General features: G+C 38.1%; 4 protein-coding genes and 1 pseudogene across 5 annotated transcripts; 4 read left to right on the top strand and 1 right to left on the bottom strand.

The window, feature by feature from the left end:
- Nucleotides 1-21,668: 21,668 nt before the first annotated feature.
- LOC143533490 (uncharacterized) lies at nt 21,669-24,190 on the top strand. 2 transcript variants are annotated; one of them, XM_077028256.1, is made up of 10 exons: nt 21,669-21,783; nt 21,929-21,991; nt 22,068-22,134; nt 22,203-22,268; nt 22,370-22,463; nt 22,569-22,685; nt 23,284-23,384; nt 23,486-23,560; nt 23,638-23,730; nt 23,823-24,190. In XM_077028256.1, the coding sequence occupies exons 2-10, from the start codon at nt 21,978-21,980 to the stop codon at nt 24,066-24,068; spliced, it is 873 nt and encodes a 290-aa protein (XP_076884371.1). In that variant the 5' UTR covers nt 21,669-21,783; nt 21,929-21,977; the 3' UTR covers nt 24,069-24,190. The 2 variants fall into 2 exon arrangements, with proteins under 2 accessions (XP_076884371.1, XP_076884372.1); XM_077028257.1 differs by lacking the exon at nt 21,669-21,783 and having other exon boundaries at nt 21,813-21,991.
- A 9,633-nt stretch (nt 24,191-33,823) lies between these two features.
- On the top strand, nt 33,824-34,645 carry LOC143533515 (putative CoA ligase CCL7 pseudogene; annotated as a pseudogene).
- Nucleotides 34,646-34,653: 8 nt separating this feature from the next.
- On the top strand, nt 34,654-38,285 carry LOC143533516 (putative CoA ligase CCL7). Its single transcript, XM_077028275.1, has 6 exons — nt 34,654-34,816; nt 35,944-36,133; nt 37,017-37,162; nt 37,364-37,431; nt 37,900-38,002; nt 38,073-38,285. The coding sequence occupies exons 1-6, from the start codon at nt 34,772-34,774 to the stop codon at nt 38,184-38,186; spliced, it is 666 nt and encodes a 221-aa protein (XP_076884390.1). The 5' UTR covers nt 34,654-34,771; the 3' UTR covers nt 38,187-38,285.
- A 3,320-nt stretch (nt 38,286-41,605) lies between these two features.
- Nucleotides 41,606-45,560, top strand: LOC143533514 (ABC transporter F family member 1-like). Its single transcript, XM_077028274.1, has 6 exons — nt 41,606-41,620; nt 41,713-41,943; nt 43,031-43,104; nt 43,181-43,391; nt 43,480-43,714; nt 44,185-45,560. The coding sequence occupies exons 2-6, from the start codon at nt 41,713-41,715 to the stop codon at nt 45,240-45,242; spliced, it is 1,809 nt and encodes a 602-aa protein (XP_076884389.1). The 5' UTR covers nt 41,606-41,620; the 3' UTR covers nt 45,243-45,560.
- Nucleotides 45,561-47,973: 2,413 nt separating this feature from the next.
- LOC143533531 (auxin-induced protein 15A-like) lies at nt 47,974-48,330 on the bottom strand. The gene has a single exon (XM_077028288.1). It carries the CDS (start codon nt 48,328-48,330, stop codon nt 47,974-47,976), a length of 357 nt encoding a protein of 118 aa, XP_076884403.1.
- Nucleotides 48,331-72,089: the final 23,759 nt, after the last annotated feature.

The following is a 72,089-nucleotide window of genomic DNA, read 5'->3' as shown; positions in this document are numbered from 1 at the left end:
TTCCTTTCTTTAACTGGGCTCGGCTAACTGTATAATATTTCCACATATCAATTACTACTACTACTACTACCACTACTCATTTTTGATAACCGCCTTAACACATTTTCCAATAGGTTTTTAATTTATTTCATAAACGAACTTCACTTCAGGCGAATCTTGGAAACAACTTGGTTCTGGCTTGATTCGATCGAATAGGGACATATTCGATCGAATCTGAGACACATTCGATCGAACTAGACACACACTCGATCGAACCAGTTGGGAAAACTCGTTCGGCTTGGTTCTGGCTTGATTCGGTCGAATAGGGACATATTCGATCGAATCTGAGGCACACTCGATCGAACTAGACACACACTCGATCGAACCAGTTGGGAAAACTCGTTCGGTCGGACATGGCACTTGTTCGATCGAATAGGAACTCGTTCGGTCGGATATGAAGCTCATTCGGTCGAATAAGATGGAGATCGTTCGGTTGCTTCAATATTCGGTCGACTGGACTTGTTCGATCTACACATTCGATCGAATGGACTGATTCGATCGAATGAGTCTGATTCGACTCCTTCAAGCTGGGCGACGGAGAAACCCACGGGTTTTCCAGATTTTCCAGATTTTTGACCCAAAATCGAAGTTTTTGACATGGAAATGCTCGGGATTGAAAGGGCTATCGATTCCTAGTACTTTTAAACACAAAAGCTTGCATTTTGACACCAAAACAAGGCGGTTTTTGACCCGAAAACTCAAGTTACGTTTTTGCTCGATTTGAGGCCGAAATGGTTATGAAAACGGATGATTTTCGAGAGGGACTTACCAAAAACGATTAGGAACAAGATTGTGGACTCGGATTTGTGATTTGAGAACTTTCTCTCTCTAGCTTCTCTCTCTAGAAATGAGAGTGTTTGGGTGGGTGTAAGTGAAGGAAGATGGTGAAAATGGTGGAAGTGTCAAGAACTTTCGTTTATATACTACGGGTTTGGTTAGGCTCGGGTTGGCTTCCTACGGGTCGAGACAGGCCGAGTTCATAAAATAACTAAGCCCAAGACCCGTTCCTTACTCGACATTAAATAACTAAAACGTGAATTTACTAAACATAACTTTCTTTTATTTATCAATATAAAAATTTTAGGATGTTACAAGTCTTCCTCCCTTAAAGAGGTTTCGTCCCCGAAACCTAACTATTACATAAACAAACTTGGGTAAAACTTGCACATCTCATCCTCGACTTCCCAAGTAGCATCAGATCCCTTGCGGTGTTTCCATATCACTTTGACCAAGGGTATAATCTTGTGACGAAGCTGCTTCTCCTTGCGATCAACGATCTTTATCGGTTGCTCGATGTAGTTCAATTGTTCATCAACCTCAACGTCCAATAATGGCACGTGAGACGTGTCATCAGCTAGACACTTCCTCAGATGAGAAACATGGAAGGTTGAATGAATTCCTTCTAACTCATCGGGTAAATCCAGTTTGTAAGCTACTTCACCCACACGTTTTACAATCTTGAACGGTCCAATGTACCTCGGACTCAACTTTCCTCTTTTCCTAAAACGGATAATCCCCTTCCAAGGCGAGACCTTAAGCATCACATAGTCGCCAACGTTAAACTCAATTGGTCGTCGCCGCTTATCCGCATAAGACTTTTGTCTGTCTTGAGCGGCTTTCATTCTTGCTTTGATCTGATCGAACTTTGAAGACGTTTCTTGAACCACTTCTATACTTCCCATTTCCTTCTGACCAATCTCACCCCAACACACCGGGGTTCTACATCGTCTACCGTACAGCATCTCAAACGGTGGCATACCAATACTCGAATGGTAACTGTTGTTATAGGAGAACTCTGCCAGATGCAGATGATCATCCCAACTTCCACCAAAATCTAAAACGCAAGCACGTAGCATATCCTCAAGGGTTTGGATCGTCCTTTCAGACTGTCCATCGGTTTGAGGATGATACGCCGTACTGATGTTCAACCTCGTCCCCATAGCTTCATGAAATTTCTTCCAGAACCTCGAAGTAAACCGTGTATCCCTATCAGACACGATCGATAACGGTACTCCATGCTTGGTTACAATTTCTATAATGAACAAGCTTGCTAACGTTTCTGACGAGATGGCCTCTCGTATGGGCAGAAAATGAGCACTCTTGGTCAAACGGTCCACAATCACCCAGATGGTATCATGATGCTTAGCTGTACGAGGTAGCTTAGTTATGAAATCCATGGTGATGTGTTCCCATTTCCACTCAGGTATCTCTAGCGGTTGCATCTTCCCATAAGGCTTTTGGTGCTCGGCCTTGACTTGTAAGCAAGTTAAGCACTTACTAACATAATCCACTACATCACTCTTCATTCCTGGCCACCAGTAATCTCTTTTCAAGTCTTGGTACATCTTTGTAGCTCCAGGATGGATTGAGTACCTTGACTTATGAGCTTCATCTAAGATTCGACTTCTAAGATCACCATGGCGTGGAATCCACATACGGTCAAATCTAGTTTTAACTCCATGAGTGTTTTCCATCAACTCATCTTGCTGGCCATAAATCCTTTCTTTCTTTACTAACCCTTCGTCTACTAACACTTCTGACTGCACTTTGATGATTTCTTCAAAAAGACTTGAGTTCATGATCAACTTGTATGACTTCACTGTTGCAAGGACTTCCTCATTCTTCCGACTTAACGCATCAGCGACCACGTTAGCTTTACCGGGGTAATACTTAATCTCACAGTCGTAATCCTTTATCAATTCTAACCATCTTCTCTGCCTCATGTTCAGTTCTTTCTGCTCGAAGAAGTACTTTAAACTCTTATGATCTGTATAGATAGTACACTTAGTGCCGTACAGATAATGCCTCCATATCTTAAGAGCATGCACTACAGCTGCTAACTCCAAATCATGCGTCGGGTAAGTACTCTCATGGACCTTCAACTGTCTAGACGCGTAGGCTATCACCTTCCCTCGTTGCATCAACACGCAACCTAACCCTTGATGCGAGGCATCAGCACAAACAACAAAATCCTCATCACCATCGGGTAAAGTAAGGATTGGAGCTTGCGTGAGTCTCTTCTTTAATTCTTCAAAGGCTTCCTCCTGAAACTTTCCCCAATTGAATACTATCGTCTTACGGGTCATACCGGTCAGCGGTGCGGCTATCTTGGAGAAACCTTCGATGAATCTCCTATAGTAGCCAGCTAACCCTAGGAAGCTTCGTATATCAGTCGGATTCTGCGGAGTCTTCCAATTCGTTATCGCTTCAATCTTAGCTGGGTCCACGGTAATCCCCTCCGGATTAACCACATGACCTAAAAATTGCACTTCCCTTAACCAGAACGCGCACTTCGAAAACTTGGCGTACAACCTTTCTTTCTTCAGAACTTCCAATACCTCTCTCAGATGCTCGGCATGGTCAGACTCACTCTTTGAATAAATCAATATATCATCGATGAAGACGATAACCGACTTATCCAACATCGGTCGACACACCCTATTCATCATGTCCATAAATGCTGCAGGAGCATTTGTTAGACCGAATGACATTACAAGGAACTCGTAGTGTCCATACCGCGTTCGGAACGCTGTTTTAGGGATGTCTACCTCTTTCACCTTCAGCTGATGGTAGCCTGATCTGAGATCTATTCGTGAGAACCAACTCGAACCTTGCAGTTGGTCAAACAGATCGTCAATCCTAGGCAAGGGGTATCTATTCTTTACCGTAAGCTTATTCAACTCACGATAGTCTATGCACATTCTCATACTCCCATCCTTTTTCTTCACAAACAAAACCGGTGCGCCCCACGGAGAAACACTCGGTCTGATAAAACCCTTGTCGAGGAGTTCTTGCAGTTGGGACATCAATTCCTTCATCTCGGACGGTGCTAGACGGTAAGGCGCCTTCGCGACGGGCTGGGCTCCTGGTACTAGATCTATCTGAAATTCTATCTCTCGCTCAGGTGGCAACCCCGGAAGATCCTCAGGGAATACTTCTGGGTAGTCGCGCACAATAGGAACATTCTTCATTTCTTTCGTCTCGGCCGTAGCGTTGACAACATACGCCAGGTAGGCACCGCACCCTCGCCTTAACAAACCCTCGGCTTTTATCATCGAAATGACATTAAGCCCATAACTCTCCTTATCACCATAAACCGTCACCGCACTACCATCCAATGACTTTAACCTTATCATCTTACTTTTACATACTATCTGAGCCTCAAACTCAGACAACCAATCCATACCCAAGACTACATCGAACCCTCCTAAGGCCATAACATACAAGGTAACAGGGAACTCATGTCCCTCTAACTCTATCTTACAATTCTTCACCATTTTTGTTATTTTCACCGAAGTGTCACTTGCGGTTTCTACTACAAAAGTTTCAGACACTCGGCAGCCTTTCATTTTAGCTAGTTTACTAAACGTCGTAGCTACAAAACTTCTATTCGCACCAGAATCAAATAATACAGAAGCGGAAACATCGTTCACCAGAAACGTACCTGTGACGACATCCGGAATCTGCCTGGCTTGTTCCTGGGTCAGCATGTAGGCTCTAGTTCTGGGCCTAGCTTGATCGGCATCCTTCTTTCCACTACCTCCAGCTACACCTTCAGTGCACTCTCTTGACATATGGCCTGTCTTGCCACATTTGTAACATGTTGGCTTCGCACTGCACTCATTGGCATAATGCCCTACCTTCCCGCACTTATAACAGGCATTCGACCCCATTCTGCATTCTCCACCATGAGCCTTTCCACATTTGAGACAAACATTAGAACTTTTACCCCACTTGCATTCACCACCATGCCTCTTTCCGCAGGTCTTACACGATCTCTTCTCCCACACTTTCTGTTTCTTATCCCTGGAGTTCCATAACTGAGTACCGGGTCGTTTAGCAGGAGTGACCCCTTTCTTCTCTTTCTCTTCGTCCCTTTCCACCCTATCATCCGCGGCCACGTCAGCATAGACCAATTCCGCGAGTCCAACAGCCGAATCAAAAGTAGCAGGTTGAATCGCCCTGACTAACATGCGGACCTTTTGTGGCAACCCCCTCACATAACACTTGATTCTCTTGACCTCAGTGTCAACCATGTCAGGCACCAACCTAGATAGTCGGTTGAACTCCGTGGTATACTCACGATGCGTCATCATACCGGCTTTTAAATTCTGGAACTTCATCTCCGTTCTTTCAACCTCGGCATCTGCACAGAACTTCTTCATTACCAACTCTTTCAAATCTTCCCACTTCATCTCTTTGATCTCTTCACGGGTCTTCCTCTGCTCCACACTCTCCCACCAATACATAGCCTCATCTACGAAAGACTGAGTAGCATAACCCACAGCTTGGTCGGGACGGCATTCGCTAATGCGGATAACCTTGTCCATAGCGGTTATCCACTGGAGAGTAGCGATTGCGTCTCCTAAACCAGTCAGCTTAGGCGGGTCACAACCTTTGAAGGACTTATAGCTGCACCCACCTTGTCCTCCTCTCCTATCATCGACTTTCACAGACTTATCCCCACTCGAGGCCCCTCTTTCACCTTCCCCATCCCTTCTACCATCACCACCCGCCCCTTCAGCAGTTCGCTCACGGCTTCCAGCAGATCCTTCGGGATTCAGGTTCTTCACAGCAGCAACTACAGCCTGAACGATGGCTGCCTGAACTGCGGGGCTAAGTTGAACTTCTTCGTTGTTGTTCTGGTCTCCTCCAGCTGCGCTTCCCTCATCTTCGGTGTGGGAAGCTTCTTCCACCGAGGGTTGCCGGACAAGACGAGGCCTGCCACGACGTCCAGTGCGACCCCCAGCTTCAACAAATTCTCCAGCTCCAGCCATCAGTATCCTATATGAGAAAACACAAACATCATCACTCAAGGAACTATTTAGTACAAGGATAGTAAGGCTAACAGGTAATAACAGTGGCCAGTTGTGATTAGCTGATCACGTTACTTTCCGTGTCCTATACACTTCCCTTTATGAGTCTATTTGTGCTGGTTCTACTTAAGCAGTTTGTCAAATCAAACAATCAATTATTCCTATCCCTGACGTTCACATATCTTTCCTTTCTCATTAATATATATCATTTAATCATACACCTTACCTTCACTGATCTTGCTTGAGCGACACATGGCATTCTTGGACTGGCATCTTCTTTCCTTTCTTACTTAAATCCCATTCTCTGTTCGAGTCTAAGCATGTAGGATGCTTAAATCTCTCGAACTTTGCTCTGATACCAACTTGTAAGGCCCCGTTACCGGTAACCCTACTTTCGTGTTGGATTTACTCATAAACACAGTTCTAAATATCAGAGTTAATTAAAATCTTTACGCGGAATATAAAACTTTCATAAAACATTACATATCAATTCATAATCATGTCTTTAAACATTCCTCTTGTCTTTCAAAATCAAAACGTAACTTATAAAACATATCGGATCTTCAGATGCCAGGCTTTAGTCTTCTGCCATGTGTCCTCCACTCAAGCCAGCTGTCTCATCCTACTCACCTGCGTGCATACTAAAAGTCAGCTACGCTGAGTGAGTTCTAGTTAATCATACACTACCATACAATACCTTGTTACATACATACGTACTTAACCTCATAACTTTCTTTTATACACACATAAGTACTCATACCTTCATTCTTACTTACATACTTTCTTTCTTTCATAATCATACGTTTTAAAGAGCCTTTCGCCCTATAACCTCACAGATATTATAAGGGTCTGGTCCCTAACATCACAGATATTATAAGGGTCTGGTCCCTAACATCACAGATATTGTAAGGGTCTGGTCCCTAACATCACAGATATTATAAGGGTCTGGTCCCTAACATCACAGATATTATAAGGGTCTGGTCCCTAACATCACAGATATTATAAGGGTCTGGTCCCTAACATCACAGATATTATAAGGGTCTGGTCCCTTGCTTTCGAATATTAGTAGGGTTCAGTTTCCTCTTCGTTACCATACAACCATGCAACATACCTCGAGCATTATTAGGGCTTGGTACCCTTTTCGTAACCATACAACCCTACAACCGTCATTTCCTTCTTTTATTAACTTTATTACGTTCATACACGTAAACATACATATCATACTTGCCATATTTATAACGTTACAACCTGACAGTACGTGCAATATCCGAAGATCGTTCACGTACCATCAAGCAATCATTCATACATATCACATATATCACATATGGCATACACTTATCACTTAGGATAAATGTATTAACAACACATCGAGTATGCACACAGCCCCGAAAACATAACAAGGAATGGGGCTAGAAACTCACCTGGATTCTGTTACGCTCGCCGTTGATTGTAATTCCTTTCTTTAACTGGGCTCGGCTAACTGTATAATATTTCCACATATCAATTACTACTACTACTACTACCACTACTCATTTTTGATAACCGCCTTAACACATTTTCCAATAGGTTTTTAATTTATTTCATAAACGAACTTCACTTCAGGCGAATCTTGGAAACAACTTGGTTCTGGCTTGATTCGATCGAATAGGGACATATTCGATCGAATCTGAGACACATTCGATCGAACTAGACACACACTCGATCGAACCAGTTGGGAAAACTCGTTCGGCTTGGTTCTGGCTTGATTCGGTCGAATAGGGACATATTCGATCGAATCTGAGGCACACTCGATCGAACTAGACACACACTCGATCGAACCAGTTGGGAAAACTCGTTCGGTCGGACATGGCACTTGTTCGATCGAATAGGAACTCGTTCGGTCGGATATGAAGCTCATTCGGTCGAATAAGATGGAGACCGTTCGGTTGCTTCCCTATTCGGTCGACTGGACTTGTTCGATCTACACATTCGATCGAATGGACTGATTCGATCGACTGATTCGATCGAATGAGTCTGATTCGACTCCTTCAAGCTGGGCGACGGAGAAACCCACGGGTTTTCCAGATTTTCCAGATTTTTGACCCAAAATCGAAGTTTTTGACATGGAAATGCTCGGGATTGAAAGGGCTATCGATTCCTAGTACTTTTAAACACAAAAGCTTGCATTTTGACACCAAAACAAGGCGGTTTTTGACCCGAAAACTCAAGTTACGTTTTTGCTCGATTTGAGGCCGAAATGGTTATGAAAACGGATGATTTTCGAGAGGGACTTACCAAAAACGATTAGGAACAAGATTGTGGACTCGGATTTGTGATTTGAGAACTTTCTCTCTCTAGCTTCTCTCTCTAGAAATGAGAGTGTTTGGGTGGGTGTAAGTGAAGGAAGATGGTGAAAATGGTGGAAGTGTCAAGAACTTTCGTTTATATACTACGGGTTTGGTTAGGCTCGGGTTGGCTTCCTACGGGTCGAGACAGGCCGAGTTCATAAAATAACTAAGCCCAAGACCCGTTCCTTACTCGACATTAAATAACTAAAACGTGAATTTACTAAACATAACTTTCTTTTATTTATCAATATAAAAATTTTAGGATGTTACAAGTCTTCCTCCCTTAAAGAGGTTTCGTCCCCGAAACCTAACTATTACATAAACAAACTAGGGTAAAACTTGCACATCTCATCCTCGACTTCCCAAGTAGCATCAGATCCCTTGCGGTGTTTCCATATCACTTTGACCAAGGGTATAATCTTGTGACGAAGCTGCTTCTCCTTGCGATCAACGATCTTTATCGGTTGCTCGATGTAGTTCAATTGTTCATCAACCTCAACGTCCAATAATGGCACGTGAGACGTGTCATCAGCTAGACACTTCCTCAGATGAGAAACATGGAAGGTTGAATGAATTCCTTCTAACTCATCGGGTAAATCCAGTTTGTAAGCTACTTCACCCACACGTTTTACAATCTTGAACGGTCCAATGTACCTCGGACTCAACTTTCCTCTTTTCCTAAAACGGATAATCCCCTTCCAAGGCGAGACCTTAAGCATCACATAGTCGCCAACGTTAAACTCAATTGGTCGTCGCCGCTTATCCGCATAAGACTTTTGTCTGTCTTGAGCGGCTTTCATTCTTGCTTTGATCTGATCGAACTTTGAAGACGTTTCTTGAACCACTTCTATACTTCCCATTTCCTTCTGACCAATCTCACCCCAACACACCGGGGTTCTACATCGTCTACCGTACAGCATCTCAAACGGTGGCATACCAATACTCGAATGGTAACTGTTGTTATAGGAGAACTCTGCCAGATGCAGATGATCATCCCAACTTCCACCAAAATCTAAAACGCAAGCACGTAGCATATCCTCAAGGGTTTGGATCGTCCTTTCAGACTGTCCATCGGTTTGAGGATGATACGCCGTACTGATGTTCAACCTCGTCCCCATAGCTTCATGAAATTTCTTCCAGAACCTCGAAGTAAACCGTGTATCCCTATCAGACACGATCGATAACGGTACTCCATGCTTGGTTACAATTTCTATAATGAACAAGCTTGCTAACGTTTCTGACGAGATGGCCTCTCGTATGGGCAGAAAATGAGCACTCTTGGTCAAACGGTCCACAATCACCCAGATGGTATCATGATGCTTAGCTGTACGAGGTAGCTTAGTTATGAAATCCATGGTGATGTGTTCCCATTTCCACTCAGGTATCTCTAGCGGTTGCATCTTCCCATAAGGCTTTTGGTGCTCGGCCTTGACTTGTAAGCAAGTTAAGCACTTACTAACATAATCCACTACATCACTCTTCATTCCTGGCCACCAGTAATCTCTTTTCAAGTCTTGGTACATCTTTGTAGCTCCAGGATGGATTGAGTACCTTGACTTATGAGCTTCATCTAAGATTCGACTTCTAAGATCACCATGGCGTGGAATCCACATACGGTCAAATCTAGTTTTAACTCCATGAGTGTTTTCCATCAACTCATCTTGCTGGCCATAAATCCTTTCTTTCTTTACTAACCCTTCGTCTACTAACACTTCTGACTGCACTTTGATGATTTCTTCAAAAAGACTTGAGTTCATGATCAACTTGTATGACTTCACTGTTGCAAGGACTTCCTCATTCTTCCGACTTAACGCATCAGCGACCACGTTAGCTTTACCGGGGTAATACTTAATCTCACAGTCGTAATCCTTTATCAATTCTAACCATCTTCTCTGCCTCATGTTCAGTTCTTTCTGCTCGAAGAAGTACTTTAAACTCTTATGATCTGTATAGATAGTACACTTAGTGCCGTACAGATAATGCCTCCATATCTTAAGAGCATGCACTACAGCTGCTAACTCCAAATCATGCGTCGGGTAAGTACTCTCATGGACCTTCAACTGTCTAGACGCGTAGGCTATCACCTTCCCTCGTTGCATCAACACGCAACCTAACCCTTGATGCGAGGCATCAGCACAAACAACAAAATCCTCATCACCATCGGGTAAAGTAAGGATTGGAGCTTGCGTGAGTCTCTTCTTTAATTCTTCAAAGGCTTCCTCCTGAAACTTTCCCCAATTGAATACTATCGTCTTACGGGTCATACCGGTCAGCGGTGCGGCTATCTTGGAGAAACCTTCGATGAATCTCCTATAGTAGCCAGCTAACCCTAGGAAGCTTCGTATATCAGTCGGATTCTGCGGAGTCTTCCAATTCGTTATCGCTTCAATCTTAGCTGGGTCCACGGTAATCCCCTCCGGATTAACCACATGACCTAAAAATTGCACTTCCCTTAACCAGAACGCGCACTTCGAAAACTTGGCGTACAACCTTTCTTTCTTCAGAACTTCCAATACCTCTCTCAGATGCTCGGCATGGTCAGACTCACTCTTTGAATAAATCAATATATCATCGATGAAGACGATAACCGACTTATCCAACATCGGTCGACACACCCTATTCATCATGTCCATAAATGCTGCAGGAGCATTTGTTAGACCGAATGACATTACAAGGAACTCGTAGTGTCCATACCGCGTTCGGAACGCTGTTTTAGGGATGTCTACCTCTTTCACCTTCAGCTGATGGTAGCCTGATCTGAGATCTATTCGTGAGAACCAACTCGAACCTTGCAGTTGGTCAAACAGATCGTCAATCCTAGGCAAGGGGTATCTATTCTTTACCGTAAGCTTATTCAACTCACGATAGTCTATGCACATTCTCATACTCCCATCCTTTTTCTTCACAAACAAAACCGGTGCGCCCCACGGAGAAACACTCGGTCTGATAAAACCCTTGTCGAGGAGTTCTTGCAGTTGGGACATCAATTCCTTCATCTCGGACGGTGCTAGACGGTAAGGCGCCTTCGCGACGGGCTGGGCTCCTGGTACTAGATCTATCTGAAATTCTATCTCTCGCTCAGGTGGCAACCCCGGAAGATCCTCAGGGAATACTTCTGGGTAGTCGCGCACAATAGGAACATTCTTCATTTCTTTCGTCTCGGCCGTAGCGTTGACAACATACGCCAGGTAGGCACCGCACCCTCGCCTTAACAAACCCTCGGCTTTTATCATCGAAATGACATTAAGCCCATAACTCTCCTTATCACCATAAACCGTCACCGCACTACCATCCAATGACTTTAACCTTATCATCTTACTTTTACATACTATCTGAGCCTCAAACTCAGACAACCAATCCATACCCAAGACTACATCGAACCCTCCTAAGGCCATAACATACAAGGTAACAGGGAACTCATGTCCCTCTAACTCTATCTTACAATTCTTCACCATTTTTGTTATTTTCACCGAAGTGTCACTTGCGGTTTCTACTACAAAAGTTTCAGACACTCGGCAGCCTTTCATTTTAGCTAGTTTACTAAACGTCGTAGCTACAAAACTTCTATTCGCACCAGAATCAAATAATACAGAAGCGGAAACATCGTTCACCAGAAACGTACCTGTGACGACATCCGGAATCTGCCTGGCTTGTTCCTGGGTCAGCATGTAGGCTCTAGTTCTGGGCCTAGCTTGATCGGCATCCTTCTTTCCACTACCTCCAGCTACACCTTCAGTGCACTCTCTTGACATATGGCCTGTCTTGCCACATTTGTAACATGTTGGCTTCGCACTGCACTCATTGGCATAATGCCCTACCTTCCCGCACTTATAACAGGCATTCGACCCCATTCTGCATTCTCCACCATGAGCCTTTCCACATTTGAGACAAACATTAGAACTTTTACCCCACTTGCATTCACCACCATGCCTCTTTCCGCAGGTCTTACACGATCTCTTCTCCCACACTTTCTGTTTCTTATCCCTGGAGTTCCATAACTGAGTACCGGGTCGTTTAGCAGGAGTGACCCCTTTCTTCTCTTTCTCTTCGTCCCTTTCCACCCTATCATCCGCGGCCACGTCAGCATAGACCAATTCCGCGAGTCCAACAGCCGAATCAAAAGTAGCAGGTTGAATCGCCCTGACTAACATGCGGACCTTTTGTGGCAACCCCCTCACATAACACTTGATTCTCTTGACCTCAGTGTCAACCATGTCAGGCACCAACCTAGATAGTCGGTTGAACTCCGTGGTATACTCACGATGCGTCATCATACCGGCTTTTAAATTCTGGAACTTCATCTCCGTTCTTTCAACCTCGGCATCTGCACAGAACTTCTTCATTACCAACTCTTTCAAATCTTCCCACTTCATCTCTTTGATCTCTTCACGGGTCTTCCTCTGCTCCACACTCTCCCACCAATACATAGCCTCATCTACGAAAGACTGAGTAGCATAACCCACAGCTTGGTCGGGACGGCATTCGCTAATGCGGATAACCTTGTCCATAGCGGTTATCCACTGGAGAGTAGCGATTGCGTCTCCTAAACCAGTCAGCTTAGGCGGGTCACAACCTTTGAAGGACTTATAGCTGCACCCACCTTGTCCTCCTCTCCTATCATCGACTTTCACAGACTTATCCCCACTCGAGGCCCCTCTTTCACCTTCCCCATCCCTTCTACCATCACCACCCGCCCCTTCAGCAGTTCGCTCACGGCTTCCAGCAGATCCTTCGGGATTCAGGTTCTTCACAGCAGCAACTACAGCCTGAACGATGGCTGCCTGAACTGCGGGGCTAAGTTGAACTTCTTCGTTGTTGTTCTGGTCTCCTCCAGCTGCGCTTCCCTCATCTTCGGTGTGGGAAGCTTCTTCCACCGAGGGTTGCCGGACAAGACGAGGCCTGCCACGACGTCCAGTGCGACCCCCAGCTTCAACAAATTCTCCAGCTCCAGCCATCAGTATCCTATATGAGAAAACACAAACATCATCACTCAAGGAACTATTTAGTACAAGGATAGTAAGGCTAACAGGTAATAACAGTGGCCAGTTGTGATTAGCTGATCACGTTACTTTCCGTGTCCTATACACTTCCCTTTATGAGTCTATTTGTGCTGGTTCTACTTAAGCAGTTTGTCAAATCAAACAATCAATTATTCCTATCCCTGACGTTCACATATCTTTCCTTTCTCATTAATATATATCATTTAATCATACACCTTACCTTCACTGATCTTGCTTGAGCGACACATGGCATTCTTGGACTGGCATCTTCTTTCCTTTCTTACTTAAATCCCATTCTCTGTTCGAGTCTAAGCATGTAGGATGCTTAAATCTCTCGAACTTTGCTCTGATACCAACTTGTAAGGCCCCGTTACCGGTAACCCTACTTTCGTGTTGGATTTACTCATAAACACAGTTCTAAATATCAGAGTTAATTAAAATCTTTACGCGGAATATAAAACTTTCATAAAACATTACATATCAATTCATAATCATGTCTTTAAACATTCCTCTTGTCTTTCAAAATCAAAACGTAACTTATAAAACATATCGGATCTTCAGATGCCAGGCTTTAGTCTTCTGCCATGTGTCCTCCACTCAAGCCAGCTGTCTCATCCTACTCACCTGCGTGCATACTAAAAGTCAGCTACGCTGAGTGAGTTCTAGTTAATCATACACTACCATACAATACCTTGTTACATACATACGTACTTAACCTCATAACTTTCTTTTATACACACATAAGTACTCATACCTTCATTCTTACTTACATACTTTCTTTCTTTCATAATCATACGTTTTAAAGAGCCTTTCGCCCTATAACCTCACAGATATTATAAGGGTCTGGTCCCTAACATCACAGATATTATAAGGGTCTGGTCCCTAACATCACAGATATTGTAAGGGTCTGGTCCCTAACATCACAGATATTATAAGGGTCTGGTCCCTAACATCACAGATATTATAAGGGTCTGGTCCCTAACATCACAGATATTATAAGGGTCTGGTCCCTAACATCACAGATATTATAAGGGTCTGGTCCCTTGCTTTCGAATATTAGTAGGGTTCAGTTTCCTCTTCGTTACCATACAACCATGCAACATACCTCGAGCATTATTAGGGCTTGGTACCCTTTTCGTAACCATACAACCCTACAACCGTCATTTCCTTCTTTTATTAACTTTATTACGTTCATACACGTAAACATACATATCATACTTGCCATATTTATAACGTTACAACCTGACAGTACGTGCAATATCCGAAGATCGTTCACGTACCATCAAGCAATCATTCATACATATCACATATATCACATATGGCATACACTTATCACTTAGGATAAATGTATTAACAACACATCGAGTATGCACACAGCCCCGAAAACATAACAAGGAATGGGGCTAGAAACTCACCTGGATTCTGTTACGCTCGCCGTTGATTGTAATTCCTTTCTTTAACTGGGCTCGGCTAACTGTATAATATTTCCACATATCAATTACTACTACTACTACTACCACTACTCATTTTTGATAACCGCCTTAACACATTTTCCAATAGGTTTTTAATTTATTTCATAAACGAACTTCACTTCAGGCGAATCTTGGAAACAACTTGGTTCTGGCTTGATTCGATCGAATAGGGACATATTCGATCGAATCTGAGACACATTCGATCGAACTAGACACACACTCGATCGAACCAGTTGGGAAAACTCGTTCGGCTTGGTTCTGGCTTGATTCGGTCGAATAGGGACATATTCGATCGAATCTGAGGCACACTCGATCGAACTAGACACACACTCGATCGAACCAGTTGGGAAAACTCGTTCGGTCGGACATGGCACTTGTTCGATCGAATAGGAACTCGTTCGGTCGGATATGAAGCTCATTCGGTCGAATAAGATGGAGACCGTTCGGTTGCTTCCCTATTCGGTCGACTGGACTTGTTCGATCTACACATTCGATCGAATGGACTGATTCGATCGACTGATTCGATCGAATGAGTCTGATTCGACTCCTTCAAGCTGGGCGACGGAGAAACCCACGGGTTTTCCAGATTTTCCAGATTTTTGACCCAAAATCGAAGTTTTTGACATGGAAATGCTCGGGATTGAAAGGGCTATCGATTCCTAGTACTTTTAAACACAAAAGCTTGCATTTTGACACCAAAACAAGGCGGTTTTTGACCCGAAAACTCAAGTTACGTTTTTGCTCGATTTGAGGCCGAAATGGTTATGAAAACGGATGATTTTCGAGAGGGACTTACCAAAAACGATTAGGAACAAGATTGTGGACTCGGATTTGTGATTTGAGAACTTTCTCTCTCTAGCTTCTCTCTCTAGAAATGAGAGTGTTTGGGTGGGTGTAAGTGAAGGAAGATGGTGAAAATGGTGGAAGTGTCAAGAACTTTCGTTTATATACTACGGGTTTGGTTAGGCTCGGGTTGGCTTCCTACGGGTCGAGACAGGCCGAGTTCATAAAATAACTAAGCCCAAGACCCGTTCCTTACTCGACATTAAATAACTAAAACGTGAATTTACTAAACATAACTTTCTTTTATTTATCAATATAAAAATTTTAGGATGTTACAAGATAGCAAAGAAGAAGGCCAATGGTGAAGGCACTTCTCGAGGTATTTCCATATACGTTATTGAACTTTTCACTGTCTCTAGCAACACATTGGTATTTGATACCGGATGTGGTTTCCACATTGTTAATGTCTTGCAAGAGCCTGAGAAGTGGAAGAAACTGAATAAAGGCAACATAGAACTCATCGTTGGAGATGGGAAGAGAGTACCAGTTCTGGCAACTGGAGTTTTTCATTTTACTTGTCCATCTGGTCTAGTTTTTCCTTTGAATAATTGTTTGTATGCTCCTGGTTTGACCAGAAACATCATTTCATTTTCATTGTTGCTTGAACAAGGTTTTAAGTACGTTTTTAATGGCATGGCTATTTCTGCTTACTTAAATAATATCTTTTATTTTGAGGCTAAACCTCGAAATGGTATTTATGAGATTGATGTTCAACCAGATAATAACGTATATCATCTTTCAAAACGTATCAAGACTAGCATCAATGATACTTTTCTATGGCATTGCCGACTTGGCCACATAAGCAAGGCAAGAGTTAAAAGACTCCAATCCGAAGGGATTATTGAATCCACGGGACTGGACTCGTTTGATGATTGCGAATCTTTCTTAGCTGGCAAACTCGCCAAAGACTCATTCACTCATAAAAGTGAACGGGCAAGTGATCTGTTAGGACTCATACATTCTGATGTATGTGGACCTTTCAGAACCATGACTAGAAACCATGAAAGATACTTCGTTTCCTTTATCGACGATTATAGGCGACACGCTTATGTGTATCTTATGAAACACAAGCACGAAACTTTTGAAAGGTTCAAAGAGTTTCAAAACGAAGTGGAAAAACAACTTGGTAAAACCATTAAAATGCTTCGATCAGATCGAGGTGTAGAGTATCTCAGCTCAGAGTTCATCACTCATCTAAAAGAGCATGGAATTGTTTCACAGCTCACTCCACCTGGCACACCCCAACATAATGGCGTGAGCGAGAGGAGAAATCGAACTTTGCTAAACATGGTTCGATCGATGATGTGTAGAACTAACTTGCCTCACTCCTTTTGGGGTTACGCCCTTATGACCGCTGCCCGCATTGTCAATCTAGCTCCAACTAAGAAGATAGACAAAACCCCATATGAGATATGACACAAGGGAAAGAAGCCCAAATTGTCTTACCTTAGAGTATGGGGATGTGATGCTTACATCTCAAGTGAGTCTGATGACAAACTTGATCCCCGCGGCGTAAAAGTTGTTTTCGTCGGATACTATAACCAAAGCGGTTATTACTTCTTTCATCCTGATACAAATACGATTTCTATCAAGAGGAAAGGCCACTTCCTTGAGAAGAAATTTCTCAATCGAGAAACTGGAGATAACATTGTCGATCTTGAAGAAATTCAAGAACCACAAACAACCGCTGAGGAAGTTGGAGCGTCTGATCAACAAGTTGTTGTTGCTGATACATCAGACGTGAACACGAGCGTTCACAGAAGTAGTAGGACTCCCGTACCAAATTCTAGATACTTATGGCATCTAGATGGTCCCGAAGTCTTATTAGTAGCCGAGTCTGGCGAAGAGCCTACTAACTACAAATCTGCTATCTTGGATCCGGAATCCGAGAAATGGCAAGATGCCATGAATGCCGAGATGCAATCCATGCAGGATAACCAAGTTTGGAACTTGGTTGAGCTACCCCCCGATAGTCGGCAGTAGGGAGCAAATGGAGTTTCAAGAGAAAAACCGACATGCATGGAAATGTACAAACCTATAAGGCACGGCTAGTCGCGAAAGGTTTTACTCAAACTCAAGGTGTTGACTATGATGAAACCTTCTCGCCCGTTGCTATGACTAAGTCAATAAGGATATTACTTGCCATTGCTGCATATTATGACTATGAGATATGGCAAATGGACGTCAAAACTGCTTTCCTTAATGGACATCTTTCTGAAGATGTCTATATGGTTCAGCCTGAAGGTTTTGTCGATCCAAAATATCCTAATAGGGTTTGCAAATTGAATAAGTCCATTTATGGACTTAAGCAAGCATCTCGAAGCTGAAATCTTCACTTTGATGAGAAAATCAAAGAGTTTGGTTTTGTCAAAAATGAAGATGAGCCTTGTGTTTACAGAAAGGCTAGTGGGAGCACTATATCATTCCTCATATTGTATGTGGATGATATACTAATAATTGGAAACAACATTCCTATGCTTAAGGAAGTTAAACACTGGTTGGAATCTTGTTTTGCAATGAAAGATCTTGGAGAAGCCGCTTATATTCTGGGAATAAAGATCTATAGAGATAGATCTAAGCGGATTCTAGGACTAAGTCAAAGTACTTACAAAGACAAAGTAATGGCACGCTTCTCAATGGAAAACTCCAAGAAATGAGCTGTTCCAATGACTAAAGGAACCGTGTTGAGCAAATCACAATCTCCGGCAACGAACATTGAGTCTGAGCATATGCAAGCAATTCCATATGCTTCTGCGGTTGGCTCTATCATGTATGCTATGTTGTGTACTAGACCAGACGTCTCGTATGCCTTGAGCATGACCGGTCGTTTCAACAGAGTCCTGGCATGGCCCATTGGACTGTTGTAAAGAATATTCTAAGGTATTTGAATAGGACCAAAGATATGTTCTTGGTGTTTGGGGGAGTGGAAGAGGAGCTCACTGTAAGGTGTTACACTGATGCTAGCTTCCAGACTGACCGAGATGATTCTCGCTCGCAGTCAGGTTTCGTTTTCACTCTCAATGGAGGAGTTATTTATTGGAAGAGCTCCAAGCAGAGTGTAGTGGCGGATTCTACCACCGAATCTGAATATATAGCTGCATCGGATGCTGCTAAAGAGGCTGCTTGGATGAAGAAGTTCATCACCGATCTCGATGTGGTTCCGAGTATTCGCAAACCAATCGAGGTGTTCTGTGATAACACATGTGCTATTGCTCAGGCCAAAGAGCCCATATCTCATAACAGAGCCAAGCACATTCTAAGGAAGTTCCATCTCATACGGGAGATACTGGAACGAGGTGACATCATAATAAGCAAAGTAGACACAGATCAAAACCTAGCAGACCCGTTCACTAAGTCGATGACTCAGGACAAGCATGACCAACACAGGGATGCTATCGGTCTTAGATTAGCTACTAATTTGTTTTGATTTAGTATTTGGATGTATAAACATTTAAACAGTTATACTTTTGAGTTCACTTTTGATTTAATGGTTATGTGAACGTTGAATATTATAATTGTGTTCATTTTAATACGTTTAATCCATGAATATTGTATTCTAAATTATCCGTAGTCGGTCAGACTCGTGGGAACGATTCTGAATTAAGGCTATTCTGACTTTGGACTCAAGGGGTTGACTTCCAAACTCACAGACCTCATTGTGAATGACGTTGGATGTAACTCGCATCAAATCATCTTCATGAATCTTAGTCATAAGATGCATTTGATATTGGTATGCTCATTTAGTATCCTTAGACCTGAGATACATATTAGAGCTTTCGTTTACTAAAGGTATTCTTTGATCAGTGTCAACCGCTGTCGCGTAACTGCCAATCATAAAGGCATTGGTTGGGAGTATTCTGAAGTTCAGTGGGAGTTGTATGTAATCAAGATGGGATTTTGTACTCTTACATGATATGTAACAGTTAGAAATCTTTGCGCCTTCGTTGATTCAAACTGGTAAAGTGTGAGGCCTCACCCAAACTTACTGTGTGTTTGATGGACCACTTTGACTCGAGAACGAAAACGATAATGATTGAACGCCATATGAGATTGATTTGATCCATGTCTCATTGTTCAATTGGTGTCTTATACGGAAAGGATAGATGACAACGATTACTATAAGTTCATTATCTTGCAATAGTGTATTCCAAGATCTTTTGATTAATGAATTTAAATGTCATAACCCGTTGGGGGTAGCTATGTGTAGCTAGAGCACCGCTGGCTGTTAGCGTTGATCAACTTAACCAGAAACCGTCCAAGTGGGAGACTGTTGGAATTATGGACCGGTTCGGGTAAGTCAACGTGGCCGACCGGGTTGTGACCCGTGAGAGTTACACCTTGGGTAACGAGCACAAAATCCGCTTAAATTAGTTAACCGGCATTGACGACTAATTAACGGGATTATTATTTATATTGGATATAAATAATATTGATATTGCTTATTTACTAGTTAAATAAACTTGAGACGGGCTTTTAAACGTGTGTCGGGCTTGATCGAATATGGGGTTCGGATATATGGATATATATTATAAAAGATGAATTATTATGATTAAAAATAATAATAATTAATTCACTTTTGTGAAAAAACTCAGCCGCAAAAGAACTTGGAAAGCACTCCAAGTACACGGCGCTCGGAACTCCCGTAGCAAGTTCAAGCCACCGGAACACCGCCACTACAAGTCATCGGGCACCACCGAACGCCGTCGCGAAGTCCGCGACGTCTTTTGCTGCTGCCGCTGACCAGTCGTCGCTGTCTCTGAGCACCGCTGCCACCACTCGTCTCGTCTCGTTTCGTCACCTAGCGTCGCTCGTTAACTCTCGGTGTCTCAACCGATTATTTATTAACCGAGGTATACTTAAATATTGTCGTTTATATATTTATGTTTCTTTGGTTGTTTCGTATCGTACTCGTATCGTATGTAACCGGATCCTGTACGATTCCGTTAAATGGCGATTACTCGTTTTATATTCCGCTGCGTATTCATTATTAATATGATTAATAATTATGAAATCTATTTATAATTAAAAACCGGGTTCAAAAGTTAAACCGTTGACTGATCACCACTGAAATAAAACAACTTCTTGTATAGCTTAGAAGTAAAAGCCAATTGCCCAAAATGGTTTGATGACACCAGTCTAAGGAAAATTTTAGTTAAAAGTATCATACATAATATAAATGGTAAATGTAAATACAAATTTTCAATTAAATCTACATGAAACGGGCTTTACTTTTAAAAAGGGTTAAGTTTGTGAAAAGTTATGATTAGTCACGTTCCTTCATATGGAAAATCACTATTTTGAGTAAATTGAAGTTTGCATCCTTGTGGTTTATGGGTGGGAATTTGAGACTCTTTGGAAAAATGAGCACGGTGAGCCCTTGTGATTTACGAGTGGGGTTAGCTTGCGTCCCTCCGTCTATTTGTCGTTTTCTTGGACGTTAGTGTTGTAAATTTGCCACCATTTCAAATAGGGTCTCAAGTGTGTATCGCACATAAACTACAGAAACATAAACTTTAATTTACTCTTTTTTAATAATAACAACAACTAGTATACTCCTAAAAAAAGTTTACAATTAGGAGACTTACACATTTGGTGGTAGAGTTGTCACTTTTATCTAAAACTTAATTTGAGAAAAGACAAATCTAAACTCGGAATGAAGTAATTTGGGGTGGTTTTTGGGTCTAAATTTTTGTTTTTTGGGTCAACACAAAAAACCCGAATAAACTTTTAGTTTTAAAACCAAATAATAACATGCCTATATCGAATGTTGTCATTCCACCTATTAATATTATGGATATAATTTTTATTGTTTGTTAACATTTTTGATTCATGACTAAAAGCAACCATAATCGAACACTCTAATCATCATGACATATTGAAGATGATTATATTAGTTTTGTTTATATGATTAGACTTTGTAAATTGTAAAATTTTACTCTTTTTAACATTGTTTTACATGTTATTTTTGTTTTGTTGGTTATTTAAGTTACACAAGTGACAAAGAACATATATTATCTTCTGTTATAGTTTTTTAATCTTTGTCTGTTTTTTAGGATACTTGAAACCTGAAAAAACCCGAACCCGAAGAAACAGTGAGAGATTTGGGTTGAGTTTCGATTCTAGAATTTAAACTTTCAAACTCGAATAACACGACCCGAAAAACCTGAAATCAAAATGATTACTATCGTAATTACGTCATCGATCCACGACACTCTAAACTGATAAACCCAGAAATCGTATATCATATGCCGCCCCTCATTCAAATTTGTTCATAGTCATCATCAAGGTATATTAATCTTTCTTTCTGTCTGTCTTCTGTATCTAATTATAATTATCCATTGAATTTGTTGATCACCATCTGTTCGATCATATGCCTCAAAGAACTAAACCCTAGACAACACCAAATCCACCTAATTTGACCTCTATTGCAGTTAAATTCAACACCACTTATTATTGTCTTTTCATTACTTCAAACCTTCAATGGATGCTGACAGGTAACACTTTCTTTATAATTTTCCAATTGGTTTTAAATTTTTAATATTTGTTGATATTAATAGTTTTGTGCTTTAGGTTAAATTCACCACAGACCTCAGCTGTTCTGTTTGAAGTTATGGGATACCAGCTTCAGTTTTCACAGGTACATTATTATATAAACATTTGAATATGTTTGATTTTAGCATATGATCGTATGCGTTCGGTTATTAGGATCCGAATTCGAAGCATTTAGGCACAACCGTGTGGGACGCGTCAATGGTATTGGTCAAGTATCTGGTAACAATTATCATTTCTAATTCTTGTTAATTATGTATGACTGAATGATTGATTATATGGTTAGTTTTGTATGAGTGTATGCTTATGAATATATATTGTAGGAGAAAAATTGCAGGAAGGGGCGGTTTTGTCCATCGAAATTGAAAGGAAAACGTGTTATTGAGCTTGGAGCGGGTTGCGGGGTTGCAGGTTTCGGTGAGATCTCTTGCGTGTGTAACATATAAATAATGGAATCTTGTAGATTCAGATTAGAATATTCTTATTTTTTTTTTATGTTATGTGTAATGATTTTGTTTTTAGGCATGGCATTGCTCGGATGTGACGTTGTTTCAACAGACCAAGTTGAGGTTTTGCCTCTTTTGATGCGTAATGTTGAACGTAATACTTCGAGGACCACACAGATGAATCCTGATGCAGGTTCTTGATTTTTTATTTCTTTTTAAATTATTCCTCAACTAATGGTGTCTTTTTACATGTTTGAACTGTTAAAAGATATAAAACATAACACGAATCAATCCATTATAAAGCAAATGGGTCAAGATTGATCTTCTGCTAAGAACCATCAAACAAACATGAAGATTGATTATGATTATTACTTCCTCAGAATCTCCGATACAAAACTGTTTGCTGATGAACAAATACTATATAATTTAAGATATGTACAATTAATGCAGCTTTTAGTTAGCATAATGTCATTTTTTTCCCTTAATGGGTTAAAGATACTTGTTAATTTGGAAAACTTGCAACTTATGACGATAAGAGTAGTTAAGGGTAAAATCGGAATGTTAAAAATTACAACTATCAATTTTGAAAATTCCACAATTGTTTTGTGACAGAGAATAATGCTCATCTATTTCTAAAAGGAATCAATTTGTTGTTTCCTTCTTTTGTTCTAAACATGTGAAATGTGCTACTAAAATATGATCAAAACCTTTTTTACAAGATACTCGTAAACCAATAGTCTTATAGATCCTTCAATACAAGGCATATATGATTCTTTTATTTATTTTTTCAGATTCGATCGGGTCCATGACTGCTGCAGAGCTCAGTTGGGGCAACCATGATCATATAAGGGCACTCGATCCACCTTTTGACTACATTATTGGCACTGATGTGGTATGTTTGACTAAAATCCGAATCCGTTTTGTGCGCGTATGCTTAGGTCTTAACTGGTTCAATCTTTTTAAATATGTGACAATATTCTTATGTGTTACAAGGTTTATGCCGAGCATCTGTTGGAACCACTATTGCAGACAATGCTTGCATTATCAGGGCCCAAAACAACAATTTTGGTAAGTATTAAACTAACATCTTATCAATGACCCGTTCACTATTGTTCACATTCATTTCTTATACTCTTTTCTTGCAGATTGGTTATGAAATTCGTTCAACGAATGTTCATGAACAAATGATTGAGTTATGGAAGAAGCATTTTGAGGTGAAAATAGTGCCCAAATCAAAGGTACACCTAATTTCACAACGACAAAACATGTTTTTAAATGTTCTTCATTTTCAAGATTCAAGATTCACTTTTTAAGTTTTTTTCCTCCATAGATGGACAGGAAGTATCAGCATCCAAGTATACAGCTTTACATCATGACCTTAAAGTCCCCAGAAGGAATTATAAATCTTGATCCCATTACCGAAAATGATACAAATGAAAAGATTGAAGATGAAGCTGATAATGATAATGATAATGATGATGAATTGCCACAAGAATCTCGGACTCTCAGTGACTGGGAAGCCAGAAGATATGGATCCATGGCTGCTCGGCTTCTTAGAGACATCAAGATAAGTTAGATCCCTGTTGTATGTTGACAATGTTACACATTCTGTTTTAGTTTGATTATAAAACATCATGAAATTACACCGCGAGACTATGTTGAAGAATTTGGTGGCTCGTTCAGTAGTAAAAGACGGTTTCACCCTCTACCGAATTGTAGTATAAAATTCAAGAAGTTTTGTAGCACATATATATGTTCAATCTTTTCTACAATGGCATTGTGCTTTAAATATTTCATTAAGGTTGTTAAAAGAACGAGCCATGTCAACGTTAATTCACGCCCGAGCTTGCGATGAATAACAATACAGTGAAGCTGACTTGGCTTGTAAGCTCCGATCTGAGTTGAACGTTGACTTAAAAATTTAATTACTTTTAATTAGAGCCCCAAATTTATACTTTGTTTTAGGCCCCAAAATGCTCCATTCTCGTGGTTGTGACAATAATGATTGTGTTTTTTATGCGAAAGTCCTTTTTTTGCGTTAAAATAGGCTACTCCTAAATACCTTGCAAGATTTGAACCTTTGTACTCAGGCCTGGCCTTGAAGGTGTGCCGGCCGCACCTTCGGCCGGAGCACTTTTTTTATGGCTTAAAATTTATATATATATATATTTTTATACGTATTTTAAAAAATACTTTATATGTATTATAATTGGATTTTGATCTCTCTTAAAACTATCGGGCCCAAACAATTTTTTATTCTAAATCCATGGTTAAATTTAAGTTATTGGGGTCAAACCAAATGGCAAAATCAATAAAAAAATAATAATCAGTTAAAAAAAAAAGAAAATAAAATGTGGATCAAAATAAGCCCTTTGGTGACACTTAGCCGTTCTCGGTCTCCCTTCCAAGTTCCAACCCTCCTTCTTTAGTTCCATGTCACCAGTCACCACCATCTCCAGCAGTCCACCATTGTCGATGTCACCGAACAAAACGCTAGCCATCGCCATACCAACTCAGTGACTTACCAGGGTATGATTTTAAGTTTTAACTATTTGATTATATTATTTTATGGTTCTTCCGTTATTCGGTCGAACGATTGGATATTTGGATAATATAAACTGCGAAGAGGTGATCAAACGATTTGTTTTCAAAAATGCTAGGATAGTTTCACGAGTTATTGGTTAGAGGGGTAGTTATTATTGTACTTGATTTTATTACTATGTTTTTGCTATTATTATTGTTATAAAAATTAGCTTATATATTTCGTTACTCATTAAAGCTCACAACCGAGGTATTAAAATTCCCGAAGACAACCCTAATTGTACTGTATACTCTATGAAAGATGTGACACACCTTACCAGTTAACTCAATTACTTTAAAATGTATTAATTTTGTTTGTTGTTGATGCGTGTGGGGAACCAAACGCTAATAATTTTAGTGAATGATGTGGAAAGGTGTAAAGAGACTTTTGGAACACATTGATTGATTATTTTGGTTGGATTTTAGTACCAAGACGTGTAGGTAGCAGCTTCACAAGAGGACCATGCATGTTTTCCGTTAACATCCAGTTCACATGTCATATTGTGTACGTGTGACGCTAAAGTGCTATCTCCTGATGATATGTCTTACATGTGAGCTAACAAATCGTACATTATATTATTTATTATCATGTGTGTATACACATGCATGCATAAATGTATACAGAGACATAGGTGGGTTAATGTATAAAGCACATGACATATGAGCAAGAGTATATGCAGTGGCGGATCTAGAAACTTTGCTCAGTGGGGGAAAAATCGTTAAAAGGACCGTGTTTTGTCCTCTTTTACAAACAAAGTGGGGATAAAAAACGTGCTTTTTATATCAATCTTTCGTTATTTCTGGAAAGTCATGACCACAAAGGAAAACTATCTAAATCAGCAAAACGAGATTTGAAAGATGGTGCTTTCGTTTCACAAATTTTTCCATAGCACCAAAATATAGAACCTGGAGTTGATTTTAAACCAAGACAATAAGGAATTTAGATTGGAATGTCGCTAGTGCGAAAATTGAATTGGGCACAAAACCATTTATTGGTGGACCTTGAAGGACTTTTTGATAAAATAGGGTTTTAAATTAGCTTTTAGAAGGAAAAAGTAGGGGGCTTTTATGGCTAATGAATAAAACTCAAAGGGCATCTTTAATATTAGATCTATTTTTACAAGAATTACACAAATAAACTCATAAAGTATACTATTAAACTCAAAAGTTGAGTGGGGGCTAATACCCCCTGAATATCAAGTGAATCCGCCAGTGGGTATATGTCTTCGAAATAATTATGTACAATCGTAAATAATTACACGACTATACATGGAGAGAGTAAAATGAATGACATATCTAAATCTCTTTAAAGTCTTATTGAATTAAAATGAGTAAAATCTATACTCTCTAATAAAAAGCCGTATGTTTTGTTAATTGCCACTCTCATATTAAATATTACCATTTTAATAAACTTATGATAATACTTATCATAATCTATAAAACGAGGGAAAAAAATAAAAAAATTATCGAGTGATGCGTACTTACAATTATTGAAATTTATGCTTTAAAAGTCGTAAATTTATATTCATTTCTTTTTTTTCCCCATTTTTCGCAAATATATCTAATTTATATAAAAAAGCGTTAGTCAAAATATATGCATTTGCTGAGATTTTAGTTTAAAGTTTGAACTTTATCAAGTTTGCATGTTCTTCAAATTCTGTTTTATATAAAAATAAACAAAATATTGTTTCATATCTTCGATACCAGTTAATACCCATATTAATTCAAATAGAACAAATCTTTATTTTATAAACTATATATATATATATATATATATATATATATATGTGAGAGGGTTATCCTAAAAACAAGTAGTTTCCTATGAAGACTAGGAATCAATCATAACCATTTGATCATGTTAATTAATGGTTAAGTTTTAAAATTATCAAAAACCGTCATAGTTTCCTATAATTACTCTTTTACCATTATAACCGACATAGTTTCCTAGATTTATTCTTTCAACATATGTTGTAATGCCACATGTCAAAAATCTATTGGTTCTTACCATTCCTAGGAAACTCTTTCTTTTTATTTGAACCCTTATATATATATATATATATATATATATATATATATATATATATATATATATATATATAGTAAGGTTATAATAAGAAGTAGTTTTTTCCTAAAAAGTGTAGGAAATGTGTTTTCACCATTAGATCTAATAAAGCACATCGCACAATAAACACATTTTTCCTAATCCACCGTCATATCAGCATATCTAACGCATCATATTACTTCTTACACATTTTAGACACACTGCACTTCTTATTATAACCCCACCCTATATATATATATATATATATATGGTAGGGTTAATGTAAAAAACAATATTTTTGTGAGAAGAATAAGAATAGATCTAGGCCCTTGGATCTATGATCTAGTGGTTGAGATTGGTAGTTTCTAAATAATTGTATTGTTTCATATTTACATTGTATAGTGTCATATTTAGATGGTTTGTTTTATTTTAAAGCTTTTCTCACACTTCTCACAAAACACTTATTTTTTATTTGAACTCTTTTCTATATATATATATATATACCGGGCGTCATATACAAATTTTATAACTTTCATTGTTAGCATTCTGTACGGTTAGGTATTTGAATGTCTAATTAATCAATGACAAACATGTATGATTTACGGATAAAATTCTCTTATGAAAGATTCTAATTATAAAGTACAATTCTGAAGTACACTTCTATGAACTAAAACATTCGTTACTTATAACTTTTCTAAGTAAGTGTATTGATTAAAATTTTAAAGGTATTTTATTGTTTTTTGGTATATTTAATTTACGCTAAAAACTGAAAACCCTTCAGAAAATAAAAGTGTATTATTTATTTAAAATTATTTTAAAGACTATTATTTTACAACGACTATGTATTAACAGTGTTTTATACATTTATCATTTATTATATATTGAGTACTTTTAAGTATTATATTATTTATTTATTTTATATATAATATACAGTTCTCAAACTAGTATATTATTATATATATTAAAAAACTAGATTTACTTCTCCACACATTTTAACTATTCAATTTAGTATTCAATTTTCTAATATATTATTTAACTCAATCACTAGCCTATAATTAAAATAATTGTTTTTATTCTCTTTAATTTACATTTTGTTTTAACCAATTATAATATTTAACAAACTTTTTTTTAAACAATAAATTTGAGCAAGTGTCGGCTTTACACGTTTTATATGTCAGTCAAACGATTTCTACTTTGATTTTGTATATTTATGGTTCGTCTTTACAATGAGCAAAACTTTTTCATGATTTAAAAATATTCTATCGTCGCATGCTTTTATATCCACGTGCCAATGTTTAATACAACGCTTTTAATTTTTTTTTTTGGCTTACGAATTTATGTTTACGAATTTGTGTTGGCACGCTGATACTAACTGAAACTATGTTGGCTCGCATCCGTAACGTGTTGTTTTTTTTGTTCTACATATGATAATTTGTTGTATTTTGGCATTGACAGGGTATTTCTTTTGTTTAGTTTTGATGTTGTAACCTGATACAGATTGACTTCACGTCAACTCACAGCACGTTCGTGATTTTACGTTTTTACGTATGTTTTTTTTTCGATTTAGTAGTCCCGCCGTAAAGCGCGGGGTCTCCAAACCTAGTTATAATATAAGATGAAGTTTTATTCCAAATTTTCTTTCAAGTTTTGGTGACTTACCTTTGCCTTTCCTGGAAAAGACTATTAAGTATCAAGTTCAACCACAGTTTACTTGTTTTATTCATTAAATCACATCAGAGTATTAAAGAATGGGACCAGTTCAAATGATATGGTACAACTCTTTTGATTGATTTGAATAATTGAGGGGTCTATTCCCCCAACTACTTTTATCGAACCTAAACCTTAAACTCTAAACTCCTTGCCTCAATTTTTACCATCTTATTTTTTGTCATAGATAGAACTTGAACCCAAAAACTTCAGATTTTTTATTTTGTACTTGAACTTGGCCACTTGAGGATCATTGACTTTTGATGGCCATCTAATGTCCGGTTACTTCTACTAGTCATATCCAAAAATATTATATTTCTGTTTTATTTTCAATCTCCGAGTTATACGAATTTAAAGTTGTTAAAATCTTGGATTTTACCGTTTTGATCAAAGTTTTACCCACATGGTTAAATTATTATTTATTGAGTTCTCATCAAAATACGAGGCTTGATGGGTAATTTAATTTTTTTATAAGAGTTAAAAGGAAAAAAAATCCATTTATTCGTTTTATTTAATTCTCATTCGCTATGAATTTGTAGCGAATGAAACTAATTCGCTAGTTTTAAATAATAATCTCAACATTTTTCTTTCGAATTCTTCAGTGATACAGTGTTCATTTTATTTTTATTTTTAAATATGCACTTAATAACATTAAAACTTGATCACGTGCTTTTGATAGTATACGTTTCCACCACCGCCACTAATCTCTAATGTTAAATGAAGTTGAAATAAATCCATAAAATGGTATACATTTCCGGCTTGATTAATGAAATAAATAGAGTAACTAATAAAATTTACTTGGTACACATTGCTTAGTCATATTTTCTATCTATTTTATAATTATGTCGTTCATCTATTCATTCAACTAACTGAATTTAAACCATATCTAGACTTAATTCATTTGGTGGAAAATCATAATACGAGCAAAATATCTTGTTAGCACAATTGAAAAGTCAAGATGGAGATGGATATATCTTATCTGCTTACAAATCCTTTAATTCACAGATCAAACCTGCGTGTAAAAACTAAACACCTATTACATACCGAAGTCATATGAAAGTCTTATTCACAAATGTTACCAAAGCTAACCTCTTATTCACAAATAACACAAATCTGAACAAAGCTAAACTCTTATTCAACAAATAAATAAATAAAATTGAGAGATGTGTATATAAGACATAAGAGCATTCACATCCTCTCATCCATGATTATTTTTCAAATTTTATCTCTTTTTTTCTTTAAAACAAAAAAATTTATTCCTTATTTTTGTATTTATCTTACCAAATAGACACTTATTTATTATTTTTCTCGTTTTTATACACTTACATAATTTAATGACGGATGAATGATAGTTTTCATATATGAAAAGTTACTATAACAATTTTTTTTTATAATTTAGAGTTGCCTTACCTGGCAAGGCCTCAATATTACGATCAAATCCAACCAATCACATTCACTCACTCACAATTTACATAAAAAAAATTTAATAATATTTTTAGTGTTAAGCAATTGAGAGTTTTTTTATATACAAGCTATTGAGAGCCCCTATACCTACGTAACACTGACAACAACATTTTTCAATTTTTGTAGTTAAAATCACATCATTGGCACTCTAATGAATACTTTCTTACCATGTATGTTTTCTGTACAGAGGGGTGTGGGGCGCTAACCTGAGCGCGAGAGCCCCTCCGCTCGCGCCCCCAGGCGCTAACCCCACACCACCGGGGCGCGAACGGGGCGCGAGCGCGAGCCCCCAGGCAGGCGCGAGTGTGGTCGCGGGAGAAGAGAGAGAAAAAGCTGGTGTGGATGCCCAAAAGAGCCGTTGAGCTCGGAATTAATAAAAAAAAAACCTTAAAAACCTCTATATAATACCCCAAATTACTCCCATTTCAACCATATCAAAACACAATTTCACCTTACAAACTTCTATATAATATCCCAAACTCCTATATAATACCCAAAAATGTCTGGAAATTGGTACCCAAACCTAGATTCAGATTATATTGACGACGATTTATGGTCGTCACCAGACCAACCGATGTTTTATTCGGGGCCGCAAGAAACATCCGGCTTTCAACCATCCAACATACAACCGTCTCCTAACTTTGTTGTTCCAGAGACACAAGAATCACACGGTGATGCTACGGGAGCAAGAAGACGCGTCCACCGGAAAAAACAACTTGCAACGGACGGGCCGGGACCGGCTTCGACTCCGAGGATGAAACGGAAAACCACTCCGTGGTCATCGGATGAGAAGGAAGCCTTGTGTCGGGCTTGGATAGTCATTTCTGAGGATCGGCGGGTCGGATTGCCGCGTTGGATTCGACCTAAACATTGCGGGGGAGGAAACGTCTTCACCGCCGAGGAGGCGGCCATTGGGAAGGGACGCCAAGAGGAAAAAACCGGCTGAGGGGGGAGCCGTAAACATCGCCGATCTTGTTGAATCCCTCAATAAATTCAACAAAACCATGGAGGTGGTCTCTAATGACAAAAAGGAAAAAAGTCGAATGAGAGATTTGGACTTCCTTACAAGAGACTTCAGTAACCTAAATCCGGTCGATCAAATGCTGATGGAAAAGCAAAATGAACGTATCCGAAAGAGGTTGATCGAAGAAGACCAAGCCGAAGAATAAGAATAATGTTTTTTTTTAGTACTTTAATTTTTATTTTATTTTTAGATATTAATGTGTTTTTTTAATTAATGTGTGTTTTTTTAAATAATTTATGAGTTTTTTTAATAATACGTTTTTTTAATACATTTATAAAAAAATAAAAAAAAATCCGCTGGAGCCCCTGCTGGAGCCCCTCCACACCAGGGCCAGGGGCTCCAACGGGGGCTCCAACACCCCCCTTATCCAGTTTCTCTCTCTGCCACACGTCATAATATTATTGGCTGGAGCCCCCATTAGAGCCCCCCACACCCCTTAGCCTTAAAGAATGGGACCAGTTCAAATGATATGGTACAACTCTTTTGATTGATTTGAATAATTGAGGGGTCTATTCCCCCAACTACTTTTATCGAACCTAAACCTTAAACTCAACTCCTTGCCTCAATTTTTACCATCTTATTTTTTGTCATAGGTAGAACTTGAACCCAAAAACTTCAGATTTTTTATTTTGTACTTGAACTTGGCCACTTGAGGATCATTGACTTTTGATGGCCATCTAATGTCCGGTTACCTCTACTAGTCATATCCAAAAATATTATATTTCTGTTTTATTTTCAATCTCCGAGTTATACGAATTTAAAGTTGTTAAAATCTTGGATTTTACCGTTTTGATCAAAGTTTTACCCACATGGTTAAATTATTATTTATTGAGTTCTCATCAAAATACGAGGCTTGATGGGTAATTTAATTTTTTTATAAGAGTTAAAAGAAAAAAAATCCATTTATTCGTTTTATTTAATTCTCATTCGCTATGAATTTGTAGCGAATGAAACTAATTCGCTAGTTTTAAATAATAATCTCAACATTTTTCTTTCGAATTCTTCAGTGATACAGTGTTCATTTTATTTTTATTTTTAAATATGCACTTAATAACATTAAAACTTGATCACGTGCTTTTGATAGTATACGTTTCCACCACCGCCACTAATCTCTAATGTTAAATGAAGTTGAAATAAATCCATAAAATGGTATACATTTCCGGCTTGATTAATGAAATAAATAGAGTAACTAATAAAATTTACTTGGTACACATTGCTTAGTCATATTTTCTATCTATTTTATAATTATGTCGTTCATCTATTCATTCAACTAACTGAATTTAAACCATATCTAGACTTAATTCATTTGGTGGAAAATCATAATACGAGCAAAATATCTTGTTAGCACAATTGAAAAGTCAAGATGGAGATGGATATATCTTATCTGCTTACAAATCCTTTAATTCACAGATCAAACCTGCGTGTAAAAACTAAACACCTATTACATACCGAAGTCATATGAAAGTCTTATTCACAAATGTTACCAAAGCTAACCTCTTATTCACAAATAACACAAATCTGAACAAAGCTAAACTCTTATTCAACAAATAAATAAATAAAATTGAGAGATGTGTATATAAGACATAAGAGCATTCACATCCTCTCATCCATGATTATTTTTCAAATTTTATCTCTTTTTTTCTTTAAAACAAAAAAATTTATTCCTTATTTTTGTATTTATCTTACCAAATAGACACTTATTTATTATTTTTCTCGTTTTTATACACTTACATAATTTAATGACGGATGAATGATAGTTTTCATATATGAAAAGTTACTATAACAATTTTTTTTTATAATTTAGAGTTGCATTACCTGGCAAGGCCTCAATATTACAATCAAATCCAACCAATCACATTCACTCACTCACAATTTACATAAAAAAAATTTTAATAATATTTTTAGTGTTAGGCAATTGAGAGTTTTTTTATATACAAGCTATTGAGAGCCCCTATACCTACGTAACACTGACAACAACATTTTTCAATTTTTGTAGTTAAAATCACATCATTGGCACTCTAATGAATACTTTCTTACCATGTATGTTTTCTGTACAACTTTTTCATATGGATGAGCTCGGTATTGAAAATCCGATCTCTATGTTCCTAAAATCTTGTTATCGATACCAAAGCCAAAAATTTTAAAAATACCGATACCGATACCGATTCTGTATTAATCCCAAAACATAGAAGTCAGTATCGTACCCATACCCGTTTACTCATCCCAACATTCTTCTGCCTCTGACTTTTCTCTCACTAGAAAACACCTAAGAATCACCGTCTGGTATCCTCCAGTATCTTTAACTTTTACAAAATATAATAAAAAATCCATTAAAGTTTGTACTTTGTAGTTTGTAGCTTGTACTTCATCTTAAGTATATTAAAACAAAATAAAATATCACGAAAATAATACTACTATTCAATGCCCATAATCATATAATAATAATATCATTCAAACAAAAAATCATTACTCATTACTTCCAAGTTATATCATCTTCTCCACACCACCAGAGTCCATGGAGAAATCCGGGTACGGCCGTGACGGAATATTCCGATCACTCCGGCCACCGTTAACCATCCCGTCAAATCCCACATCCATGATCTCATTCCTCTTCCGTAACGTCTCATCTTACCCAAACAAACCCGCCTTATTCGACTCCGATTCCGGCGAATCACTCACTTTCTCCGACTTCAAAACCACCGTCGCCAAACTCTCCAATTCATTAAACACCCAATTGGGTATCACCAAAAACGACGTGGTTTTAATCTTCGCACCCAATTCAATCCAATACCCTGTTTGCGTTTACTCAATTATCGCCCTTGGCGCCATTGTAACCACCGTTAATCCACAGTACACTGTTCGAGAGATATCCAAGCAAATTAAAGACTCTAAACCGAAATTGATTGTTACTGTTGAAGATTTGTATGATAAAGTTGCAAACTTTGGTTTACCCGTTATGTTTATGGGATCGGAAAGTTTAATTAAAGGGTGTTTTGGGTATAAAGATTTGATTTTGAAATCCGGGTCGGTTTCGGAATTGCCTAATGTTTCGATTCGAGGCGATGATACCGCGTGTTTGTTGTATTCGTCCGGGACAACGGGTGTTAGTAAAGGTGTGGTTTTGAGTCATAAGAATTTTATCGCGGTTTCGCAGATGTTGACTTCTGATCAGAGGTTAATGGGTGAGAAAGATCATGTGTATTTGTGTTTTTTGCCAATGTTTCATATATTTGGATTTGGGGGTATTTTGTATGGGCAGTTGCAAGAAGGTAATACTGTTGTGTCAATGAGGAAGTTTGATTTTGGGGGGATGTTGAAGAATATTGAGAAGTATTGAGTGACTCATTTATGGGTTGTGCCACCTGTGGTTCTTGCTTTGACTAAACAGGAGGTGGTCAACAAGTTTGACTTGTCGTCGTTGAGGCAGATCGGGTCCGGTGCTGCGCCTTTGGGGAAGGAGTTGATGGAGGAGTGTGCTAAGAGACTGCCTCATGTTGTGGTTCTTCAGGTAAACTTCATGATCTTTTGAACTTTAAATGGTGTGTTTATGCATTTATGGGTTATGATGCAGATCTATAATGGTATTGTTTGTTTACTGCAAATGCATATGTGCACATGGCTGCTTGTCTACTTGGTTATTTTTGTGATTGTTTTATGTCCTTTTGGATCAACATTAATTTGGTATTCCAATTTGCATGTCTTAATTGATGTGTGTGTGTGTAGTATTAGGGGTGTTATTATGTAAGCTAGCCAAGCCTAGGCTTGAGATCGACTTGTTTCGAGCTATATTTTTAAAGCTTGGGCCTGGTTTGTGAGTAGTTTTAGCTTGGGTTCCGCTTTTTTATTACTTTTAAGTTTATTTATAGACATTGATAATAATTTTTATATATATTATTAATTATAATTTTAATGTATAAAATAATATAATATTATTTAATTATTTTTATTATAATTTTGTTTAATAAATATTGTTATTTAGATATATATTTGATGTATTAAATAAAGATATAAATAGTAGGCTTGTTTTAGCTTGCAACTCTACTAGAGCTCAATAAGTGAAGCTTGAGATCGGGCTTGTTTATTAAACATGCTTATTTTTAGCCTTGATCACTCTATCCCATTAAGCTAGGCTGAATTTGAGGTTGTCTCGACTCTCGAGTAGCTTATGAGCGGTTTGGCTTGTTTACACCCCTAGCTAGTAATTTGGAAAAACGAAAGAACCACTTTCTAGTGTTGTAAGTCCCATCTTATACGGCAGTGATTGGGTCCAACCTTAATGGGCAAAAGCCCAATGGGCGGGTCCAACTATCCAAGGGTACCGGTTTATACACCATTTTAAACTTACTAGACACATGGAGTTGTGATTTTTATATCATCTAGAAAATATGTTAGAACCAAGAGTTTTGAGCATCATTTTGCTTTATCTTATTATTATTATTATTATTATTATTATTATTATTATTTTTATTTTTTTTTAGAATTTTGAATATAAATGAGGAAAACAAGAAACCATACACCATACAAGTCTTCATGATCATTACAATGAATATAATTGTTTACATTCATATGTTTTTGTTATATTTTTTCCACCCCTTATGTTTATCTTACAAATTATAATAATCGTGTGTACAACAGGGATATGGTATGACTGAGACGACCGGGGTCATTTCAGTCGAAAGCCCAATAATTGGCCCGCGACATTCGGGCTCGGCCGGAAGGCTTATCCCAGGAGTCGAGGCCCAAATAGTTAGTGTAGATAGTGGCAAGCCTCTTCCTCCTAATCGGACGGGCGAAATATGGGTCCGAGGAGCCAATATGATGCAAGGTATGTTCCTTTTATTTTCATAACACATGTCGGTTGTCAAAATGTGCCAGTTGGATAAAAAGTCAAAACGGGTCATTTTTGTTCATTAAGGGTCGGCTCGACCCAAAACACTTGTTGTCCAAAATGTTTACTATTTTTGTAGATAATTGATGTGATACCGAAATTATATTATTTTAGTATTAACTAGGATTAGGATCCCGCGCTACGTGTCGGGACCGTTAAATTGACAAAGAAACATAAGTGAAAACGTTAAACCATAAACTCGTTGCAAGTCGACGCAAAGTCATTCTGTATGAAGTTACGACATCGAAACCAAACAAAAGAAATAAACCGTCAATGCCAAAATACAACAAATCATCATATGTAGAACCAAAAAAACCGACACGTTACAGCTGCGAACCAACACAAATTCGGTTAGTATGAGTGGCGCCAACACAAATTCGTAAACATGAATTAGTAAACCAAAATAAATATTTTAAAGGTAAGGTATAAACGTTAAAACACGATTATAAAACCATACGATGGTATAATATTTTTAAATCATGAAAAAAGTTTCAGCCATTGTGAATACGAACTATAAAACATATGAAAACCAACTCTAACAAAACCGTTAACCAACAAATAAAACATGTAAAGCCGACCCTTGTTCAAGTTTAGTGTTTAAAATTATAGTTTGTTATATATTTTAATTAGTTGGGAAAAAAAGAGTAAAATGAAGGAAATATATTATTACTTATGGAATTAATAAAATATTTAAAAATTGAATAGTAAATGGAATAGTAAGTTTGTGTGGATGATTCAATCCACTTTTTAATATATATAATAATAATGTTATTTTTGGAATATAATGATTTAAGAGGTTTTATGTTTTATCCATTTTCAGGTTATTACAACAATCCTCAAGCTACAAAGCTTACAATAGATATACAGGGCTTCGTGCATACCGGGGATCTTGGATATTTTGATGACGAGGGTCAAATTTTTGTTGTTGATCGAATCAAAGAACTCATTAAGTACAAAGGTTTTCAGGTAAACACATGCTATGTTCATGCAGATAAAGATTCTATTTTTGTTCATGCATATAAATAAATCATTTTTCTTTCAATGTAGATATTATTGTTGTAGCAGTATAGTTTTTTAAATCAGATTAACACAACAATAGCCTATCAAATTTCAAAATAAAAAAAAAATATTAAAAGAGTTCTTAATGTTTATGTTCATAATTTTCAGGTTGCACCAGCAGAGCTTGAAGCACTTTTGCTTTCACATTCTGAAATATTGGACGCTGCAGTAACCCCGTAAGTCATAATAATATAATCTTTTTCAAACTTGCTACCCAATTATTTGACACAAACCCGAACACGACATGAACACAAATAGCGAGTTGGACACGTGGACCTGAACACGACATGAATATGACCCTTTAACTCGATTCTTTTTTGTACATATCAGTACTCTAGAATCAACTGAGAATTATGAACGTATATGAAACAATTTCATTTACATTATAAAAGTTAAGGTCAATTTCTGTTTAATTTTTTCAGATTTTGGCATATAATACTCAACCAAGTTCTGACATAAAAACACATTATATATACTTTCTAAAATAAATGGGTTAAACGGGTCAACCTGCGAACTCGCCAAGACAAACCGTACCCAACTTGTTTAGCTAAACGGGTGCAGGTTCGACCTGAATCTAATCTTGTGTCTTGTCAATTCACACCCCGAAATTTTACGGTTTGAATTCACATTAATCTTTCTATTAGGTACCCTGATGCTGAAGCTGGCGAGGTCCCGATTGCATTTGTGGTCCGATCTCCAAACAGTTCGTTGACAGAAGAAGATGTCATGAAATTTATTTCCGAGCAGGTAAATATACGCATTGTGATGTAATTACTTTGCACAAATTTCATTTCTGATTGGAAATTAACCGTTGCAGGTTGCACCTTTTAAAAGATTAAAGCGAGTGACGTTTGTGAACAGCGTTCCAAAGTCTGCTTCAGGGAAACTTCTCAGGCGTGAACTTATAGAAAAGGTCCGCTCGAAAATGTAACACTTTTATGTATGGTTAGTTTGATATATGTGGTTCTTTAGCAGTTCATGTAATGAATTATTGTGCCAAGAAAACTGAAATAATAAGAGTTTCATGATTTTGTTTTCATTTTGCAATATGTTGTCTCTCATGGATGTTTTTTTAACTATGGTTTTATAAAATGAGAAACCAAACCTGTAAAGTTAGTTTGATCCGTGTTGTAACATTTATTTTAAAAATCGTTAGTTTGTATTTAAAGTATACATGAGTGCGTATCCTCATCATCATCATCGTACTCAGCATATCCCACCAATAGCAAAGTTATGATAGGGTCTGAGGAAAAAAGATGTAGACAGCCTTATCTCTACCCCATAGGGATAGAGAGGTTGCTTCCGGTGAGACCCCCGGCTCGATAGTAGTTTTGCATCAAGCATTTGGACATAAGACACATAGCACTCAATCATCGGGACACCGGCTGATTGGTGCATGTACCTTTGTCTTTCGGCTATCAATGCCATCACATGATGCCTGATTAACCTTCCGCCACTTTTAATGTTATTTTCATGAGATTAGTAAAATAACGTCAAAATCAGTGCAATTTCACTTTTGCCCACCCGAGGGTTCACACATATATACATTATATGTGCGTATTCTAAAAAATAAAAATAAAGGTTAAATGATGGGTTTGGTTTGCATATGGTTAGTTACAACTTCCAACCATCGCTTGAACTGTTAAACTGTCAAACCGTAAAAATTGAAATGTTGATCGAATCGTTAAAATGGACAAATCCAAAATATGACTGAACCGTTAGATCGCAAACGAACTGATATGATTTTAATGATTTGAGGCTTGAGAGGACCCATGATTCATACATATTAACCAACATGTTTTTGTTTCTAGTTCTTAATGCCATCACCCCTTGTGCAATATGATTAACCATGTACCACAAATACACACATGACTTAATACCAAATTCAACAAAATTTAACGCATGCTTTTAATTTGATACATTTCTATCAATTGTGTCTATTTCAATACAGAAGATTACACTTTAGAATTCACCAATATACAAGTTATAATTATACATGTGTACAAGTAATCTTAGTATACTCGACCATAATATCTTATAAATATGTCTCATAAGCATGATTTGGTTCCAAAACCGATGCTAAAGCCAACAAAATTTCAAATATTTATAACATATAAACATCTTTTGATAATCGAAAACAAGTTTAGCCTTCAATTGATATTTTTACAAAATTTCAACCCGTTTGATCCGTGTTATTTAAAAAAAAGGGTCACATCTTTTACTAAAAAAGGTCATGCATCTTTTTATTAGGTAAGCCGTCCAAATTCAAATCCAATTTTAATGGTTGAAATTCACTTGTAGTGGTTGATTAGTTCACGTAAGTTTAACTTATATAATCAAAACCACTAATTTGATAATTTGGACAATTTGAAAACTATTTAACCATTCATTTCAAGTTCCACACTTAGGATTGTCCCTTCAAATAATTTAATTGATAATTTTGATTGTTTATAAATCAAAACCTAAGCTTAAAACTCAATATTCCATAAAAAAATATCTTTTGGTCAATTGTAGTTAAAATCTTTCAGAGATACAAGAATGCATCACATAGTTATTATGTGTATAACCATTAAGCGTATCTAATATGTTTTCCTCGATGTCTAATGTGATTCTAAGCTAATGATACTATAAAAGATTATTTTTCTAGTAAATATTATCGGAACACCAACTCAATCTAATTTCTAGTAGCGAAACACCAAACAACACACATTGTCTATTGATATGGTGTTTGCTTCTCATAAAAAATAATGCGAGTTTAAATCTTTACAAATAAAAAGTTAGATACGATGTGGACATAAAAAAATATTATAAATACAAAAATTTCACAATGACATGAATATGGGGATGAGGCTAATTTACCATATTGAGCATCCCTCACTTCGAGTGTCATGAATTATGAATATAGTGATAACTTACCTTATTGAGAAGTCCTCACTTCTTATCTTTAAAATGCTAATTCTAAAGGCATGTTTTGTATGAGGTAATAGAATGAGCATGAGAATGTAATGGAGAATGAAATTAAACGAATTCCATCATCCTTTTTAGTTATTCTATGAAAATTGAATGAATAATATCTTGTATCGTTTGGTAGGAAAGAAAATATGAATGAATGAAATTTAGTTATTAAAAATAAGAAAAATACCCTTTCCTTAATATAAATTTTTTTTTACCATCTTTGTCTTACTAATTAGTAAATACCAATCTATGGTACAACAATGAACCACTTAACACTGGCCTTTAACTGGGAACGAAAAAAATGATACACATGATCGCTAAATCCCATCTTCTGTGCAATTGCAGCTCCACCACTAGTTTTCTTAGCATCGCCGGCCATGTTTCTTCAATCTCATTCACATGCATGATTAACATCTTCACCCCAGTCTCTCATCTCCTCCATTGGTTGATGATGAATATGATTTGGATCCACATTACTGATAATAATAACTAAATTACCACCATTTGTTTGAAACACAAAGTAATGTTCTTCATAGGTATGGTTTTTGCTTATGAAATCATGAAAATTGACTTTTTTTCACATGATTATTCATAAATAACATTTTTAGCATCTCTCTCTCTCTTAATAAGTTATCAAATTTGGTGTTTTTTTGATCCCCATCTGATATGGGGAACAAAGGACGACTGAGCGACGAGATTAAGCGCTTCTCCTAGCGTAGGAGTTTTCGTCACTGGATTAAGACTCCTACTTGTCAAAATAAAAACGATTCATTTATAATTACCATCCATACGGCCATACATGCATGAAAGAGTTCATAGCGCTTACAACTTTACTCCTACTTTGAGAAGACAAAAAATTACACGACATCATGCTTCAAAGCTCCAAGTCCAACTACATATATTATTCAGTAAACGCAACAACATCCGTCACACACAAAATATAACTGTCACCTGGCTTATAAAAACTTTTTTTTTACCGATAGACACTTCCGAAAAAAAATATCCATAACTTTTCAAATGGTTCTACATAAATCCGACAAAGAACTTTATTTTATATCCATCCATCTAACCACTCCCAAACCACCAACATAAGCCATAATAAAACGATATTAAAACAAACCACTATTAAAATAAATGAATAAAATAAGCATTTGATATTATTTAACCATTTCCAGTCACCGAATCTTAAAACACACTTGAAAAATCCGGTTTGGATACGTCGGCTCAACTTAGAAAGCCAACTTAACTAATAACACGACACGTGTACCCACTCACCCACTATAAAATATCGTAAACCTGTGTTTCTCATTATTATTATTATTAACCCTCACTCCGTCGTCCACACACTAACTATAACCACCTGATTTCCTTTCAAATCAAACCCTAGATCTTCAAATTCATAACCTCAACGTACCGATCTGATCACCGATTCATCAATTATCAAAGTTTTACGTTTCTAGGGTTTCCGATTGATTGATTATTATTGAAATTGTGTGTTTCAGATGGTGTCCGACGCGAGTAAGAAGAAGGCGCTTCAGAAGAAGGCTGCCGCCGCTGCCAAACGAGGAGGTAAGGCTGCGGTCGCCGCTACGGCGGCTAAGGCGGCGGCGATTGGGACCATGAACGGTAGCTCGAGTTCCGATAACTTGTCGAATGGGATGGGGAGTCTCACGATCTCTGACCGTACGTGTACTGGTGTGCTGTGTTCTCATCCACTGTCTAGGGATATAAGGGTATGAATTATTATTATTATTTTTAGTGTTTATTAAATTTGGGGTTTTGTGTTTTTGATTGTAATTTTTGATGATTTTATGGAGTTATATATATGTGGAAAATGAATGTTTTAATGCGGTTGCTAATGTTAGGTTGATTAATATAGGAATTAGGTTATAAATGCAAGTTGAAATATATAGGTTACATAAATGTTTTATTTATCATAGTTAAAATAGTTAAAACCAGTTACAAGTGTAGGGAAAACAGGATGTACATGTGATTATGTGGTTTTGAGTGTTTTACACGCGAGTTAAAAAGTAATAAGTTTGTAGATGTTTATCTGGAGAAAACAAATATCATGATGTGGTTCTTAATGTTAGGTTGAATAATTTAGGAATTAGGCCATTAGGGCTAGATGAAGCAGGTTACATAAATGTCATATTTATCATACTCAAAATAGTTAAAAGTGTAGTAAATCAGCATGTACTTGTGTTTATGTCGTTCTGGTGTATGGCCTTTTGAGTGTGCTTGCGCAATTACAAGCAGTGTGTACATGTTTTTATGTGGTTCTGGTGTATGGCTTTTTTAGTGTGCTTGCGCAATTAAAAGTAGGATGTACATGTGTTTTATATGGTTTTGGTGTTCAACATTTTGAGTGTGCATGCGTGTATGAGTTAAAATAAAACAGTTTGTAAATGTGTTTATATGGTTCTGTTGTTCGACCTTTTGTGTGTGCAGGTGTGTGTGTATGGGGATGTTTGGAGTTCGGACTACTGGTAAGAATTGAAGAAGTAGATATATTTTTTAAATGTTTTTGAGATTTTATTTTATGATATGAGTTTATGTGCATACCTATTTTGAATGTTGAGCAAAGGACACAACATCTAGGTTTAAGTACTCAACAAGTGGAAACCTAAGTTGATTTTTGCAATCTCTGATGATTGTAACTCATTATATGTAGAAAGAATATCATGGTGTAGTTCTTAGTGTTAGGTTGAATGATGTTTCATTTGACTGTTTCATATATACGCCTATATTATGCTATTATGGAGTTTATGGAACCCTATATAAGTAATCACTTTTATTATCATAAAATTGATACTGCAGATAGAATCTTTATCACTTACTTTCCATGGGCATGATCTTCTTGTTGACACAGAGCTAGAGCTTAATTACGGAAGGTATTATCTTTTCTATTTCTTGATTCGCTTTGATGATTTTGTATACGTTATATGATTATGTTTTTTTATTTTCTAGACGTTATGGTTTGCTCGGTTTAAATGGTTGCGGGAAATCAACTCTTCTTACTTCAATTGGAATGCGAGAACTCCCGATACCTGAACACATGGATATATTCCATCTCACCCGAGAGATTGAAGCTTCTGACATGTCATCACTCGAGGCCGTTATGAATTGTGATGAAGAAAGGCTGAAGCTGGAAGTAGAAGCCGAACGATTAGCTGGACAGGTTCTTACACAATTAATATATATTTGTTTTAATTTTGAGTTTTTTAATATGGTGGATTATATTTATCATAATCTGTATATGGATTCAGGAGGACGGTGGTGGTGAAGCACTTGAGCGAGTTTATGAACGGCTGGATGCAATGGATGCGTCGACCTCTGAGAAACGTGCCGCTGAGATTTTGAACGGGTTAGGGTTTAATAAAAAGATGCAAGAAAAGAAAACTCGGGATTTTTCTGGTGGTTGGAGGATGAGAATCGCTTTGGCTCGTGCTTTGTTTATGAATCCGACTGTTTTGCTGCTAGATGAACCCACAAATCATCTTGGTGAGTTATTATTTTTTCAAGATTTTATAAATGTCAGAAAGATACAATCAAGTTCTAAATTTTTATGACACGTGATTGTTATTATTCTATTAACATTTGAAAAAGAATAACTAAAGAAGATACAAACATTTTACTTTTCAAGATATTAGAAGAATCCAAAATATTCAATCATCCAACTTTTATGAACTTGGAGTGTTATTATTTTCTCTTTAAAAAAGGATACAATCAGGTTCTCGTTTTGATGATTTGTGACTGTTATTCTTCTTAAGATGTTAAAAAGAATAAAAAAAAGATACTATCAAGTTCTGATTTTACTTTTTAGTGATTAAAAAGAATCGAAAGAAGATACTATCAAGTTCCGTTTTTACCTTTTAATGATGTATGATTGTATTATTTTTACAATATTTTAAAAGATTCAGAAGGCTACAATCAAGTTTTGATTTTTATGATGTATCACGAACTGTTTGCAGATCTTGAAGCTTGCGTGTGGTTAGAAGAAACTTTAAAGTGCTTTGAGAGAATTCTCGTTGTCGTCTCGCACTCACAAGATTTTTTGAACGGTGTATGCACCAACATTATTCACATGCAAAGCAAGAAACTAAAAATGTACACCGGTAACTTCGACCAATATGTTCAAACCCGTTCAGAACTCGAAGAGAATCAGATGAAACAATACAAATGGGAGCAAGACCAAATCGCCAACATGAAAGAATACATAGCTCGGTTCGGTCACGGGTCCGCCAAGCTGGCCCGACAAGCCCAAAGCAAAGAGAAAACCCTAGCCAAAATGGAACGAGGCGGGCTAACCGAAAAGGTCGCTCGTGACAAGGTTCTGGTCTTCCGGTTCGTTGATGTTGGCAAGCTTCCGCCACCTGTCCTTCAGTTTGTGGAAGTTACTTTCGGTTACACACCTGATAACCTTATTTACAAGAAACTTGACTTTGGCGTTGACCTTGATTCCCGTGTGGCGTTGGTGGGCCCAAATGGGGCAGGAAAAAGTACGCTTTTGAAGCTTATGACAGGGGAATTAGTTCCTCTCGATGGCATGGTGAGGCGACACAATCATTTGAGGATTGCTCAATATCATCAACATTTGGCTGAAAAACTTGATCTTGAAGTGTCGGCTTTGATGTATATGATGAGAGAGTACCCAGGAAACGAAGAGGAGAAGATGCGGGCAGCTATTGGTAGATTTGGGCTGACTGGGAAGGCCCAAGTGATGCCTATGAAGAATTTGTCGGATGGTCAAAAGAGCCGAGTGATATTTGCATGGTTAGCATATAGGCAACCACAGATGCTACTTTTGGATGAGCCGACTAACCATTTGGATATTGAGACGATTGACTCGTTAGCTGAAGCTTTGAACGAGTGGGACGGTGGGATGGTGCTGGTTAGCCATGACTTCAGGTTGATTAACCAGGTGGCTCATGAGATTTGGGTGTGTGAGAATCAGACTATAACCAGGTGGGAAGGTGATATTATGGGATTTAAAGAGCATTTAAGGTCTAAGGCTGGTCTCTCTGGTTAGATCGGTTAGCCGGTTGTGATCATAGGCTCCATATAGTATCAAGCTCAAAGAACCGTTGGGCTGGGGCCGGCGTGTCGAGTGCTGATGGTTTGTAGTGGACATGGTTCATGCTGACGTGGGACTATGATTATAAACGTGCACAAGAGGAACCTTATGATGATATATATTATAATCCTCTAGTTTTTAGTCTAGTTTGTTTTTCCTTGCACCATATGTTGTATTTGGTTTTACCTACAAAAACCTATGCCGTACTTGTGATTTGCTACAAAGTTTATTAAAAGTGTAATGACCTATTCTATGTTGTACCTGGGTTTTTTTATATTGGTTTTATTTATGCTGTTATTGTTTGTTTTGTTGTGATAATTTCCCAGCCAGATCAGGTGTTGCTGTGATTTGAGCTTGAGACATCTGGCTGCTGGCATCAAACTGACTCGGCTCTATCGAGGTAAGTCTTGATATTTTATTGTCTTAAGATGTTTTATTGAGATTCCTAGTATTCAAAGATGACAGAAATCAGATTCTTACTAATGATAAACTCATGATTTCAGTCTTTAGTTGAGTGTATATGCTATATATCTAATTTATGCCTCGTAGCTTTTTTGTTTTTATGATTTTATATGCAAGCTCAAGCATGTTAGTTGCTTCAGCAATCAGCCTTGAAACAAGTGTAGAAATAACTACACAGTAGGCCGGGTTACGTCTAGCTGTTGATGGTGAACGGACGTAGCTTTTGAGGTATGTTGTGTATGATGGTATGTACGAGTCAGAATCAAATTCTAATAGGTTAAGCTAATAAGATGGCTTAATAATCCTAGTAATAATGACTAACCCCTCATGTATTCTAACAATGTGAGTACACAAGTTTAATAAGACACAATGGGTATTAATCTAGGTCCGTTTTTGATTCGTTCATAGACTTGTATTGGTTTCATGGTTTGACAGGATGACATCCTTTTCATCATCCATCACCTAAGGCATGTACGGTCCTCAAGGGACATCCTCGTAGGATGATATAACTTTTGCAAGATGTAGATATAGGAGGTTAATACGGTTGAGCTAGAAGTTAACTGTCTTTTTATGTGTTATGAGGCATAATTCATCTAGTGGTGTTTCACCCAAGCTTACTAGGAAATATGACACGAGTGGGATCCGAACCTGCGGCGTCAAATAGACGAAACCCTTAGGTATGATAAAACTCATGATTATTTTACCAAAAGTGGTGATGGCTAAAGATTGGTAAGGACTATGGAAAATTCGGGTCAATATAATAATAATAATAATAATAATAATAATAATATAATAATAATAATAATAATAATAATAATAATAACAATAATTTGCAGTGTGATATTTTAATACATCTAAAGTTGATTTTTCTTAAGTTTTGCAATTCTTTTTGATTCAAAGGTGTTTTTGGAATTTCAAAATTAGAGTTAGGCTGTCAATGGGTCTAAGGCAGATTGTAAACATCAAGGCTGTGCTATACTAGTCAGTAGTCACTAGTCATATGAAGCGCTCTTCTCACGCTAGAAACATCACATTTTGGAAAACCAAGCTTGAAAGTGATCGGGAGTTTGACTTAATACTATGATTTAATGCAATTTGTTGGACTGAAATTTCTGACAAGTTCTCAGATCTACACCGAGTCTTATGCTTGACTAGGTTGTTTATGAACTGAGCTAGGTTCAGCTTAGGCACAAGCTCCAGCTTTCATGGCTTAACAATCCAACCCTAATGCGAATATGGTGGTAGCCAAGGAGGGATAGCGGTGGCATAATTTATAACCACATGGGGTGGTTATGAAATTGGAAGGATCATGATAGATAAAACCAATAGGTCTGAAAATGACTTACGATAGGTATTGGAATTTTGTAGTACATTGAAGAGGTAGCTCCTCTCGACATAAAAAAATTAAGGAGTTGCTAACGCCGTTTTTGAACATGTTGCATTTGTAATGTTGCCGTTTCTGAACCTGTTGGACTTGTAATGTTCTGTTGGAGATTGTCATCCTCCGAAATATGCAGCTATTGTCTATTGTGATGGCGTTAGTGCATTTACTCAAATCGGCAGTCATGTCCAACATCACCAAAACTAACAGGCAAACACGTTAAGACATCCATTTTGTTTGAGAGTCACATGTGGCATAATTCATGTTTCTCATGTCCCATCATAATATCAGATCTATCACAGCCTCCTGCTTCGACAGCGGATGTGGAATTATGATAGGATATGCATATAATCTCCACATAATTGTATTCGATATAACATTAGTGATATTGTAATCGTTCCATATATAAGATACGTGAAAAGTGTATCGTGTAGTGAGATGTAAATATCTTATTTTGTGTTCTAAATCGTACACTTGTCACATCATCAGATTTATGAGATGTAAATATCTTATTTTGTGTTCTAAATCGTACACTTGTCACATCATCAGATTTATGAGATATATATGTTTTTCGATTGTAGACCAAGTGAAACAAGTTTACAGATATAACTAGCTAATAGTTATTAGTTGGTATTGGAAATTACATAAATTAAATCTTTATTTAATGAAACAACAATTCACCTTAAAAAACACTGAATGTTCTGTGGAAAAAGGAATGTTTAAAAACCATTCAAACCGAACTAAATCGGCCTTCCATAAACGGTAAAAAGGAAACATGAAAGCGATTTATAGTGTCCATGCAAGCCAACTTAAAACGAAATCACACTCGATCAATAACTTCCATCATGGCTTTACATGATTCCAACATACACCATCTCTTGAACCCCCAACTCTCTTAGCCAACATCCACTCAAGCTCACTCGGGCTACAAGGCACCATGAGTGCACCCTCATGGCTAAACCCATACTCCTCGGTTGCCCTCTCCAACAATCTTTGAAACGATGGTCGGTCAAGGTACGCTAAGGGAACCACAAACCTCCTTTCTTCGTCATCGTTACTTGCAATCACAGCAAAATGCCCTACTTTTACATCTTCCGGGACCATTTCTTGGCCTAGCCCAAAACCCGTGTTCCTCGGCCCCCAACTCTTGGCTTGTAAAAGACTCTTTTGCAGCTTCTTTATCACCACTTTAAGCTTCATAATGAAATTGCTTTTCTTAACACTATGTATTTTGTAGCTTCTTTAGCACCTTTTCTCATTTGGCTATAAGGCTATCATGTGTGTTTTTATGTGAATGAAAGTGCAACACTGCATGTGCATGGGAACAAACCATGAATGAAGGGTCATTGTTACTTTGGGTGTAGTCACTTCTTTGGTATGTCCAAACTCTAAATATTAATCTAATCGTTCTTAACCAGAAGTTATAGACCGAAAATGGTCAATTAAACCGAATCTTATATGTTCGTGTATGAAAGCCTTCTAAATCACGTACCAATGTGTTGGATAAGTCTTTTTGACCGGCTAAAAATAAAACCTAACCAAATGCACAATGTTTTCGATAAGATAAGTGGACCTGTAACTTCAAGGATCATGTCCTTTCATTCTGTTACTAGTGTATTCAATAAACAAACGAATAAGACGCAACAAATAGAATTAAAAATACTAAAGTAATGAATATATATTAAACATTCCTTTATTATTACATAATAACAAAATATTGTAACTTAAATTTATTAACTTAGTTGACAACCTATTCGGATCATATGCTATACCCTTTTATAATATTAAAGAAAAATTGGATAGATTAAATTATTTTGTTGACACCATTGATAGCGCCTGTAAACTATGATGTAAGATGAGTCCAATATAAATCGGACGTGAATCAATGGTAGAACACTCACTTTACTAGTGAAAGATAGGGGTTCAAATCTTACTATTATCAATTTATATGAGAGATATGAGGGATGATCTCACTCAGTTATACTGGCTCCTCGCTGTCATGCCGTTTGGCGGGCGTAGGTGTCAGGTTTTATCAGGGGAATCCCTCAATAGGAGGACCGCTAAGTGCTTCGTCCGTCCGGACTCGTGGCCGGCTTGGGCTACCTTTAACCAATGGAGGCCGCGTACATAGTACCCGGCGTTACTTAGTAGGTCTTTCAAAAAAAATGAGTCGAAATATAGCTAGGAAGATTTCCCTTGTGTTTGACCAATGAAAAAACAATAAAGTTTGAAAAGTAAGCGAGAGGATCTGGAAATGTTTATTGTTTGGTTATCAGCAGTAACTCAGTCACTAAAGTTAAAATTTTTCACTTTTGATTTTCCCACTAATGTAACCATTTATAATCGTCAATTTTCAACAACAAACTAAAATAATTTGCTGATTCGTCTCTATAAGGCAGCCCGTAATGGGCGAGAAAAGCGAGAGTTTTGGGCGACAAACCAATTTAACCCCCCCCCCCCCTCCCGGCGACAAATGGGGTGATCACTAGGGGGGGGGGGGAGAAATACTCGCCGCCTGTTTGTGTGCGTGTTTATATTATTATTATATGTGTGTGTGTGATATATGAGGCTACAACACCATTACACCATAAAAACAAAAACATACACTTTTACTAACTGGACGTCATGTGTCGCAATCCGCTCTAACTCGTAGACCCTCCACTACACATAGCCCTAAGGAAGTCATCAGGCTTAATTTAATACTAGTTTTGAGAACATATTCTGCACATTCGTTATGTAAGTTAGGTGGCCAAAACATGACCCTATCATTAAATTACAAGAGAGAATGAAAATTACATTGTGGTATGCGTAAATCGTAATGGGGCGAGGAATTTAGGGAGGGGGGGCACCGGCCCCCGGGCGATATTTGGGCGAATTGGGGCGGGGACGGGAGGTTTGTGTCGCCGGAAGGGGGGGATTATTATTTAAATAATAATATCGTTGGGCAACGGTAAAAAAATTTAATTAAAACAATATATATATATAGGATTAGGTTCATTTCAGAAGAGTTTTTAGTGCGAGAAGTGCGAGAAGAAATTTTAGCCAATCACGTAATTTTCTTTTAATATATAATTATTTTATTAAAAGGCTATATTAGTAAAATATGCATTCTTCTTTTTTTGGTAAGTAATTTCTAATTAATAGTAAGTTACACATTAGTATTTTACTAACTTACAAGTTCAATTTTTTATTTTTATCCAGATTCTTTGTTCATACATAATATAGTTGAGTACACGTGATTTCTCTAAATTTTTTCACCACAATGCCCAGTTATATTAGTTTATCAAATTATTTTTATTCAATTAACCAAGAACCAAAGCGTTTGCATATATGTATAGGTTCATTAATTTACATATTCATAAAAAGACATGAAGAAACAAATTTCACAATCAAATTTCAAATCCATTTTATTAATACTTTAAAATAATACAAAATCCTTAATCATTACATGAACAAAATCAAGAGTTCAAACTTTTTCCAAGCTTCATAATCTCATGATAAACAAAATACCAGCCATATAAACTTAAACAAAGACATAATGTTTAGAAACACATGACTAAAACCAAAAAAATAAAATAAAAAAAAACACTTGACCATCTGTATCTTGGATTAATGCTTACCCTTGTCTGCTTTCGACCTTCTTTTCTTCCCGGCATCAAATTAACTATTATCGACTGATTGTTAAAAACAAAACAAAACATGCCAGATAATAATGATCAACCAATCTAATGAGAAGAACTTACAAGCCCTACACAGATTACAAATTACATACACAAAATCAGACATGAACTTACAGCCCCTACACAGATTACAAATTACCTACAAGTAATCAAACATGAACTTACAAAGCCCTACACATGTTACAAGTTACCTACACATAACCATACATGAAATTACACTTGAATTAACAAAGCCCTACACACATTACAAAGTAACTACACATAATCCGACATGAACTTACACATGAAACTTACAGGTCCCTACACAGAACTCATAAAGCCCTACACAGATTAAAAACTACCTACACATAGTCCTACACATAATCAGAGATGAACTTACACATGAACTTACAGAGCCCTACATAGATTAAATATCACCTACACATTTTACATATGAACTTACACAATATTAGTATAAAGATTACCAATAATTGAATCCAGATCTTGTTTATGTATGTTTACCATTGTACATAGTTATTAACAAATCAGGACCAAATTTGCAAAACATAAAAAAATAGTAGAAAATAAAAAAAATAAGTTAAGAATTATACACGAGGTAATAACCTATGAAGGAATCCTTTGATGCAAATGATGTTCTTGAATAATCAAAAGTACACCAGGCATATTACTAACAAAACAATATAATTAATTCAAGCTTTGTAAAAACTCCATTTACCTAGTGTTGGGTATAGAAACCATATATCACTGCAGCTGTCCAAATCGATTAAATTTCCAAAAAAACAATAAACTTTCTGGGAAATACGCACCTTCTATGTAAAAAACACATATTAAAAATTCACATTGTTGGTGTTTTATAGCTTATAATTGACTATAATTGAAACAAACAACACAAGACTTGCCTACATACCTCGAATCCGTTCATCACCTATTAGGATTATAAAACTCCTATTTATACATGTGAAGAACACAATACCTAGCTCTCATGATTGACTCTTATATAATTGCTAACACAATCAGTATAGTTGAGGTAGCCGATTCCTTATATCTTATGCAATTTCTTTGACAAATTTTGCGCCGTATCTTTGTATCTTTGAGGAACAGTTGATTGAAACAAGGGACAACTGCCGTTACATATTTTAACCCTACACATCTGGACGATTTTGCCCTTTTATCAGTTCACATTATAAAGATAATTACATAAATGCCATCTTTTATTTCTAACCACTGATGTGTGTAATCAATGGACGAGATTTACTTCTCGCACTTCTCGCTGTAATATCACTTCTCGCATGAACCGTCCCACATATATATATATATATATATATATACATGCACCTTCTTCTCCATTTCATATCCATTTCAAACACAATTCATACCCAAATTCTTCAAAAAATCTAGCAAAATGAATCTTAGAAACAACCCGAACCAATCGAATCCTGTGGAACTCACCGTTACCATGAGAGAAATCATCAAAAAAACACGAAAAGTTTGCCGAGGAACTCAACGATACCATGAGAGAAACCAACAAACAACACGAAAAGATTGCCACTATATTGAAATTGTGGGAAATGAGTAAAGAATACGAATCCCTCAAAGCGGTCGGGTTACACGAAGAGACCGCATTATTGGAACGACGACGAATTGAAAAAATGCGTGAATATTATGGATATTAGTTTTTTTAGTTATGTATTTTTTTGTATTTCTTTTTAATTTTAATAAATTATTATTTTATTAATTAATTTTCTTGGTTTTTATTTGTTTAGTTTAATTATAAAAATAAAATAATAAAAAAGATACTGTGGGCTCAGTTTGTAGCCCATACACCATTACACCCCAAAAACAAATTCTCACCCCTTACTGAATAGGCGCCACGTGTCGCAATTCGCCCCCAATTTGTAGCTCATCCACTTCGCATAGACTTAGAGTCCACGTATAACATAAAGGAATATATATATATATATATATATATATATATATATATATATATATATATATATATATATATATATATAGGGGTGGGTTAACGTACAATAATGGTGTAAGGCCGCGTTACCGGTAGCCCTACTTTCGTGTTGGATTTACTCATAAACACAGTTCTAAATATCAAAGTTAATTAAAACATTCGCGAAATATAAAAGCTTTCATAAAACATTTCATAACAAAACACGTCTTGTCTTAAAACATCATTTTTTCTTTCAAAATAAACGAAACATTAAACTTAAACGTCTTGAGTCTTCCGATGCCAGCCTCGTATTCAGTGCCACGTGTCTCCTCAAGCAAGCTGCCTCATCCTACTCACCTGCGTGCATACTAAAAGTCAGCTACGCTGAGTGAGTTCTAGTTAATCGGACGCCATACAATACATACACATACATACATATCCGAAGATACATATCCATACTTAACTAGTTACCCTTCTGTTCTACATACGTGCTTACTACCATACATACATACATATCTACGTTCACTAACCTCAGTCTACCGAAAGTACGTTCATAGTCTGCCGTCTATACCTGTACTCAAGGTCGTGAACACGTAAAAAGGTCCGCAGTCCTTACCTATGTTCACCATTTATGGTACGTGCAAGGTCCGCAGTCCTTCCCTATACCATCCTACATCCACAACACGTACAAGGTCCACAGTCCTTCCCTATGTTGCAACCTAAACCATAGCACATACGAGGTCCGCAGTCCTCCCATATGCTACCACAATACAAATACATAGCACGTACGAGGTCCGCAGTCCTCCCATATGCTACCACAATACAAATACATAGCACGTACGAGGTCCGCAGTCCTCCCATATGCTACCACAATACAAATACATAGCACGTACGAGGTCCGCAGTCCTCCCCTATGCTACCACAATACAAATACAGCACGTATAAGGTCCACAGTCCTTTCCTATGCTGATGTCTATCTATAATACGCATAAGGTCCGCAGAACTTAACTACGTTGTCGTCTATTATCTGTAACACGTATAAGGCCCACCGTCCCTATCTACGTTTACATCTATCATCTACATTACGTATAAGGCCCGCAGTCCTTAACTACGCCATCACCAGCCGAGTTTATGTCCGACAGAAGCTAGAGGGATTTGCCATCCTAACTTACTATGTCGAACGTAGAACTCACCTACCATTCGTGTACCTGTATACACATACTTCACATATACAATAATTACATTATAGCATAAGAACACTCTAGGCGTTCTTTACATCATTCATTTAACAACCATACCCCTTGTCGATACGTGCAATATCCGAAGATCGTTCACGTACCGACAAGCAATCATTCATATCCATCACATATATCACATATGGCATACACTTATCACTTAGGATAAATGTATTAACAACACATCGAGTATGCACACAGCCCTGAAAACATAACAAGGAATGGGGCTAGAAACTCACCTGAACTCTGCTTCTTCCTCCGATAGTTGTAAATCCCTTCTTTAACTGAGCTCGGCTGACTGCATAAGTTACACGTATCAATACTCGCCTGATCTAATCTAGTGGCCTAGTATTAGCTTACTTTTACTTATCGTTTTTAATTTATTTTCTAATCAAACTTGACTTTAGGCGAAGTTAAACCTTAGGCGAACTTAGCTTTAGGCGAAGTTGTCATCAGGCGAACTTAGCTTTGCAGGCGAAGTTGTCATCAGGCGAACTTAGCTTTGCAGCGAAGTTGTCATCAGGCGAACTTAGCTTTACAGGCGAAGTTCATCAGGCGAACTTAGCTTTGCAGGCGAAGTTCATCAGGCGAACTTAGCTTTGCAGGCGAAGTTGTCCAGCTGCAGGTACTGTTCGTTCTAAATCTCTTAATCATCTTCGTTTCTTAACCAAATAACTCGATTTAGGTATCCACGGAATCGTCTGACCAGCGCCTACAAACCCCAACCATCAAATCGACCTAACATCGATGTTTAAAGGGTGCGATTTAGGCATATATGTTACGGGTTCTTTTATCAATCGATTAACCCATCAAATCATAACCATTTTCAGTAAGTTTAGCTTTGTTGGATTCGTTTTTACCATACAAACACAGATCTATCATTTCTATACTAATCCAAACCTAAACGAACAAGTTCTCTATATAAACGTACCGTAAATGAGTCGAACTACGAACACGAGCTGGTCTTGTTGCTTTGGTTCCTCACGATGATCTAGCACCAACAAGCTCGGGTCCTCGCCTTTAGATCTTGGTTCGGGTCGTGTGTGTGTTTTGGGTGTGTGTAGAGATTATGATGGAAATGAAATGAGGGTTTAGGGTTTTAGGTTGGTTTAGGGGATATTTATATCCCTTAAAGCCCATGGACCTAAAGCCCATTCTCATTTAACCCATCTCAATTAATCTAAATCCATGATCCGTTCTTTACTCGATATTAATTAATTAATAACGCAAAATCACTAAACGTAACTTTCTTTATTCAACATTATAAATTTTAGGATGTTACAAGTCTTCCCTCCTTAAAGAGGTTTCGTCCCCGAAACCTAGCTTATTTCTTGTAAAAGGAATACCTTTTTCTTTATAATCGCACACTTTATTGAATCACCTTTGCTTTCTGAGTTATCCTTCTTACTCCCGACTTTGCAGCCATCGAATGGTGGTCATGTGTTTTAGCTATTTAAGGTAGCTTGTCCATGAGACCCTCGATGTACCAAGACTCATCTCATCCTTCCAAGGGCTTCAATTAGTACTTTTAACACTATTGTCTAAAACAACATTTCATCATAACATAATAATCATCCATAACCAAACTCAATATATTACACGTCACTGATAAACATAAGTTTTAAACCTTAACACAAAACAAGTTCTTAAGCAATGTAATTTAATAAAACCATTGCATGAGCAATTATTCCTTCATCAAGTGTTCCTCTCTGCAGTTTCCCCAAGTCTTTATCCTTTCGCACCTCCCGCCCTTGATTCCTTGCAATCCCTAGCCATGTGGTCAGCTTTTCCGCATTTGTAGCACTTTGGACGATCAGGGCATTCTCGAGAGTAATGCCCACTCTTTCCACACCGATAGCACTTGTCTGTCTCAGTCCTGCATCCTCCTTAGTGCACTTGCCCACACGTCTTACATGCATCCTTGTTCCCAACCTTGGCCTTCCTCTCATCAGTTGTTGTCACCATCTCGCTAGACCGCTTAGCAGAGGTAGCCCATTTCTTCTCCTTCTTTTCCTCCACCACCACGTCGTCCTCAGCCAGGTCAGCATAAACCACTTCTGCAAGTTCAACAGCAGAGTCAAAAGTAGCAGGTTTATTTGCCCTGACTTGCATGCGTACTTTTTGTGGCAATCCCCTCACATAACATTTGATTCTCTTGACCTCAGTGTCAACCATATCAGGCACCAACCTAGATAGTCGGTTGAATTCAGTAGTATACTCACGATGCGTCATCATACCGGCCTTTAAATTCAGGAACTTCATCTCCGTCCTTTCAACCTCGGCATCTGCACAGAACTTCTTCATCACCAACTCTTTCAGATCGTCCCATCTCAACGCCTTGATCTCATCCCTAGTCTTTGTAACACCCCGACCGATGGCGGATTATACATCGGGGCACCACGTATTGTTTCATTACTCGCGACACTATTTGGGTGTCAATATTTAATAAATACGTTTCATTGCGCACGCGCAGAACACGACATAAAATAACATAAATCATATTATAACTCAAAATATTCAAATAACATAAACTTGTCTTGTTACATTTTAAACTAGGTCCAAAAGAAAAGAAAACATCCTATGTGTCCTCAAGCTTCCAGAAACAGCTACAGCAAACCTGAACATGTGTTAAAATAAAACGTCAACACTTGCGTGTCGGTGAGAAATCAAGTTTAATACATATAAATAGATAACAATATCTGCGCGCATCATGTGTATAACTGGTGTTCAACAAGGGTGTAATCAGATTGTGATCAAGCCTTAGATCATAGCTCATAGTTCAATCCGTGCTCCCAATTGAGCACAAAAACAAGAAAACTGTGCAAGTGTAAACAAAAGAGAAATCATAAACGATAGTTCTCCCGTGTTCATCTAATGGATCCATGAAAACTGCGGAATAGGCCGACAAGACGGTTAATGATCCACACATACAAATAAACAGCCAAGTCTACGTCCATAACACATGGGGTTTTGCGCGACAAAAGTTTATAAACAAGTTTAAGACTCAAGTTTGTACGAACACATGAACATCCCAAAACATTAAAAATAAAAAGGGATTAGGTACGAGATTACTCACCTGAAAAAGGTGTGTTGAAAGATAATGCAAGAACCAACTTTTAAATAAGCACAAGTTAACCTATAAATAAGAGGTTATTGGTTTAATGATTTGCTTTATGCCTTGAATATATGTTAGCATAGTAATATGTATCTTTAACAAATTATTATATATTATATATTACCGGAAATCTGGGCAGGACAAGGGAAAGACGAAGGCAGAGAGAGGAGGCGGCTGAGGAACAACGGCAGAGGGCAAGGAGAAGAGAGCAGAGGGGAGTTTAAGTGTTTGTGTGTGTAGTGTTAAATAACAAGAAAATAGTATTATTTATAGTAAAAACCCTAGGGAACACAATCCCTTAAAAAGAGGAAAAAGATCTTCTCAAATCAAGCAAAAGATATCAAAAGGCAAAAGATTCCAAAAGCAAAAGATACCAAAAGATATGGCAGCCGGGGAACAGGAAAAAGGGCTGACAGGTTACAGAATAAAGCATGGGAGGAGTCAGATAAAGGTACTGTTCAAGGCATGCAAAAGAAGATTTCAAAAGATTATGTCAGTCACTTTTTCTGTCAACCAATAGGATTGGTGCGCATGCTGCGCCGAAAGTGGCTTTTCGGACAGATGTTGGAACTGACCTAAAGAGCTCAAAAGATAAGATAAGATCTCAAAAGAATACAGGCTGACCTAAACAGAAGAAAAGACTTAAGGTCTAGCGCGAGAAGATTCGAGCGCACGCGCGAGGGCGAAGGCAGACAGAACAAGCCTTAGCGCGTCGCGGGAAGAACTACCGTTCTTAGCGCGCTGCGAGAAGAACTACAATTCTTAGCGCGCCGCGGGAAGAACTACCATTCTTAGCGCGCTGCGGGAACAGTTCGCCTCGCGTATCGCAGGAACAGCTGGTCTTCGCGCAGGCTTCCTTGTAAGGAGTCTGGCGCGTGGAGCTGCGCAGACATCCTTAGGCGGGAAGAACCAAAGGACAAGCAGAGTTAAGAGAAGAAGGGGTTTCAAGGCTCAAGGGTTAAGCAGAGGGGCGGGACGGCGACAAGAGAGAGAAAGAGGCGGGACGGCGACAAGAGAGAAGAAGAGGCGGGACGGCGACAAGAAAGAGAAAAGGGCGAGATGGCGACAAGAAAGAGAAAATATTATTATTAGTAAGTAAAAATATATATTTTAAATGTTAAGTTGGAAAAAGAAAAAAAATAATTAAATTTTAAATCATAAAAAGAATTGGATTCGAAAACGGGTACCTGGGTCGGGTCGGATCGGGCAGTTGTCACAGTCTCCCCTACTTTAAGAAATTTCGTCCCGAAATTTATCTCGAAGTAGGTTGCGCAGAGAAAAGGTGCGGGTACTTGATCTTCATCTGATCTTCCCTTTCCCAAGTGAACTCGGCTCCGCGCTTGGACTGCCAACGAACTTTAACAATAGGGATGCGACTGCGCTTGGTTTGCTTTACCTCGCGATCCATAATCTCTACAGGCTTCTCAACGAAATGCATAGACTCATCAACTTGAACTTCATCAAGTGGTATGTGGAGGTTCTCGTCAGCTAAACATTTCTTGAGATTGGATACATGGAACGTTGGATGCACATTGCTGAGCGCGGGCGGCAGGTCCAGTTTGTAGGCAACTTTTCCCACACGAGCGAGAATCTTGAATGGTCCAACATAACGAGGTGCAAGCTTACCTTTCTTCCCAAAGCGGACAACACCCTTCCAGGGCGACACTTTGAGGAGAACAAGATCACCAACTAGAAATTCGAGAGGCTTCCGCCTGCGATCTGCGTAACTCTTCTGTCGGCTTCTGGCAGTCAGCAGATGATCACGGATCTTGGCGATTTTATCGGTTGTCTCTTGAACTAGTTCGGGTCCTGTGATTTGAACTTCACCCACTTCGCTCCAACAAATCGGCGAGCGGCACTTTCGACCATAAAGTGCTTCAAATGGGGCCATACCGATGCTGGAATGATAGCTGTTATTATAAGAGAACTCGACCAGAGGTAGGTGTGAATCCCAATTACTTCCAAAATCAAGAACACAAGATCGAAGCATATCCTCAAGGGTTTGGATGGTTCGCTCAGACTGTCCGTCAGTCTGAGGATGATATGCAGTACTCATGTCCAAACGAGTTCCTAACGCAGATTGGAGAGATTTCCAAAAGCGAGATATAAAACGGCCATCGCGATCGGATATGATGCTCAAAGGAGTACCATGACGGCAGACAATTTCCTTGACATAAAGATGCGCAAGTTGTTCAACACGGTAGGTTTCACGAATGGGCAGAAAGTGGGCAGGCTTGGTCAATCGATCCACTATTAACCAAATACTATCATGTTTGCTTGCGGTCAAGGGTAACTTGGTGATAAAGTCCATTGCTATACTTTCCCATTTCCACGTAGGAATTTCAGGTTGTTCGAGCAAACCAGATGGGCGTTGATGTTCAGCTTTTACCTTAGAACAAGTTAGGCATTTAGCTACGAACACAGCAATATCCTTTTTCATACCAGGCCACCAAAAAGAAAGGCGCAAATCTTTGTACATTTTGTCAGCACCAGGATGAACGGAATACCGGGTTTTGTGCGCTTCACTCAGTATGACAGAGCGAAGATTCTCATCGTTGGGGATCCAAATGTGATTGAGATAGCAGAGAATTCCACTCAGATTAGGGACAAAATGCGCTTCCGCGCCACACGCTAACTCGGCGCGAAGGTTGCCATTGCTGATGGATGCGCGCTGCGCGTCACGAATGCGTGATTCAAGATTGCTTTGAATCGGCGCGAAGTGAAGCTGCGTGCGCGGCAAGATACAGTTAAGCTGGCTGGGTTTACGGCTGAGCGCATCGGCTACCACATTAGCCTTTCCAGGGTGATATCGGATCTCACAATCGTAATCGCTGATGAGTTTGTTCCATCGGCGTTGTCTCATGTTAAGTTCCTTTTGATCAAAAATGTGCTGAAGGCTTTTATGGTCGGTGTAAATGATACACTTAGTCCCATAGAGGTAGTGTCTCCAGATTTTTAAGGCAAATACAACTGCACCAAGTTCGAGGTCGTGAGTCGTATAATTCTTTTCATGAATTTTAAGTTGCCTAGACGCGTAAGCGATAACCTTGCCTCGTTGCATAAGTACACAACCGAGACCTTGGTTGGAGGCATCACAATAAACGACAAAGTCGTCAGTACCCTCAGGTAACGCTAGAACAGGAGCTTCGCACAACAATTGCTTGAGCTTTTGGAAGGCTTCTTCTTGCTTCGAGCCCCAAACATACGGTTTGCCTTTGTGCGTTAATGCTGTTAAAGGCAAAACGATCTTTGAGAAGTTCGAAATAAATCGCCGGTAGTAACCAGCTAAGCCCAAAAAGGAACGGATTTCGGTAGGAGTGGATGGCGTAATCCAGTTCTTGATTGCTTCAATCTTGGATGGGTCGACATGAATACCCATCTTGTTTACAACATGACCAAGAAACTGTACTTCATCCGACCAAAACTCACACTTGGAGAGTTTGGCATAGAGTTGTTCGGTTCGAAGCTTTTGCAACACCAACTGAAGATGTTGTTCATGCTCGGCCTTGGTTTTGGAATATACCAGAACGTCATCTATAAACACGATCACGAATCGGTCCAAGAAAGGCCTACACACCCGGTTCATTAGATCCATGAAAACAGCGGGTGCGTTGGTTAAACCGAAGGGCATGTCCAAGAATTCAAAATGACCGTAGCGGGTTCGAAAGGCAGTCTTGGGAACGTCTTCTTCGCGGATACGCAACTGGTGATAGCCAGAACGGAGATCGATCTTGGAGAAACAAGAGGCACCTTGGAGTTGGTCAAAGAGGTCGTCAATACGCGGTAAGGGATACCGGTTCTTAATGGTGAGCTTGTTCAGCTCGCGGTAATCAATACACATGCGAAACGTACCATCTTTCTTTTTAACGAACAACACCAGAGCACCCCATGGCGAAGAGCTAGGGCGAATGAATCCTTCATCGGTCAACTCTTGAAGTTGACTTGCCAATTCTTGCATTTCAGCGGGTGCAAGACGATAAGGAGATTTGGCTACGGGGGATGCACCAGGGACAAGATCAATACGAAACTCGACTTCCCGAGCGGGAGGTAAACCAGAAAGATCATCGGGAAAGACTTCAGGAAAGTCACGCACGATAGGGATTTCGCGAAGTTTCTTCTTTCCTTCATCGGGTTTGACCACATGGGCTAAGAACGCTACACATTTCTTCCGCAAAAGTCTTCGGGCTTCAGAGCATGACATAAGTTTAAGACCGTTAGATGGTTTCTCGCCGTAGATATGCAGATCACCATTTTCTCGAGGAATGCGAATCATCTTTTTGGCGCAAATAACTTCGGCGCGATTTTGCGAGAGCCAGTCCATACCGATAATAACATCAAAGCTTCCAAGCGGCATAGGAATGAGGTCGATTAGAAAATCATGTTCGTTAAGGTTAAGCGTGCAATCTTTGATTACGGAGTTTATTAAAATAGTTTCACCATTAGCCAATTCAACTGAAAAGTTTTCGTTTAAGTTTACTCGTGGTCGCGCAAGTTTTTGTTCAAATGCGCGAGAAATAAAACTTCTATCGGCGCCAGTATCAAAGAGTATAGATGCATATTGTCCGTTAAGTAAAAATGTACCATTAACCACGTCGTTATTCGCTTGCGCTTGGTGCGCGGTTATATTAAAAGCTCGGCCGCGTGACACTTGGTTCGAAATTTGGTTAACTGGGTTCGCTTGCGTAATCTGAACTTGTAGTCTCGGGCACGCGTTCCGGAAATGACTGGGATCACCGCAGTTATAGCACGACCTGGGTCGTGGATTAGGGTATGTTGGTTGTGGGTTCTGCAGGTAGGTTGGTGGTGTTTGCGCGATTGGGTTGGAGGGAAGGACTCTACAGTTTTCAGCAGTGTGACCAGTACGGCCACATCGGTTACATTGTCGACACGGGACTTGAGTTGGGTGGTGAAGTCTACAGGTTGGGCAAAAGGGTTGGTTTCCTGTGTAGGGTTTCTTAGTTGGCGGGGCAGGGAGTGCTGGATTGGTTAAGGCATAGTTGTGGACTACAGGAGGTGTTGGGTAGGTCGGCAGTGGGTTAGGCGCGTAAACTGGAGGTTGGTAGGTGGGTTGTTGGACAATGGGCGGGCTGGTAAGCGCATAGGCTTTGCGCCTGCGCTTGAGGTTGTTACGGTTAGAGGGTTCTGGCTTGGTTTCTGCTGGTTCTGGGACAGTCTTGGTGGGTTTGGTCTTTTCGGCTCCCCGCAGGAACAGAGTTCCTGCCCTGACATGGTTGTCGCTGAGCACAGCGGCCAACTCGATGGCGTCAGAGAGGGTTGCTGGGTTCCTGGCCCATACAGAATCTTGAATTTCCATGGGGAGACCCCCAAGAAACTTCTCGATGGCTCGGCGGGAAGGGGTAACAAGGTGTGAGACAAGCAAACTTAGTTCGTGGAAGCGCGTCGCGTACTCGCGCGCTTCGCCACTGTACTGTTTCAGGTTCCAAAACTCTTCCTCCAGGCGTTTTACTTCGTTGGGTGGGCAGAACTCTCGCGTCAAGATTTCCTTGAATTCCTCCCAGAGCATGCTAGAAGCAGCCTCTGCGCCACGCGCATGAGCTACTCCATTCCACCATGTAAGCGCCCTTGCTTCTAGGACACTAGAGGCATATAAGGTTCGTTTGTCTGGAGGGCATTGGGTTTGGAGGAAGGTGTTTTCAATTTTCTCGAGCCACTGGAGCATTACGGTGGCTCCTTCAAGTCCGGTGAATTTCGGAGGGTTACCCGCATTGAAGGATTTAATATTGTATCCGGAAGGGTTGGTATTAGTTTGGTTTAAGGCTTGGGCTATTGCGGCGGCCATTTCCTGGGAACGTTGCTGCCTACGTCTGCGCGCGGCTTCTCTCCTCTGATGACGGCGAGATAGCGGAGGCATTCTATAAAAGTTTTAATTTTTGTTAATATCTTGGTATGGGAAATCGTTTTAGCGCAAAATATATCGTCGTAAAGCTTGTTTCGCGGAGTTAAATGCTATCAAATTTTGAAATAAAATATGAATTTAAATGCAAACTTAATACAGATAATAAATTCGAATTGAAAATCGACAATTCATGCATCACCATGACTTTCCGAGTTCTCAATTTAAAATATCGAGTAAACGAGCATTGAAGGTTGACAATTCATGTATCACCATGACTTTTCAAATCTTCAATTTAAAATATCGAGCAAATGAATATTGAAGATTGACAATTCATGTATCACCATGACTTTTCAAATCTTCAATTTAAAACATAAAGTTAATGGTAATTGAAAATCAACTATTCATGTACCACCATGACTTCTCGGATTTTCAATCCCCACAACAAACGAATATGCAAGTAAAGAAATAAATTGAAATTTAACAATAAAATCGAAAGATCGCGAATAAAACATGAAATCATGTGCTGCGTAAGCGCAAGCATATCTTATAAATATCGAGTAAATAACAATTAGCGCGCAAACATGAGATATTTCTCATGCGCGAGAAGGGACTCTTAGGTATTCTAGGTCGTTACGTCTAACCACCTATCCTAAAGTCACGGAGCTCTGATACCAATCTGTAACACCCCGACCGATGGCGGATTATACATCGGGGCACCACGTATTGTTTCATTACTCGCGACACTATTTGGGTGTCAATATTTAATAAATACGTTTCATTGCGCACGCGCAGAACACGACATAAAATAACATAAATCATATTATAACTCAAAATATTCAAATAACATAAACTTGTCTTGTTACATTTTAAACTAGGTCCAAAAGAAAAGAAAACATCCTATGTGTCCTCAAGCTTCCAGAAACAGCTACAGCAAACCTGAACATGTGTTAAAATAAAACGTCAACACTTGCGTGTCGGTGAGAAATCAAGTTTAATACATATAAATAGATAACAATATCTGCGCGCATCATGTGTATAACTGGTGTTCAACAAGGGTGTAATCAGATTGTGATCAAGCCTTAGATCATAGCTCATAGTTCAATCCGTGCTCCCAATTGAGCACAAAAACAAGAAAACTGTGCAAGTGTAAACAAAAGAGAAATCATAAACGATAGTTCTCCCGTGTTCATCTAATGGATCCATGAAAACTGCGGAATAGGCCGACAAGACGGTTAATGATCCACACATACAAATAAACAGCCAAGTCTACGTCCATAACACATGGGGTTTTGCGCGACAAAAGTTTATAAACAAGTTTAAGACTCAAGTTTGTACGAACACATGAACATCCCAAAACATTAAAAATAAAAAGGGATTAGGTACGAGATTACTCACCTGAAAAAGGTGTGTTGAAAGATAATGCAAGAACCAACTTTTAAATAAGCACAAGTTAACCTATAAATAAGAGGTTATTGGTTTAATGATTTGCTTTATGCCTTGAATATATGTTAGCATAGTAATATGTATCTTTAACAAATTATTATATATTATATATTACCGGAAATCTGGGCAGGACAAGGGAAAGACGAAGGCAGAGAGAGGAGGCGGCTGAGGAACAACGGCAGAGGGCAAGGAGAAGAGAGCAGAGGGGAGTTTAAGTGTTTGTGTGTGTAGTGTTAAATAACAAGAAAATAGTATTATTTATAGTAAAAACCCTAGGGAACACAATCCCTTAAAAAGAGGAAAAAGATCTTCTCAAATCAAGCAAAAGATATCAAAAGGCAAAAGATTCCAAAAGCAAAAGATACCAAAAGATATGGCAGCCGGGGAACAGGAAAAAGGGCTGACAGGTTACAGAATAAAGCATGGGAGGAGTCAGATAAAGGTATTGTTCAAGGCATGCAAAAGAAGATTTCAAAAGATTATGTCAGTCACTTTTTCTGTCAACCAATAGGATTGGTGCGCATGCTGCGCCGAAAGTGGCTTTTCGGACAGATGTTGGAACTGACCTAAAGAGCTCAAAAGATAAGATAAGATCTCAAAAGAATACAGGCTGACCTAAACAGAAGAAAAGACTTAAGGTCTAGCGCGAGAAGATTCGAGCGCACGCGCGAGGGCGAAGGCAGACAGAACAAGCCTTAGCGCGTCGCGGGAAGAACTACCGTTCTTAGCGCGCTGCGAGAAGAACTACAATCCTTAGCGCGCCGCGGGAAGAACTACCATTCTTAGCGCGCTGCGGGAACAGTTCGCCTAGCGTATCGCAGGAACAGCTGGTCTTCGCGCAGGCTTCCTTGTAAGGAGTCTGGCGTGTGGAGCTGCGCAGACATCCTTAGGCGGGAAGAACCAAAGGACAAGCAGAGTTAAGAGAAGAAGGGGTTTCAAGGCTCAAGGGTTAAGCAGAGGGGCGGGACGGCGACAAGAAAGAGAAAGAGGCGGGACGGCGACAAGAGAGAAGAAGAGGCGGGACGGCGACAAGAAAGAGAAAAGGGCGAGATGGCGACAAGAAAGAGAAAATATTATTATTAGTAAGTAAAAATATATATTTTAAATGTTAAGTTGTAAAAAGAAAAAAAATAATTAAATTTTAAATCATAAAAAGAATCGGATTCGAAAACGGGTACCTGGGTCGGGTCGGATCGGGCAGTTGTCACAGTCTTTCTCTGCTCCACACTTTCCCACCAATACATAGCTTCTTCCTCAAATGACTGAGTAGCATAACCCACAGCTTGTTCGGGACGGCATTCGCTAATGCGGATAATCTTGTCCATAGTGGTTATCCATTGGAGAGTAGCGATTGCGTCTCCCAAACCAGTCAGCTTCGGTGGGTCGCATCCTTTGAAGGACTTGTAGTTACACCCACCTCGACCTCTCTTCCTGTCATCAACTTTCACAGACCTTACCTCACTTGAATCACCCCTTTCCCTCTCATCATCCTTTCTACCATTACCACCTGCCCCTTCAACAGTTCTTTCACGGTTTCCAGCAGACCCTCCCGGAGTAATATTCTTCACAGCAGTGGCAACAGCTTGAACAATAGCTGCTTGAATTGCGGGATCTAGTTGAACTCCTTCATTGTTTTCCGGGTTTCTTCCAGCTGCGCTTCCTTCAGCTTCGGTGTTGGAAGCTGTCTCAACCGAAGGTTGCTGGACACGACAAGGCCTGCCGCGTCGTCCAGTGCGACCTCCGGCTCCAACAATGTCTCCAGCTCCAGCCATCGTGTTCTAAAAGGGAAAACACAAACATCATCACTCAAGGAACTATTTAGTACAAGGATAGCAAAGCTAACAGGTAATAACAGTGGCCAGCTGTGACTAGCTGATCACGTTGCTTTCCGTGTCCTATACACTTCCCTTTATGAGTCTATTTGTGCTGGTTCCACTTTAGCAGTTAGTCAAATCAAACAATCAATTATTCCTATCCCTATCGTTCACATATCTTTTCTTTCTCATTAACATATATCATTTAATCATATACTTTACCTTTACTGATCTTGCTTGAGCGACACATGGCATTCTTGAACTGGCATCTTCTTTCCTTTCTTACTTAAATCTCATTCTCTGTTCGAGTCTAAGCATGTAGGATGCTTAAATCTCTCGAACTTATGCTCTGATACCAACTTGTAAGGCCCCGTTACCGGTACCCTACTTTCGTGTTGGATTTACTCATAAACGCAGTTCTAAATATCAGAGTTAATTAAAACATTCGCGGAATATAAAAGCTTTCATAAAACATTTCATAACAAAACACGTCTTGTCTTAAAACATCATTTTGTCTTTCAAAATAAACGAAACATTAAGCTTAAACGTCTTGAGTCTTCCGATGCCACCCTCGTATTCAGTGCCACGTGTCTCCTCAAGCGAGCTGCCTCATCCTACTCACCTGCGTGCATACTAAAAGTCAGCTACGCTGAGTGAGTTCTAGTTAATCGGACGCCATACAATACATACACATACATACATATCCGAAGATACATATCCATACTTAACTAGTTACCCTTCTGTTCTACATACGTGCTTACTACCATACATACATACATATCTACATTCACTAACCTCAGTCTACCGAAAGTACGTTCAAAGTCTGCCATCTATACCTGTACTCAAGGTCGTGAACACGTATAAAGGTCCGCAGTCCTTACCTATGTTCACCATTTATGGTACGTGCAAGGTCCGCAGTCCTTCCCTATACCATCCTACATCCACAACACGTACAAGGTCCACAGTCCTTCCTTATGTTGCAACCTAAACCATAGCACGTACGAGGTCCGCAGTCCTCCCCTATGCTACCACAATACAAATACATAGCACGTACGAGGTCCGCAGTCCTCCCCTATGCTACCACAATACAAATACATAGCACGTACGAGGTCCGCAGTCCTCCCCTATGCTACCACAATACAAATACATAGCACGTACGAGGTCCGCAGTCCTCCCCTATGCTACCACAATACAAATACATAGCACGTACGAGGTCCGCAGTCCTCCCCTATGCTACCACAATACAAATACAGCACGTATAAGGTCCACAATCCTTTCCTATGCTGATGTCTATCTATAATACGCATAAGGTCCGCAGTCCTTAACTACGTTGTCGTCTATTATCTGTAACACGTATAAGGCCCACCGTCCCTATCTACGTTTACATCTATCATCTGCATTACGTATAAGGCCCGCAGTCCTTAACTACGCCATCACCAGCCGAGTCTATGTCCGACAGAAGCTAGAGGGATTTGCCATCCTAACTTACTATGTCGAACGTAGAACTCACCTACCATTCGTGTACCTGTATACACATACTTCACATATACAATAATTACATTATAGCATAAGAACACTCTAGGCGTTCTTTACATCATTCATTTAACAACCATACCCCTTGTCGAAGCGTGCAATATCAGAAGATCGTTCACGTACCGACAAGAAATCATTCATATCCATCACATATATCACATATGGCATACACTTATCACTTAGGATAAATGTATTAACAACACATCGAGTATGCACACAGCCCCGAAAACATATCAAGGAATGGGGCTAGAAACTCACCTGAACTCTGCTTCTTCCTCCGATAGTTGTAAATCTCTTCTTTAACTGAGCTCGGCTGACTGCATAAGTTACACGTATCAATACTCGCCTGATCTAATCTGGTGGCCTAGTATTAGCTTACTTTACTTATCGTTTTTAATTTATTTTCTAATCGAACTTGACTTTAGGCGAAGTTAAACCTTAGGCGAACTTAGCTTTAGGCGAAGTTAAACCTTAGGCGAACTTAGCTTTAGGCGAAGTTGTCATCAGGCGAACTTAGCTTTGCAGGCGAAGTTGTCATCAGGCGAACTTAGCTTTGCAGGCGAAGTTGTCATCAGGCGAACTTAGCTTTGCAGCGAAGTTGTCATCAGGCGAACTTAGCTTTACAGGCGAAGTTCATCAGGCGAACTTAGCTTTGCAGGCGAAGTTATCCAGCTGCAGGTACTGTTCGTTCTTAAATCTCTTAATCATCTTTGTTTCTTAACCAAATAACTCGATTTAGGTATCTACGGAATCTTCTGACCAGCGCCTACAAACCCCAACCATCAAATCGACCTAACATCGATGTTTAAAGGGTGCGATTTAGGCATATAGGTTACGGGTTCTTTTATCAATCGATTAACCCATCAAATCATAACCATTTTCAGTAAGTTTAGCTTTGTTGGATTTTTTTTTACCATACAAACACAGATCTATCATTTCTATACTAATCCAAACCTAAACGAACAAGTTATCTATATAAACGTACCGTAAATGAGTCGAACTACAAACACGAGCTGGTCTTGTTGCTTTGGTTCGTCACGACGATCTAGCACCAACAAGCTCGGGTCCTCGCCTTTAGATCTTGGTTCGGGTCGTGTGTGTGTTTTGTGTGTGTGTAGAGATTATGATGGAAATGAAATGAGGGTTTAGGGTTTTAGGTTGGTTTAGGAGATATTTATATCCCTTAAAGCCCATGGACCTAAAGCCCATTCTCATTTAACCCTTCTCAATTAATCTAAATCCATGATCCGTTCTTTACTCGATATTAATTAATTAATAACGCAAAATCACTAAACGTAACTTTCTTTATTCAACATTATAAATTTTAGGATGTTACAAATGGCTTATCGTACATTAGGTACGCGACATTCCAGAACGTTTGATTAAAAAACGCGCAGTGGCAATTTCGTAAATAACTCAACAGTAGTTCGTGATCAAAATTCGTCGATTACAAATCAACTATGATCCAAATTCGGAACTTGTTGCTCAATCTAATCCAATTTCTAAACTCTAATCACAGCTATAAGTATGAAATCTCAAAAGTCAAAAACCAAAATTGAAATAGAACGTCACTGAACATTAAAAATCTTCAAATTGATCAAAAATTGATGATTTATTCAATCGAATTGATGTGTAAGAGGCTTTAGAATCATCAATCGATTATGAAAATACAGATTAACACACTTAATTGAGCTACGATTAGGGTTCATGTTTAAACGGTCTACTCAAAGTTTATACGTTCTGACCAAATAAACACTAAAATGATGATTTTAATCAATCGAATTGATGTGTAGAAGTATTTAGAATCATCAATCGATTATGGGATTGCAGAAATAACGCACTCAATCGAGATCTTATTAGGGTTCAAAATGTTATGTTTAAACGTTCTGAAACAAAACTGAAGACCTATAAACGTGCTGATACGTTCAATGAAGTTCTGGGTGTTAAAAAAAATGAACATATTTAAACGTTCTAATACTTTCAATGAAATTTTGGGTGTTCAAAAATCATGAACATCTTTAAACGTTCTAAGAAGTTCTGGGTGTTCTAAAAAGTTTAGAAGTTCTGAACTTTTAAACAGAACTTCTAAACAAAACTTCTAAACTAACAAAAAAACAATTAAACACCTGAAGTTCAGAACTTCTAAGCTAACAAATGTTAAATGTTGTGTTTTTATAAATGTTAAACCTTTAAACGTTCAGGCAAAAGAGTTTAAACGTTAAAGCAAAAGAGTTTAAACGTTCAGGCATAACCCACTAAAAATTGAAAAAATTAATCGACCGAATCTTCAAATTGATGATTAATTAGATCAATTTAAAGGTTAATTGATGAATTAGGTTCATCAATTTCAATTTTATCAAAATATTAACAAACTTGTGAAAAAATAATAGACGACGATGTATGATGATTGTGGATGGTGGCTTCGACAATGGACGAAATCGTTGTACGATGAAGATTGCTAAATGGTGACGATGAAGGTGGACGGAATCGATGGGAGCAGTGGATCAGATTTGACGAAAATTACAAAACTGCTATCGCGTTAAATTGAAGATCGACGGGTATACGAGTCGCGTACGTATTGTATGATAAACCATTATTGTATTGGATCCTTTATATATATATATATATATATATATATATATATGGTAAGGATCTTAAGAGAATCATTTTAAAATTGAGAACTTTGATAACCATTTTGAACCATTAAAAACACATTTAAAAAAATCATAAAACAACCAATAACAAAAAATTTTAAAAAGTAAAAAAACCAAAATGCTTATATTTCATTCCGGTTTCATAAAAAAACACTCCGTATTATACATATGTTTATAATTTCATTTAAAATCTAGTTACGTATGTACACATATGTACATTATCATTTACCTTAAATTGTACATATGTGTATAAAATTAAAAAAAAATAAGTATTATACATGTGTGTATAATTTTGTTAAACCGATATTATTTTTCAATTTAATTTATTTTTTTATAAAACCGATATGAAAAATATTTTTTTTGGTTTTTGTTACTTTTTTTTATTTTTGAGTTTTTTTTATTTTATAATTTTTTTTTATTTTTTGTTAAAAAAAAGTGTTTTTATGGTCTAAAATGGTTCTCATAATTCTCAATTTCAAAATAGATCTCACATGATCCTAATCCTATGTAGACATCAAAGCCAAGGCCACTTTTTCAAAATAGGGTCGCAACTTGTATACGCCCTTTTACCACCAGAATGCAAACAATGCGTTATTCTTAGGGGTTGTTTGTTTACATCTGAATGGAACCATTCAGATGTAAACATATGATTCATTCAGACTTCAGACTGTTTGGTTTCAAACAGTAAAACATCTGAATGGTTAAATTAGGTCTGAATCATTCAGACTTAGTGTGTTCCATTCAGATGTAAACATCTGATTCATTCATACTTCAGACTGTTTGGTTCCAAACAGTAAAACATCTGAATAGTTAAATTAGGTCTGAATCATTCAGACTTAGTGTTGTTGCTGAATGAGACAGATGCTCATTCAGATCTGACTCATTCAGATCTGAATGAACCAAATAACCCCTTAGTAGGAAGAAATTCTATGAATTACCCATCAAACTATAAAAAAACATCTGCGGATTTTTATATCGTAAGATTTTAAGAAATCACCATAGAAGTTCAAATTTAATGGATTTTAAACCTTTGAGAGATTTTGAAAGATCTTATAATTTATTTATATTATATTAATATTGCAAATTTCTTTACATTTATTTTATAAATATATAAAAATGTATAAAATATTATTTTTAAAAATAAGTAAATGTTTAGAATGAAAACTTAAATAAATCATCAGAACCCAAAAGTTAGTAATATACAATTTTGCGTTTAATTTTATTTATTATAATAAAATTCATAATATACTTAGAGTTTCATGATAAAAAAGTTTAACAAATAACTAAGATGTTATAACTCAGTTTAAAAGTTATCCGGGTCTTAAACTAAGATGTTATAACCCAGTTTAAAAGTTATCTGGGTTTGGTAAGACCCAAGACCCGCTAATTTTTTTACTATAAAATTGTTTCTTAATTATAAATAATATTTTTTAAAAAAAATCATATAATAATTTTTAGTATATCTTGTTGTATAGGATTTTCACATCAATAATTTGGCGAGAATAATTTTTAATTTAATGAGATGTTATAACCCGTTTAACAAATATTTAGGTTTGGTAAGACCCATACCTGTGAATTCGGGTCAAATGCATGAAAAATATTCATTTAAAAATCAAGCAAATCTGATGACTCCAAAAAAAAGGGGAGCGGCCATATCGCGACATGTATGATTTTTATGTTTTCGTT

Source organism: Bidens hawaiensis, unplaced genomic scaffold, assembly GCF_021521415.1.
Source record: "Bidens hawaiensis isolate Kalapana, Puna unplaced genomic scaffold, B.hawaiensis_p1.1 tig00009774_1, whole genome shotgun sequence".
Lineage (NCBI taxonomy): Eukaryota > Viridiplantae > Streptophyta > Magnoliopsida > Asterales > Asteraceae > Bidens > Bidens hawaiensis.
Note: the sequence above shows the minus strand (reverse complement) of the source record. Positions and strands in the feature narration are given on the sequence as shown.

Bases quoted from the DNA above. Each gene is read 5' to 3' on its own strand.
- LOC143533490 (XM_077028256.1), top strand. The intron at 22,269-22,369 runs GTAACAATTATC...TATATATTGTAG, and splicing joins TGGTATTGGTCAAGTATCTG to GAGAAAAATTGCAGGAAGGG. The intron at 23,385-23,485 runs GTATGTTTGACT...ATGTGTTACAAG, and splicing joins ACATTATTGGCACTGATGTG to GTTTATGCCGAGCATCTGTT.
- LOC143533516 (XM_077028275.1), top strand. From the start codon at position 34,772: ATGGAGGAGTGTGCTAAGAGACTGCCTCATGTTGTGGTTCTTCAG. The intron at 34,817-35,943 runs GTAAACTTCATG...TGTGTACAACAG, and splicing joins CTCATGTTGTGGTTCTTCAG to GGATATGGTATGACTGAGAC. The intron at 37,432-37,899 runs GTAAGTCATAAT...TCTTTCTATTAG, and splicing joins TTGGACGCTGCAGTAACCCC to GTACCCTGATGCTGAAGCTG.
- LOC143533514 (XM_077028274.1), top strand. From the start codon at position 41,713: ATGGTGTCCGACGCGAGTAAGAAGAAGGCGCTTCAGAAGAAGGCTGCC. The intron at 43,105-43,180 runs GTATTATCTTTT...TTTATTTTCTAG, and splicing joins CTAGAGCTTAATTACGGAAG to ACGTTATGGTTTGCTCGGTT. The intron at 43,392-43,479 runs GTTCTTACACAA...ATATGGATTCAG, and splicing joins CCGAACGATTAGCTGGACAG to GAGGACGGTGGTGGTGAAGC.
- LOC143533531 (XM_077028288.1), bottom strand. From the start codon at position 48,330: ATGAAGCTTAAAGTGGTGATAAAGAAGCTGCAAAAGAGTCTTTTACAA.